At 40.5% G+C, this 72,089-nt stretch overlaps 1 protein-coding gene across 1 annotated transcript; it reads right to left on the bottom strand.

The window, feature by feature from the left end:
* Positions 1 to 27,395: 27,395 nt before the first annotated feature.
* Positions 27,396 to 58,528, bottom strand: PI15 (peptidase inhibitor 15). The gene is made up of 6 exons (XM_054986032.1): positions 58,474 to 58,528; positions 57,673 to 57,996; positions 38,577 to 38,695; positions 36,647 to 36,779; positions 36,427 to 36,542; positions 27,396 to 34,102 (listed from the first exon to the last, which is right to left on the bottom strand). Exons 2-6 carry the CDS (start codon positions 57,943 to 57,945, stop codon positions 33,967 to 33,969), a joined length of 777 nt encoding a protein of 258 aa, XP_054842007.1. The 5' UTR covers positions 57,946 to 57,996; positions 58,474 to 58,528; the 3' UTR covers positions 27,396 to 33,966.
* Between the last annotated feature and the right edge of the window lie 13,561 nt (positions 58,529 to 72,089).

Here is a 72,089-nt window from a genome sequence, read left to right as displayed (position 1 = left end):
ACATTGTTTATGGAAGGCCAGCAGAATGGGAGCTTTCCTGACCTCCTCAGATAGACCATTCCATAAAGTGGGGGCCACCACCAAGAATGTCCATGTTCGGGCAGCTGTTGATTTTGCCCATGTGCAGGGTGGCACCTGCAGAAGGCCTTGTTCAGATTAGGAAAGTTGCTATGGTGGAATATAGGGAGAGAGGTGGTCCTCTAAATATGATGGATCAAGGCTGTGAAGAGCTTTGTCGGTGATAGCCAGTACCTTGAATTGTGCTCAGTAACTAATAGGAAGCCAATGAAATGACTGTAGAATGGACGTAATGTTCATGTTTTCCTAGCTCCTGATAATAACTGAGCTGCAGTGTTTTGCACTAACTAAAGTCTCTAACGTAACTTAAAGTAGAGACCAATGAATAGCACATTGCAGTAGTCAAGTCTTGATGTTACTGTGGCATGAATCCAGGTAGCCAGATTGGCCATGTCAAGGTAGGGGGCCATCTTCCAAGTTAGGCTGAGTTTTTGGGAAGCATTTTTTGCAGCCACCTTAATTTGCTTTTCCAGAAGCAGTAGTGCTGGATCAGGTATAACTTTTTTTCCTGATTTTTTTCCTTTTAGTCCCCTAGCCCTTCACATCCCTAGTAAGAGAATGAATATGGACTGAATGTACTTTAACAATAGACAGCAATGAACTGATATAAAAATCATAAGCTCCTTGAATCTGATGCTCCTTAATTCGCATTAGCAAGCCAGCTGGCTGAGCAAAGCATTGCCAGACCCCACCTGGGAGAGTGAGTCATGAATGGAATGTGAGTAAAAGCTGAGTGATTGAGTGTGATTGACTTCTGCCACCCCGTGCTGAGGAATGTGCTATCTTGACAATAGAGGTGCTCATGAGTCACCACCCTGCACATTCCAAACTCCCCTCTTCCCATTGATTAGATCCTGTCCTGCAATCGAGGGCCATGAATCAGCTCTGATAAGTTTGAATCTCTTCCTGGAAACATTTAATCAAAACTCTAAATTCATCAGCTAAGCTCCAGGAACATTTAATTAACTGCCGTTTCTTTGTAAGGCAGTTTCTTTGTCATATCCCATCAGTGTCAATCAAGGTACTCAAACCTTTGTCATTTCCAGGAACACCTTTAAGGTGTTTGTCCTAACAGCTGAAGTCACTCTCCAGCCTCAGGGCACATCCAGCCCTATAAAAACCCTAGTTCTGCCTCAATCAAATTGAGCAGTGTGGTGAGCACCTACTTTGAATCTTAGTACTGCTCCCTCAGAGTGTCTCTCTCTAAGCTTTCCTCCCAGGCCAAAGACGTAGGACATTCAAAGCCTTCTTCTTCCATAGACTACTCCTCTGATGATAACTATTTCCCGAATCTTCACTCTATTTCAACCTCTAGCTAATTTCTCATGCATGTGAGAGAGAGAGTTTTCTCCTTTAAATAAAAAACTACTCTTTGTTTTTGAAGGACACCCAACTCTTCAGTTTCCTTGGGGAGGGGACCCCATAAAAAATGGTAGAGATCCCATTTGTTACCCCCCTCGCATAGCCTTCTCCTTGCTGCTAATTCCCCCTACTCACAAGGATACCAATTCCGGTAACAAGGGAGGGAGGGAGTAGTCAGGAGGATTGGAATCTTTATCAGATTACCTGCTCTTGTGGGATGATAATTCAAGAGCGTGTGTATTATCAAGAAACGCGCACAGGAAAAACTTTAATTTGGAATAGTGGATGCACATCTGAAACTACTGTCCAGTACTGACATTTTTCTCCACAGAACACTCATTCTTAATTTCATAGGATATGCCTTCTTTGCTCAACAGTTCAATTAAAATTCTGAAATAGTCCCTTTTTGTTGCTTTTTTAAAGAGTACTTTTCTCAAAGATTTCTATTTGTTTCTAGTGTTTGATTTTAAATGCAAAACCAGGCTATCTCTGTTAGATATATTTAAGTGCCCAGAAATGTTGTCTCTTTATTATTTAAGAGCTGACAATTAAATATAAGCCATCAGCCACATTTAGCTAAGGAAAGGTAAGTCTGTAGGTGCCTCACTCCCTCTCCTGGAAAATCAATGTATAGCAATGCCGTTTATGTCTTTTAAATGATAAAATAGTAATGGCAACTTGATTCTTAACTATAACTAATAAATGAGACAACTTAGCTCATCAGGCTATCATCTATATGCAAGTGTTAGAAGTTAACAATAAGGAATATTGCCTGAGAAGCAGAAATCCTAAATCCCTGCCTCTGAATGGCTTTTACACACCAATGACTGACTGACTGACTGACTGACTGACTGACTGACTGACACCAAAAAAAAACCCTATGCCAGTGTGGCACCAAGATATGCTGGTGCAACTTGAAGAGATGCTGACAAATGTGAAGGGATAATGGCACCAGGCCGATGTAACCTTGAGAGTGACATGGAACTGAGAAGTGTTAGGAATGTGTCAGCTGGAGGAGTGGGGATTAGTTGGTATTCTAAGCTCTTCAGCCTGGGTCCTGACACTGGTAGGACATTGTACCAGCAACATCCATGGGAAAATTTACATAGAACTCATCAACCTTTGGTGAGTTGTTTGCCAAAAGGTGGGATTTCTTTATTTCTTTATTTATTTTGGACTTTTATTCTGCCCTCCCTGCAAACGGGCTCAGGGCATATCACATCATTTAAAACAGTAATAAATACCACATGTTCCATAAAACCAATACAACATTTAAAATTCAATCAGCATTCAGCATTTCATACAATATAACTGGCAACAGATGGCAGCAGTCAATATTATGACTGCAGATGGTGGACAAACCTAATTGGGAGGGTTTAGATCATTTCTCTTCCCCTGTTATTGTTTTAAATATTTTGAGTGCTTTTTAAATATTTCATATATTTGAAAATTTTGTTTTAATGTTTGCCACTTTGGTAACTCTGAATTGGGTGACAAGGCCAAGTAGAAATGTTTTAAATAAAATCAAATAAATAACATATAAATAGCATCATGTATGAGTGAGCATTAACATATGAATCTACCTTCTACAAAGTCAGATTACTGGTACATCACATTCAATATTGTCTATGTGACTAGCTGTGTTTTTTTAGTATCTAAGAAAACCAACTGTGTCCTACCTCTGAAAGGTAAAACAACCACTCAGCTGTTTCATCCCTGAATCTGTTGGAGTGCTCCCAATATCCAATCATCTTTCAGAGAGAGGATGGAAGGAAATGCAGCAGAAGTCCAGTTGGTGTCTACCTCATCAAAACAGCAGAAAGCACCAAGGGTGGCTCTGTCTGGTAGTGTGACTGAGTAGTTTAGCTCTGCCTCTGGGAGAGGAGGACAGAGTACCCAGTTGTAAGGCCTGTTTCTGATGATGAACAGATCTGACTTTAAGGAACGGGCAGGCTGGTGTGGATGGAATCCAGTGTGTGCAAGATTCTACCTGGTGGCTAGTCAGTGAAAGCCTGTTTGTATTTGAAAACATCAAAGGGAATTAAAATCATAATCTGAAGCCATAATGAGCTTGATGTGCTTCAGTCAGGTTTTCCTATAAATGCTGGGAGACCTGGACTGCTGATCTGTTCTTTACAAACCACCTGTACAGAAATAAATCATCTTTATTATTTTGCTAAGCCTACTGCTTCAGTGAGCTCTGTACTCTTCAAGCAAAATATGAAAATTACCTAACAACAGTGAACCCAAGATCTTTACACTTGCTACAATAAGAACGTCTAGCCACTGAGGGAAGGTTTACATTTCAAAACTAACCTAGTTTCTCAAAACTATAGTAGGCTTTGTGGATTCCCTCAGTTGGAAAAAACGGCCCATCACACCAACCTCTGTTATGCCAAATCTTTTTGTGACTGAACCTTCTGCATGCAAAAAATTGATTAATACCCACTCTCTCACCCCCCCTCAACCTTTTTTCTCTCCAAAAAAGATAAAGTTGTTCGGAAAGAGCCTTTGTCCTCTTATCTTCACATTTCTATAAACTTTTCAAACTCTTTTTTTCCATTCTATTCACTGTTTCATTCAAATTAGTATTACTATCTTTAATTACCCATCTTTCCATCTAATAATAATAACAACAACAACATTCCACTCAGAGTGGTTTACAAAGTATGTTGTTATTATCCCCACAACAAACATCCTGTGAGGTAGGTGGGGCTGAGAGAGTTCCTGGAAGCTGTGACTGACCCAAGGCCACCCAGCTGGCTTCAAGTGGAGGAGTGGGGAATCAAACCCAGTTCTCCAGATTAGAGTCCTGTGCTCTTAACCACTACACCAAACTGGCTGACATGCATCCTTGGTGTACGCAAACTAAGGCATGATTAACTCCCCCCCCCCAAATGAATAGGGGAGGCCCAGTAAGAACCTTTGTCCCCAAACCCTAATTCCCAACAAATGCTATTGTTATATGTTATGTGCTATTAAGTCACTTCCAATATATAGTGACCCTGTGAATTAATGACGTTCAAAACATCCTTCCCTGTTTGCTCAGGTCTTGCAAACTGAAGGCCTTGGCTTCCTTTATTGAATCAATCCATCTTGTGTTGGGTTGGGTCTTCCTCTTTTCCTATTAGTAGAGTGGGTCAAGCCAAGTGGGCCAGTTTCTGCCATACTAATACTCCCATCCTATGCAAAGTTACTCTGATCTGAGCCCATGACTGGAGTAATGCTGTGTAAGACTGCACTATAAATATGCTAGATTTTAAGGCACCACCAGACTATTTCTTATTTTTGCTAAACCAGGCTGAAATGGGATTGACAATCAATAGGTTAGAAATTCTTAATTTTCCAGGAAAATTGTTCTGACAAGATAAAATGAGTACAGTAGGCAGTGTGCACAAACTGGAGAAAAAATAACCTTTGAAAAAAAACTGTATTGAATGTATTCCAGGATCCTGAAGAGGTAAATAGGCATAGCCTTGCTGCTAGGGCGATGCGGGCAATACAAACTGTAATGTTTAATCCCTTTTGAATAAACCATTTAACATGAGCCAAGGTGTAGTTAACAAAATGTTAGAAACGGCTTCCTCATTGGGTAGTAAACCTGGTAATTTTAGATGAGGGAGGTGGAGCGGATTTAATTTTTCTATTATCATAGACAGCTTGTTTCTGTTTTGGATCTAAAATGTAAATAGTTTAAAGAACTTTTTTTTCCTTCCTAGCCAAAAAAGTTGTGTGAGCAATACATTTTTAAAGTATTCATTGGATATCTTGGATGTACCTCATCCAAAGGCAATATTTATTCTCAGGCTAAGTTTTGTTTAGCTTTGTAGATGTATCTATGTATATATGATACATTTGTATTTCTTTTGGAGAACCTGTGTCAAAGTAGTGTGTGTGAGGGGGTGTGAAATCATGTTCCAACAAGTATACACAGAAAGAAAATTCTTAGGCTATTTTGTCCAGGAAAGATAGCTCAAGTAAACGTGCTTCTTGATCCACGAAAGGAACTTGATAATGTATTAGTAATTTAAACAAGCAATTTGACTGAACCCAATAACCTACAAAGGTTCGTTTCACCTGTCTGAACATCAGCCCTTGCTAAATACTAAGTTCAATACACGTTAAACTAACCATGTGGTGTAGAGACATTAAAGATCTCTGGTTTGTGCCATAATAGACTGTGATGGGGTACGACTGTGATGGGGTGCGAATCCATTAAAATGGATTAGACCATGTAGCCGAGCAATCAAACAACCGCTTCCCTGTGTGCAATCAGTGCTGATTCTGAAACATGTTAATTAGTATCTCTAACCCAATCATGATGTCAAATATTTTTCATTACATCGCTACCATATAATACTGGGGGGAGAACAAAAAGAAATAAACTGGATTTGCTGAAGCACAAGTCTATCAGCAAAAGCATAATGGAGTGTGATTACAAAGCCCAGCATGGCAACAATATATCATTAGTGCAGCACATCTAAGAGCAATTGGTGAAATTAGAAGTCAGACATCATTTGTAATGTACTTGACCAGGTTTCTTAGGCAGGTCCTCAGGAAACATCAAGTTCTTTTAGGCAGATGTGTGTTTACACATTCATAAGCAGCTAGCCGAATAGATGTCCTATGTAACTACATTGTGTCCTGAAGGATTATATGTAAAAGTTAATTTTCTTACAGTGTGAGTTCTCTTCATAAAGCAGGGGTCCCCAGCATGGTGCCCAAGGGTGTCATGGCTTCCAATGACAAATTTCCTGGTGCCCACCAAGCGTTTTTAGGAAGTTGGCAGTGCCACTAGGGCTTCTACCCAGCAAGGCTTCTGATAGTCCATTGGAGAATGGACTGGCTATGTAGATCTTTAAAACCATTGCATTGGCAGCAGCTGCCAGCACAACAATGTTTGCCAAAAAACATTTTTAAGCAAAATGTTCACTCTTGTTAATAAGAGCTTCTGCCTGAAATGTTGAAAAGTTATTAATCGATTTATGCATAACTTCACTCCCTGACATATGTGGTTAGCACTGTCTTCTGTTGTGGTTGTAACCATCACTCCATGTCAGAATTCCAAAGGTGTCCACAGGCTCAAAAATGTTGGGGACCAGGTCACAGAGCATTTAGATCTTACTGGCATATCAGGTCAGTCTGTGCATGGCCTCTGACTTAGAGTGGCTTCCAACATTACATTACTGTTCCTTCAGTTTTAATTCGCTTTGTGACACCAAGAAATGCAAGAAATTATACATAGTGACTAATTCATTTTTGTATGAGACATGAGGTGATCCAAAGTCCAAATACTGATTACACTATTAGTCTGACAATCAATCGACATCTGAGCTCTCTTTAACGAAGGGCTTTTCCAAATAGCAATGAATGTGCCCTGTAGCTGTTCCTTGTTATTGTAGGGGATTCACAGGATCAATGTAGTGGTTTTGTTTCTCTAACATTCATGCAATTTTCCTGATGTTACATTTCTCTAATATTCATATTTAATCACTGAGAAAAAGAAAATTACAGGGTTTTTTTATTTACATTGTCCATTGTAACTGACAGTTTTGTGACAAACATGGCACCATCCAACGTTATAACAATCTTCAGCTTTTTCATGACCACATTAACCCCCAACAGTGCTGTAGCATCTTTTTCAGTAATTGGCAGTTTGTTTTTTTAAAAAAGAGTAAGACAGAGAATTCTTCTGGGTAAGCAAGCAGGAAGAAAAATTCAGTGGTCCATTTCTAAAGATCAAAAAAAAAGGTAGAAAAATTCCAGTGCAAGTACAAATCAAATGGAAGATCAATAAAACAGCATCTTTCTTACATTTTTCCCCTATGGCTGAGCTGAAACTATTTATTTCACCTCCAGTGCAATCCTAAACACAGTTACTGCAGTCTAAGAGTGCAATCCGAAACAGAGTTACTCCAGTATAAGCCCATTAATTGCCCTTCCTCCAAATAGCTCAGGGTAATGTTTGTGGTTCTTCCTTTGTTTTATCCTCACAAAAGCCCTCTGAGGAGGGCAGACTGACCAAAAGGCTCCTATCCCCCAATGAGCTTCAGGGCTGAACCTCCCAGATTAGGGAGACAAGGTCTCTTGCTATAGTGGGAGACCTCCCCCAACCTCCAGTTTGCTCGCGCTGAAGAAACTTAAGTTTCTTTAGACATGGATTTGGCTTAATAAAAATGAGAGGCAGAAATTTTACAGTCATGATAACTTTATCATTGATGCACTGGTGCATAACTAGTCACAATTTGGCCAAAAAGGCACCTCCAACTTTCTACTTTTCTCAGTTATCAGGAATTTAAAAAATCGTATCAAACCATGAGCCCAATATATTAAATACTGAGAATGTTCTAGATCTGCCAGGAATCAGCCATGGTGGGGAAAAAGGCACAAACGTTTTTTTATTTCAATATTTACAGATTTAATTTCTTGTCTCACTATTAAGAGAGGAATCCTCTTCAGAGGGCTAACAAAATTTGAAGAGCTTGCTGTACAAGGGAAAACAAGGCTTATTTTATTTTACGTTGATAGCGTTGTAAGGAAATATTTTACCAAAATAAGTGGCAAACTGATTTAAGTCATCAACTAACAGTGCAATCCTAAACAGAGTTGTTCCAGTCTAAGCCCATTGAAATCAATGGAGTAACTGCTTAGAATTGCACTGTAAATCCAGCTTTATGGAATCATTTGTATATAAGGGGATTAACTTTTCAGTGAATCTTTCTTTAAGAGAGAATCTAATTAAAATGGCAAATCAATGGCATTTGTCACTGAATAGGCTTTATGAACAGGTCCTGTATACAATAACAACTGCTTGCATCAACTACACTAGACATTGGGTGGAGGGGAATGCCTCCCAACTAAAACAGAGTGATCAGAGAAATTAAAAGATGTTTTGTATGATCAAATTGATAGCTTATTTATAAAGAAATCTTTTAAAAACACTGATGTCTGGAGCAAATGATGAATTAGATGGATAAATAATTTTGATTTACATGAAATACTTGAAGGAAATTATTAAGCTAACTATGTTTTGCTTGACTGACTGAATTTTGATTAACATATTCTATTTACAGGGGGCTTGTCTCATTGAAGTTATTTAACTCTCTGTAGAATGTACTTTTCACTGTGTTAAATAAATAACTATATAATAGGGGGGAAAAAACAACTGGAAGTGATGTTACAATGTCATGCAATGCCTGGCTCCACCCTCAAAAACTCATGGAGTTTGCCAGTCCCTGCACCCTATCCCTGTTTCTAATCTAATCAAGTCACTGGTAGTGGAGAGTGCCCTCAAGTCATAGCTGACTTAGAGTGACCCCTGGCAGGGTTTTCATGGCAAGAGACTAACTGAGGTGGTTTGCCATTGCCTGCCTCTACAATCCTGGTCTTTGTTGGAGTTCTCCCATCCAATTTCTAACCAAGGCTGACCCTGCTTAGCTTCTGACAAGATCAGGCTTACCTGGGTTATCCAGGTCAGGGCAATCTTGTCACTACCTGGGTTTTAAAAAAGCATCAGCAATTTTGGGTGATTTTCAGCACTTTTTAAAAACCTATTCACCTTATTTCAGAACTGCTCTTCTTCATACCATTTTCTGTTTGCTGTGCCTTCACAGTTCTCAGTTTCATTTGTCCACATAGTGATTTAATCTTATTGGCTTTGGCAACTCACATTATTTTGTAATAACTTCATAGTGCTACGTTTGATTTAATTATATCCTGGACTGTAATAAAGGGAAATCATGTGGGTTGCTGGAGCCAATTGCTTTTGCAGGCAGATGAGGGTAAGCTTTGTGAAAGCAAAGAGGAAGAGTAATATGGGGGCAAGATGAAGAAGTCAGAGGAATAAAGGGGTGCTGAACATTGCTGAAGTAATACAAAATAGTAATACACATAACAAAAATGAAGTAATTAATAACCCTTGTTGTGATAGCTAAGATATGCTATAAAAATTTGACTCTCTCTGCGCCTGCCTTTTGAAAATAAGGTATTTTTTGTTCTGAAATTCTAGGGAGAGATTTCAAAATACAAGCAATGCCAGTGCTAAACCAAAGCTTAAAATATAACACAGAATTCAACAGGAAAAAGACACCTACAGAGCTGACACTCAGTTGTGTACATCTGGTATTTTTCCTGAAGAAGACATTTCAATGAGCTTCCAATTTTGAGCTGAATTGTTAATGTTTGCCATACTTATATCCTTAGGAAGTATTCTGGGGAAAATTAAACCCTGGTTGTGGGGGTGGGGGTTGAGGGGGGAGAAAGAAATGGCTTAACAACTTCCTTCTTTTAGGACATGGCAACCTACACATTTGTAAACAATATCCCATAGTATAGCAACTTGCCATTCAGTTTTCTTTCTGTAAACAGAGCAGCATCCAGGGCATTAAACAACCCATGATGTCTATTGATTTTGCCATTAGGGTGATTTTTACCTCTGCCAATGTAACATTGGGATAAAAAATGTCCCATGAGTTTTTGCAAGGGAAAAGTGATCCATGCTAGCATTGAAGCTATTGGTTCAAGCAATGGAATTTCACTGGAAAGCATTTACTTCACTACAGAGAGACAAGTGCCAATACATTTGTGCCATCTAGTTGCAACTGACATATGGGAACCTCAGCAAGGAGCTTTCAAGGCAAGTGAGAACCAGATGTGGTTTGCCATTGCCTTTCTCGGTCTCCCTGGTGGTTTTCCATCCAAGTTGTGAGTGTGACTGGGGCCAACCCTGCTTCCGAGATCTGACAAGATCAAGCTACACCAGGCCACCTTTGCTTCACTTTCTCCCCAATAGGTACCCATTTTTCCTCTTTTGTATCTTAATCCCGCCTCTCTCTCTCTCTCTCTCTCTCTCTCTCTCTCTCTCTCTCTCTCTCTCTCATACACACACACACACACACACACACACTAAAAGGTATTTTGACTGAGACAGGACTGACCCATGATTACCCTCCAAACTTCCATTACAAACTGGGGATTTTAACCTGGGTCTCCCAGCTCCTAGTCCACAACACTCTAACCATTATGCATACTGGCATGATTGATGATAAATGATTAATAATGGTGTAGTGGTTAAGAGTGTGGGACTCTAATCTGGAGAGCCAGGTTTGATTCCCCACTCCTCCACTTGAAGCCAGCTGGGTGACCTTGGGCTAGTCACAGTTCTCTGGAGCTCTCTCAGCCCCACCCACCTCGCAGGGTGTTTTGTTGTAGGGATAATAATGGCATACTTCAGTTGTCCTGAAGGGCGGTGTATAAATCAATTGTTGTTGTTGTTGTTATAGATGTTTTCTAGTGCAGTTGATGCTAAGATATTTTCCTTTGCAGCTCAGGTTAGTTTTCTAACATCTTGGGTTCGTGCAATATTGTGAAAAACTCACTTCTGCTCCTAGAAACACGAATTTCCTTGGTGACAGCTAAAATTTGGAACTGGGTTTGGGTTAGAGATAAACCCTAAATGCAAGTGTGTATGTTTTTCACACAATTCTCAGTGTTTTAAGAATTGGAAACTTAGTGGATCTTTTAAAAAGCGGGTAATCTTTTTTTATACATTTTCATTTTTTAGCAGACATGTATATGCAAAAAAACCCTGAGTTTTTTAGCCTTGAGTGACCCCCCCCCCCACTCTTGCTAAAGATCATTCCCACGAGGAGGAGAAGATACTACAGGAAGAGATGGACGTCTGTGCCTTGGAATGGAACTTATGAGAAACTTTCCAGATCCAAAGTTCTCTAGGATAAAATTCTTCTTCTGAAATCTAGATTGGAGAGCATTCAATCATGTGGGACTCCTAATACTATTAGATACTAGGAACAGGCCTTAGCTAAATCAGAAGACCAAGATTTAAGTTGATTAAACTGTTCAATCCCACACACACTTACTCAGAGAGGATTTTAGCCTTGGAACTAGCACAAATAGAGCAAAATTTGCAGATGTAGATATTTTCCACCTTTGTTTTCCCACAGCAGCCTCCTGTGCCCCCGGAAATGCCATTGCTAAAGGCTTTAGGATCTTCCAGAACAATGTGCCATGGACTGTTGCAGCAAGAAGTGGGAATTAAACAAATTGCCCACCTTCACTCTTGCTCAAGCTTGCAAAGGAGCTTGTGTGAAAGATCTTCTACGAGCTCACATCACTGGCAGGAACTTGTGTCCAATCCACAGACTTCAACAACTGAATTGATTCTGTTTCTATTACTGTATAAAAATGTGCTGGCTGTTTTAATGTTATGGTTTAGAATGGATGATTAAGTTACAAGCACAATTATATCTAACATTATTGACACATGATGACTAAATTTATAATTTTTCCTTGATAACTGTGTTGGGGGATATCCTTCAATATCAAAGCCCACCATAATGAACTGCAATCATTAAACAAGAAGGGATGCCCCCACCCTCTACTATGCACAGTGAGAAAGCATAGTCAATCAATTGAATGAAATATTCTTTTCCATTAAACTGGTTATTCAGTGACATAGAATTCTATTTCAATAAAGACTTACAAAGAACGTAAGTTAAGTGGTTTAACTGGTCTATGATTTTGATGATAAGATTATGCAGACTTGCAGGTTTCGAAAACGTGTCAATGTTTGCCTCAAGGAAAACCTTAAAAGTTGCAAAGATATTTGAATATGCACTAGTTCAGCTCACAAGCCACAATAACAACAACAACAACAACAACATTCTATTTATATACTGCCCTTCAGGACGACTTAACACCCACTCAGAGCAGTTTACAATATGTGTTGTTGTTATCCTCACGGCAATCACCCTGTGAGGTGGATGGGGCTGAGAGAGCTCTGAGCTGTGACTGACCCAAGGTCACCCAATCAAACACGCTTCTCCAGATTAGAATTCTGGTGCTCTTAACCACTACACCAAACAAACAGGCAGCCAGTTTTTTGTTTATAATTTGGCTGTTCATGATAGTTCAAGCCTGTTCCTTGGGTTAATTTTGTGTATTCATACATTACAGAACAGTGCAGTCATCTGTGTTTCACACATACATGTTCTCACACAGCCCAATGAGAATTCTGGTTTCCCTGTTCTTCCATAGACCTGTCTCATTGCAAACTGCTTGGCAGTCAAATGAATAAATAGTGAGCAAATCGGTCAGCAAGTGATTATAAGACAATGGATTAAAGAAGGTCTTGCCCTTCAGTGGTTCATTCCAGTCTGCATTATTTTGGTTATTGCATGCAGATATTCACACAGCCTTCTTTTCCTTTTAGATAGTTCCCCACCCATGACATTTAATTGCCTGACCTGATCATCCATAACTCTGGAGAAGCATCAGTTTCACCTACTGCACAGATGTAAAGGGGCGAACAAGCCAAGAAATTAAATATCACCGCCATAGCTACTGCACAGCAGCAAAACTGTTTGTTGGTGATTTAGTTTGGACAGCAATGAACAGAACAGATCTGAGACTCAGCTCATAAGCTATACCAAAGGTACATGACAGAATGAGCACCAGCAAAATGCAGTGAAGTTTGCAGCATCCCTAGCAAAAAAATTGTAACATTGGTCCAAAATAAAAGATAATCCTCCCACTTTGTCAATCTCTTCGTTTATTTTTACTCCTTGAGAACTAGTTTAGCAATAACGTGCTTACATGTAAATTTCTTTTCCTTTTACATCCAATAGATGGCAGTGAAGCATTGTCAGTTTGCTTCTGTTGTTTCTTGGTTATTACATTTTGCTCATGGACAGTCACAACAATGTTCTGTCAGGGAACATCCTCCAAAAAATCTAGTGTTCACATAAATAGATGAAACGGATCAGTAATTATTATCATTTGGATCCTGCTTTATGAAATGTGTTCCAGTTCATATAACATTTCCACCCACAAAAGCATGTATACAGCAGTGTACTAACTAGAGGAGCATCTGTCTCGTAGCATAGATGTTAAAAAGCTTGTCTGCAGTTTTTGTAGTTCTTCCCCCCTCCAGAATGAAAACTGAGACATTCCAGTGGACAAGGTAGTTCAAAGGGGATTAAACCTGACTAGAGATGGGCACAAACAGCAATACGAACTTTAAAAAGCCACAAACAGCCCCATCAGCTGTTCGCGAACAAGCTGTTCATGAGGCCCCATTCTAAATGAACAGGTGGTCATTGCAAGCCTCATTCGTTGCTGTTCATTGCTGTTTGTCAAGCCAGACAATCTGGCACCTGCAATCAATTCCCTTGGCAACCAGAGGCAGGGACTGCCTGAACTCTGTCTGAACTCCTGCTGTTGCCCTGGAAACCACAATCTAAGCCCAATTTAGCTTGATAGGCAGGTCTTCCTTTCAAGTGTGGAGCTCCAAATTTGTTACAAGGGAGGAAAGAGCAGAGGGGAGGGGGGCTCCCAGCTCTGGTTTTGCAGACAGTGAGGGAGAGACAGTTGCTGTTGGCATTTTGAGAGAGAGACAGGGAAAGTGCATTGGAGCTTGAATTTTCTTTGTGTGTGGTGTGATAGGGATCTACCTCTTCAAGTTCCAGGGCTGCTGTCAGGCTCTGGGCCAAGCTATTATTTATTACTGGTACATTTCCTGCTGTCTGCTCAGGTAGGGATTCTGGGAGTGGTGTGGTAGGGATCTTGATGGCTGGAGGAGAGCCTGCTGGCCCCCACGAACAACTAACATGTTCGTGAACAGGTCATGTTTGTCAATGTTCGTTGTTCATTGTTCGTGGATGGCAACTAACAACAAACACCATGTTCGGGTTTTTTCTGTTCGTGCCCATGTCTAAACCTGACCTCTTAAAAATGAATTGACAGTATTATCCTTTGTCTGTCCCAGGAATGTCCCTTGGTGTGTGTGGGGGGGGAGGAGGGTTGCCTAGTAGATTGTGGGTGACCAAAAATCTCAATGGGCCTTACTTGGTGGTGTTTTTGACCTTGAGTGGGCCCAGCAAGTGGAAAGCTAATGTTCTCTATCGTGTACCTAAGCACTTGGGCTGAAGCCCTTTGTGTGAGACTTTGGGCCAAGCTAGAAGTGACGAATTACACTTGAATGGCAAGTGAACAGACTTACATGTATTCCTCCCTTTTCACTTGCACTCCACGCAATTGTGTTGAGCGCAAGTGGAGCGCAAGTGAACAGGGAGGAATATATGTGAGTCTATTCACTTGCCATTCAAGTGTAATTCATCAGTTCTAGCTTGGCCCTTAGGCCTAGCCTCTTTTCTGCATAACCCTACATAGATGTTCCTTCCCATACCTAACCTTAAAGGTCTTGTCTGTTGGGATCTTTCGAGATATGAATTCTTGCCAGTCCCAGAGACTTGGCTTGCCTGTATTTTCTAACCCTGCAATGATGAAATAAAGTTTCTTATCTCCTCCCTTTCACTTTTCCCTTTCTCCTTATTCAGTTTCTTCCTTTGACTTGGCATTTCTTTTGCTGCGTTACATGAACCAGTCCCAAGAGGGTGTCCCTTCCCTGCTGCTACACACTACAGGGTAATTGTCCTACTTTAGATGTTTATGTTCACTTTACTTGATGGAAGTGGTCCACTCCTTCTCTGATCGGATCATTTAATCTTGACTGCATTTTGTCCCATTTGTTCTGAAAAATAATGTAAAATAATGTAAGATACCTCTCCCTTGGATGTCTTCTGCTTTCATTTAATAATAGCATATACACCATGTGTATACAATTGCTGCCAACTGAGGGTAACATTTCACTCAGCTCATGAACTGGGCACTAGTTCACAAAAGCTTATGCAGTAATAATGCTGTAAGTCTTCAAGTTCCACAGGTCTCTTTGATCCACTCCCAACCCTAGCTTAGGGTTTTCTTTGAGAAAATACGTTATCTCGTAGCATAAAAACATAAGTGGCAGTCAGAAAAGATTGTTGGGGTCAAAATTCATTTTAAAATGCATGGGTCTATATAATCAAATATGTTGAACTGTGTGGTTATGGTTTATTGTGTCAACTTAAATATGTTTGAAGTGTGCTACTATTTTAAAGCAAATCATTATAACCCCCCCCAAAAAGAACAATTGAACAAGCTAAAATTAAAAAGCATGCATTCCCCACTGAACCACAATCCACATGGAATAAAGAATATTAACTGAAACCTCAAATTCCAACTAATTTACAGTTAAGACTAAAAATACCATTTTAACTCATTCTGTTGTGTTTAGGTATTCAGCAGATGAGTGTACCTAGGCAGAATGGGGTTAGTTAAGGACCCACCATACAATTTGAATATATCCACAGACACAGCATTATATGTCGCCAGTCCCATTTGTGGATACTGCTATATTAATGACACAATATTTGTTTTAGCAGCCACCACATTTCTCTGCCAGATTAAACATTTGTAATCTGGACCCAACCTTAATATATCCTTTGAAACGGGAAAGCCACAAACAGCCATACACTATATCCACATAGCCTGCCTCCATCTCTTAGCCTGTCAATTACAGAGGCACCAGAGCCAGTAAAAGCAAGCACCTTCTATGAGGGCATTAATTAGAATGTTAAAGTAATGAGACTTTACCATACTCCATACAAATCTTTATCTAATATACTGCTGTGATGTTTTTAATCCAACAGCAACCAAAAGCTGACAGCAAAGTGAATGCCTGTTATTTATTTATTTTTGAATGGAGCAGAGTATATAGTTTCTTTCCAACAATAGTGTTGTGGCTTGTATCTATTTCCCTGAAAGCTCTACTCTTGCTTTCTCTTGCTTCATAACACAAAGTGCACAAAGCTGGCCTAGCTTGGGCAAACCAGTTCTTTGTTTTTAGGATTACTTCTGAATAATTGTATAAAGCAACCAGGTTTTTAACTGGCTTCTGTTTTACCAGAGTTTACTAACACCTTGATCAATACAAATTAGTGGGTGATAAGGCTTTTTTGCATGCTGACATCTGTGAATTGTCTCAACATGAAAATTTCTTAGGCTGCTCTTGATACCAAAATGTTATTATAAACATACAGTCCAGGATTTTTATTGTCAGTTGGGAACTGTAGAATCACATTGTTAGAAATGCCTGGAGAAAAGCAATAATTCACAACTGATGTCTAGCTTGCTGGAAAGATTATGTTAATTAGCATGAAGTTTATTGAAATTCTGAATGCTGTTGCCTAGTTGTTCCCTCCTTTCAACCATATTGGGATCATATCTTGAAGGATAACAATCCACTGGTTCTGGCATGATCATTTGCCGATCTCAATTTTTAATTTACCCTTGGTGATATACGTTTCTTTATTCATAATAATGTTGTGATGCTCTCTAGTGGTGGAAATAATTATTTGCATGCTTTTTCAATTACTTTCCTAAAAATTTAGAAGTTGTTTCCTTCTTGTTATAATGTATGATGGCTATACATATAACGGCTATAAAGGTAACCACACCTGCAAAATGTAAAGGGTATTAGTGTTACACTTATATCACTATAAAATTCCATTCAAATAATTAAGTTCATATTTGACTCTAATGTATTAAAATATTGTACAGAATATTTTAAACACAACATTCATCATATTTTTAAAAAAGGATGCTTGTTCAATATCAGTAGGTGTGGTGTCCTTAAAGGCATGGCAAAGGTCAGGAGACTAGGAAGAGGGTGAGTCAGGAAGGGGCTAGTGTAGAAATCTGTGGGAAGGAGGGATTAAAAGTAGAATTACCAGCTTCTTTGTGACCGGCCTTTTTCTGCGTGAAGTGAGCTCCAAGAACGGTTTAAAAGTGGCAGGCATGTGGGGGTAATCTGTACTGTACCACAAAGAGAGGGGATTTAAGCCTTCCCCACACTGATTTCTCAATCCAGAGAGGCTCCAGAGAGCCACTGGAGCAAATGTATATATGGTTCCCAAATAAGGCAAAGAGTTATTCTCTGGGGCAATGTCACTTTGGGAAATCTGTGCAGCATGAAGGATTAAACCACTCTGTGTTCACTGGGATCCAAATCACAAATAATTCCTTGCACACCTGAAAATTAAATTCAATGTTTAAAAAAAAAAAACACTAGATGTTCTTTTCATGGAACAAACAGCATCATGTATACTTAAAGGACTGAAAGTTAAGCATATGCTAGTCCCAACAATAGCCAAGAGAAGACTTTGGTGCTTTCTATACAGGGATAGACTTGTGTAGTTTCCCTATTGCTGCTGTACTTGCTGATACAGTGTAGTGGCAAGGCACTACACATGGCACACATGGCAGGTGCCCCCACCTTTTCCCTGCCCTTTTTCCTTGGCAGCAGCCATTCCAACCCACCCACTCCACCCCATTCACTGCCAGGGCTCTTCCAGGTTTCCACGTACCCCAAAATCGGCACTGGAATATTGTTATGTCATTAGAGCATTATAATACTATGTGAATTCCCAGTGTTCATTTTTTAAAAAGCAAGTCTCTATTCCTTTTGTTGTGCAAATATAAGGGGAAAGACATGTCTCCACAATGAAAGGGGCTAGAGAATTACTATTTCTAAAAATGAAAGCTGGAAATTCAGAGAAACCAAGAGACACTTTGGTATAATATTGTAACAATATAATTATATTCAGTTTCTAATTAAAACAAACAAACAAACCCCTAGAGCCAGGGTGGAAAGGGCTTGAAGGCCCAGTGTCAAAGGGGAAGAGGGTGAAGGTGAGATGATGAAACAAGATACAGTGACAAATCATTAGAAATAAAAAGGCCACAACTTTATTGGTTTACAGCTTATGAGGCCTTGGTACAACACAGAATCATAGAATCATAGGGTTGTAAAGGAACTCTAGCGTAATCTAGTCCAACTCCCTGCACAATGCAGGAAATTCACAGTTACCTCCCCCCCACACACACACACCCAGTGAGCAGTGACCCTTACTGCATGCCCAGAAGATGGCAAAATACCATCAGGATACCTAGCCAAACTGGCCTGGGGAGAATTGCTACCTGACCCCAAGGTTGCTATTGGCCTTACCCATAGCATGTAGGAAGGGGCCGCGAGAACTAAGCACTGATGTAACCCTTCCTGCCCTCCCTCTCATGATCTGCCTAGGTTCACAGAATAAGAATTGCTGTCAGATGGCCATCTAGCCTCTGCTTTAAAACCTCCAAAGAAAGAGAGCCCACCACCCCCTGAGGAAACCTGCTCCACTGAGGGACTGCTCTAACTGTCAGGAAGTTCATCCTAATGTGTAGCCAAAAACTCTTTTGATTTAATTTCAGCCCTTTGGTTCTGGTCTGACTTTCTGGGGCAGCGGAAAAAAACTCCGCACCATCCTCTATATGACAGCCCTTCAAGTACTTGAAGATGGTTATCATATTACCTCTCAGTCATCTCCTCTGCAAGCTAAACACATCAAGCTCCTTCAAACTTTTCTCACAGGACTTGGTCTCCAGACCCCTCACCATCTTCATTGCCCTCCTCTGATCACATTCCACCTCGTCTATATCCTTCTTAAATTGTGGTGCGCAAAACTGAACACAATACCCTACGTGAGATCTAACTAGAGCAGAGTGGAGCAATACCATCACTTCGCGTGATCTGGACACTATGCTTCTGTTGATAGAGCCCAAAATCACATTTGCCTTTTTAGCTACCACATTACACAGCTGACTCTTGTTCAGTATATGGTCTACTACGACCCCTAGATCCTTTTCGCATGTATTACTGCCAAGACAGTAGAAATATTAGATTGCTGCCCGACAGCTGTGGTGAAATGGTTGAAAAACAACAAACTGAAATTGAACCCAGACAAGACTGAAGTGATGCTTGTTGGGAAGGCCATGTCTTATCCTGACATGGCCAAACTGGCCACCTGGATCCATGCTATGGTAACATCAAGGCTTGACTATTGCAATGCACTATACATAGGTCTCTCATATAAGTTAATTAGGAGGCTCCAATTAGTGCAAAATGCTGCAGCTCAACTGTTACCAGGAGCAAGAAGGAGCATGAACATCACTCCCATCCTATAGTCATTCCATTGGCTACCTATCAGTTACTGTGCTCAGTTCAAGGAACTGGTTATTACATACAAAGTTTTGCACAGCTTTGGTCCAGCATACCTACAGGACCACCTCCCTCCCTATGTTCCTCCATGGCAGTTTTATTCATCCGAACAAGGTCTCTTGCAGGTGCCAGGCTGCACACGGGTGAAATCACCCTACCCTGTGGAACGACCTGCCTGAATAGGACCAGCCTGAGGAGGTCAGGAGAGCCCCCACTCTCCTGGTTTCTGCAAATAATGCAAAACCAAATTATTCAAAAAGGCTTTTTACTGAAATGGGAGGGCTGTATCATAGGGATGCTTCGCTAATAAATTAGGGACTGTAGACTTCACCTCTATGTTGTCTTACATATTATCTGTTGCTTTAAATATGTACCCCTATGTACTACCTGTGCTTCATATTGTCTAATGTCAGTCCTAGAATTGTTTATATTCTGTTTCAGTATTTCTTCTACTCTGTATTGGATTCTTGCTAATGCTATATCTTTTTAAAATAGTATCTATTTACCCTATGGTATTGTTTAAGGAAATGTCCTCAATACTGTATGGAAATGTACTTGATACTGATTGTACTAATCTCATACTGTGTAATCCACCTTGTCTCAGTGAGAAAGGTGGATTATAAATGGCATAAATAAATAAGACAAGTCTCCCCCATCCTATAATTATACATTTGATTTTTCCTACCTAAGTGCAGAACTTTGCATTTATCTCTGTTGAAATTCATTTTATTTGTTTTAGTCCAGTTTTCCAGCCTGTCAAGATCATCTTGTATCCTCCTTACTCTGTCTTCAACCGTATTTGCTACCCCTCCCAATTTAGTATCATCTGTAAATTTAATAAGCATTCCCTCTATTTCTTTATCCAAATCATTTATAAAAATGTTGAACAGGTCCTAGGACTGATCCCTGAGGAACTCTACTTGTCACTCTTCTCCAAGAAGATGAGGAACCATTAACTAGCACTCTTTGGGTGTAATCTGTCAACCAGTTACAGGTCCATCTAATAGTAATAGGATCCAAATTACATTTTACCAACTTGTCAACAAGGATATTATGTGAAATCTTATCAAAAGCCTTACTGATATTGAGATAAACTATGTCTACAGCATTCTCTTGATCCAGCAAGGTAGCAACTTTCTCAAAAAAAAAAAGAGATAAGGTTAGTCTGACATGACTTGTTCTTGAGAAATCCATGCTGGCTCTTAGTAATCACAGCCATCCTTTCTAAATGCTCAAGGACTGACTGATTATTTGTTCTAAAACTTTTCCAGGTATAGATGTCAAGCTGACAGGTTTGTAGTTACCTGGATCCTCCTTTTTCCCCTTCTTGAAGATGGGGACAACATTTGCCCACCTCCAATCTTCTGACACCTTGCCAGTTCTCCAAGAATTCTCAAAAATAATGGACGGAGGTTCAGAAATTACATCTGTGAGTTCTTTTAATACCCTTGGATGCAATTCAGTTTCATTGTCAATCCTGGGCTGTAACTCCCTTCCCCCATCATGTGTTCTGTTATTGCCATGTTGAGGACAATTTCCCTCACAGGAGAAGACTGATGGAAAGTAGGAATTGAGCAGTTCTGGTTGTGGAGCCAACATTGGCTGACTGATGACCACCCCTTCCCCCCCCAGTCCTCCTGCTGATGAAGGAGCTATGGAATAGCAAGACATGGGATTTCCCATGGGCACAAACCTCCGTGTGAATCCCCCAGCCACCCAGGGTAAGCATGTCTCGACAGTCCTTGGTTCTGCAATGCTTTACACCCAGGATTCTTTAAGGGGATCCCCAAATACGGGGAAACTGGGCTTGCAGTCTGTGTTTCCCCCAAAAGGATGCAGCACAGTGCCCAGACTGCCACCTCCCAAAGTTATGACAGAGATAGAATTTACCAAAAAACCATGAGACCATGTAACCCCAACTAACAGTTTACAAAACCTGAAACCTAAATGAACTTTCAATAGATGACCCAACAAACATACAGAACCAAGGGTGATGGTGGGAAGCTGGGGCAAAGCAGAATATCGGTGACCGGCTCCCTAATAAGTATCTGGCAGGCAGACCAGAGGTCCCACCTCTAAGCCCAGCCAGTTTTACACTGATTGGCTGGGTGGACATTTCAAACCTAAAATTGCTTGTGCAGCCCTAGAGGAGCTCCTGGGAGCTGCTAGGCAATGGAGAAGATGGTGGCTGCCATACACCATGCTCCTTATCCCTGTAAACAAAACTTCAGGAAAATCTGGGGCTAGGGCTTCCACAGGAAGGGTGCATTGCCCCATACGTCAGCAGAACTGGGAACATCTGGACATTCCTGCCCTCACAGCAGCCATCCAGGAAGGCAGGTTTGAAAAATAGGAGAAAAAGTAGGGAAAACGTGGAAGGTATACAAATGTACCACAGTACTTTGGAGAAGCAGGAAAATCCCACTTCCCAAGGGCATATAATCCATGTGGAAAAGGTCCGGCATGTCCTTGTCCTTCAGAGCTCTCTTCCATTGCTCCAAATCTGCTTTATGTACTTCTCCAGTGGTACTCACTGAACTGGCTTTCCTCTTGCCTTGGGTGATGATGACATCACCACCTGGCTTCTCATGTGGCTCAGGAGGCCTCCTGCCAACTTTCCCAGGCTCATAATGTCCAGTCCACCTCTCTGGCAAGGAACATTTGACAATTGCTCTTGTCTTTAGGAGTGGCTGAGGATATCAATCAGGCCAGGAACCTAAATGTGCCTAATGATGGCTAGATGATATACAGGAGTTTTTTTTTTACCAGCTGCATACTGTTGCCATAACAGAAAGGCTTAAAACACTAGCACCTAAGGAATGTCTCTACTAGCCAAGTTATAAAGCACTAAGCATTCCTTACTTGTTGGGTCAACTTTTTTGCTAGATTTACCACATTTGTTTTTGGCATATCAGCTGCAATGTACTTACTGCAAGCTGCATACTAAGCAACACAGTACAGCATTATATTTGTTTCCAGCATGGTAAACCACATGAAGACAGTTGGAATACACAGGGAACTTTCCTAATACAATGCTAACTAATGAATAGCTGCAGCTGCTTGTAGCTGTATTGCTAGATGCTGAAGGGGGGCCCTGTTTTGCCTGGTCCAAAATCTGGCTCTTCTCAATGAGTTAAACACTTATCACACTGTGGTCAGCACTGTAAATGATGAATATGTGTTAATCATTGTTTTGACTTCTTCCAAAATAATCTAATCCATATAAAAACAAATCACAATATCTCACTAGTGTTCCAAATGAGGATTGTCAGTCAGGAGGCTGATAAAAATTCTAAGACACGATTCCTTTACCAAAAGCAGGAGGGGGGTAGATTTATTCCTATGGGGGGAGGCCATTCCCAGCATGTCAGTGCTCAGCTGGCTCTTGTCAGTGGCTCCTAAAGCACTTGTAGTGTGGTTTGGCTGAGAAGCATGAAAGGAAGAGCTGACGAAAGAACTGTGGATTAATTCAGTCTCTTGTTAGCGTTAGTGATCCTAGAATTTGCCAGGTCTTGTCATTGGTGAGGAAGGTATCTCAGCTGGGTAGTTCCTCGCTTGAAAGGCAGTCAATAAGCAGTTCGAATTAAAGTAATGCTATAGGATTTCCTAGAACTAATCCGGACTGGAATAAGTAGTGTATGGATTGCAATTGAGGCAGTTAACACAGCAACTCCAAGATACAGTGGCTTGGCTCCTAACCTCCTCTTTCACTTTTGGAAGGCTCGACTGCCTGTGCAAGAGATGGGATGATCTGAGAATTCCCCCACCCACTGCAGACTCCTATTTGACCCTCCCATGCTGTATCCAGGGGCCCACTTATGTGTAATGGTTCAATTTTGTGTGACACAGCAGGCTGCAACAGTCCCTCTTCACCTAGTTCACCTCTGCTTATTCTAGACAGGGTGCACCCTATTCCATTCGGAGGTACTCTGTACTCATGATACATTCAAAATAACTAAATACATAGATGCCACTACTGTGGACTTTATGGATATTTATGGACAATTTGAATACATGAAGGAATTTAGACATCTATCAAGCAATACAGTTAACGAGAGGTGCTTCAATCACCGTATCTTCTTCTCAATGTGGCCAAATCTGTGGATTGGAGCCACATTGACAGAAGGGAGATTTTGGTTTGCAGAAAAATCTGAAACTTTAAGAGGAGAGGAGATTTTTTAAGAAACCAAAACAGAGAGCAAGATCAAGTGCCGACAACTGTCTCCTGGGAGCCTCTTTCTCCCCATTCACCAACGAGGCAGCGTCACTTGGAGTGTGCAACTCGTCAGGTGAAGCTCTGATGGCTACACACCACTGAAAAAGCTGCTGAGGAAGCAGTGCTGGAGGCAGGTGGGTGGGTGAGCATGAGGGGAAGCTTATGCCACCCCCATCCTGCTCCTGCCACTGAGCTGGCAGTGATGAAAGTGGGCAGGTTGGTGAGGAGGAAGGAGAGCCTCTGCTGCCCCTCGCTAGACTCTGGTATATCCAAGTTTGAATCCAAACTCTGTCATGGATGCTCACAGGGTTACCTGGGACCTGTCACACACTCCCAGCCTAATCTACCTTATAGGTTTGTGATGATAAAGTAGAGGACAGAAGAATGATGCAAGCTATTTGGGTCCCCATTGGTGAAAAAGACAAACTATAAATGAAGTAAATAAATAATAAATATATCTGAAGATGGGGGGGGCAGATAAAAGATGGTTAGGTGGTGGGTAGGAAGGAGGGAAGGAAACAGGAAAAGAGGATATGGGGGTCACCACAAGGAGAGAAAGCAGAAATAGTGGAGGAGGGGATACAATAGAAAATAAGATGCCTCTCACATCTCTTTGTGGATCCTTCACTTATGATATTATATATTCTTAATCAATTTCTCTCAAACTAAAGCTTCTGGGGCACAATTCCATTCCATTTCTTCCAGTGGAAATGTTAAATTAATCTTTACATTTTTTATACTGAAATCAGTGGGAAGTGAAAATATTTAACTTTGGTTATATTGTGCCCCTTTTGTGTTATACAGTCAAATGAGAATATTTCAAGCATGCTAAAATAAAAATGCCCACAGTGGGCCATTACAATGTATTGGCCAGCAGAAGAAACCAGCCAGGGCCATGAATGCTGAACTTGGGAATAAAACAGCATTGCCTATTTTGTCACTTTGTGTTTATGTTTTGGAAATTGTTTTGGTTCTTGGCCTTTTGCTGTTGGCTAGGTAGATTTGTGTTATGTACAACATACATTTGTTGGACACCATGCATTCATTCCATTTGTAGAACCACGTTCCTCCCATGACACAGGTTGCTTCCATACATCCTTAATAAGATAGCCTGCCAACGAAACTTTGGTGGGTTATCTCACTCATTACACGCATCATCGTTTCCTATGCACAAACGGGTCATGAATGATGATCCCGGTTTTTAGGCTTTTTTCGTGAGACCTGTTTTATTCCGTTTTCATTTTTGATGCCGCTTTTTCCATGCGATTATTACCATATCAATGCATGTGGAGGCTTTTTTGCACTTTTGAAGTGCCCTCCCACAAATCTCTAACCCCTCCTCTCACCATTACCCCTCCCACACATGCATCTGACTCAAGTGCACGGTTGTATAATTCCCCCCCTTTTTTTTTTTTACTTTTTAAAATGATCCTTGTGCTATTACAATATCTATGTATACGAAGAGAATCATACTGCAGTGCTTGCTACATTGGATTGCTCAGCAATCAGAGTATCAGTCTAGGATCAACATTGAGAATGAAATGTCATTTCTGATTTTATTTCAAACTATCAATAAGGCCCATTGTTTGGGAAAATACAATGGGCTCTAGCAGTGCTCCCCCGCCTCTCACAAAGTGTTAGTCAAGGGGGGGATTGGGGAAGAGAGGGGGGCTCCTTCCTCCAACCCCTCGGCCACCGCTTGTGTGCAGCCCTCCCAAGACTCAAGGTGGTGGGGAGTCCCGCCCCTGCTGCTGTGGGGCTTTGTGAGGGCCTTGCTACTGAAATTTGCTTCTTAGCCCTGTGCATTGCACCTCCACAAAGATAAGGAGTGGTGGTTTGCCTTTTATATAGTAGGATATGGACACGCACAATTGCGCTACTCTACTGTTTGCATATTTATTAAACATTTTTGTATTTAAAACTTTGAGCGGGAAGTCAGTGGTAGAGGAGTACTATGCATGCCCAGATTCTATAGAAGCTGAAAGACAGGACAACGGTATAGCGCAATCCTACATGTGCTAAAAAAAAAAGGAAAGTTGGGAGGGAATGCACCAACATCATTTGTGACGAGGTGCAGATAAAGAACGTGTTTTCTTTTTGGAACCCTTTTTTTTTCTGCGACAAACATTCACAAAACACGCATGAGGATGATGCACGTGGAAGGTGAGTTCTCGAAGCAGATCAGGAAGATGCAACTTTGGGACAGGAAAAACTCAAAAAAATTGGAATGTCCAAGTCTCTTGTACCAAGGGAAGGATCTTCCACTGTAGAAACTTCCCTCGTTTGTGGACTAGATCCATAAGATCCAACAAATATATGCCATTCATATATATATATTGTGCTGATTTGTTCATATATTTGCATTGTGCTGATTTGTTGATGTACAAATAATGCTGAAAATGCCTAGATTTTATGGAAATCATCCCTAGTTGGGACTTGTTACTATTTATCTTTATTGTTTTCTGTTCTCTTACCTAAGTTGCCCAGGCTAGTCCAGTCTTGCCAGATCTCAGAAACTAGGTCGGCTTAACACTGGTCAGTACTTAGATGGGAGACCACAAAGGTGCTGGGGCCAGAGATATGTAGGGTTTTTTTTTTCTTTATCATCTCCTGTAAAGTGTAAAGGGTTGTAAAAATCAACACTGTCTACAGTAGTATTATAAACTACAACCATGGCTCTCCTGTTCTCCATTTCCAAATATTTTAATAATGGATAAATTGAATTATTTTTAACTGGAACAATGCACCTCTATTTTAAGGTTTTCTGAGAAGCCACTGGACATACTAAAGTCTGGGCAGACATGGAGTAATGGAAATATCATTTTCCCGTCAAAAAACTTCCAGTTCCCTTATTACCAGAATCACTCTCAATTTTATACTTCTGCGCTCCAGATAAATCCCAGTTCCTGGTTTATCCCTTATTTAGTCTTTTGGGGTGACTTCAGGAATGACTTTTAAAAGTTATTACTGTACACACTACAGCACTGAAACATACTACAGCTTGAAGGGTTTTTTCTTCCCTTTGTCTAACTCTCTAAAAACTAAATCTCTGAATGGGGATTGGATACATGTTGTCTTGATGCACATGTGTGTGTGTGTGTATGTGTAGGAATGCACAATGACATGTATTACTTCTGTTTTGTACTATCATCCCCAAAACTGCCTCACCAGGTCACAAATGTTGCTGAATGTTTTTAGCTGTAACTATTAATCAATAACTGCTCCAGATTCATAACATAATTAACATGTATATATATTAGCATGTACAGAGTACGGCATGTGTAGAAAAGTTTTTGACAGCATACAATGTAGGTAGAAACAGCTCAAATAACACATTTTGATACAAAAATGCATTTATTACAAGTACAAAAAATTGTTCCTATTTTTATCACCTGTAAGTTATTGCAGAGGGCTTAATGTTTTTTAGCAAATTTGATTTGGGCCGAATCAAGCTGCTGTGGAGTGCGGCAGTGCTCCTGCACTACGCAGCGGCCTGACTTGGGCCTAATTCAGCCTGAATCCGGACTGATTCAGCCCAAATCAGGCACGAATCAGCCCGGATCTGGCTGCTGCAGAACGTGGCGCACTCCAGGAGGCACGTCCCTCCCCCCACTGGCCAGGTAAGCGGGGGCAAGGGGTGGAGGGTGGGAGCGGGGGATGCATCCCTAAGTCATGGCAATCTAAGATTTACTTTCACCGAGAACGTAGCTGCAAATGTTAAGCAGATGGGTACATTCTGATGTTCCAAATTATACCCACAAGGCTGCCTTGATTCCACAATGTAATGTAATCAAAACAATATGGAAAAAGTAGGTTTATTCATTGCAACACCAGTGTCAAACAATGAACTTTATTCTTAGGAAATCTTGAAGGTAAAGATCTGCCCTAACAAAGGGAATATAAAGAGAAACAAGATTTTTAATACATACAAAAACAGATTAAGTCTTTGTTTCAGATAACAAGAAGCATATCTTCTGTTACAGGTGTGATAGTCAATCTCTTGAAATCATCAGAACACTGTTGCTATACAGGAAACAAACCATGTAAACAGAGACAGATTGAACAGTTTGAAAACAAAACTGAATGCATTTATTTGCAATCTGAATGTGAATACATATCTTCTGTTAGGTCATCTTATCAGGGCTACTTATGTGACTGACAACCAGTGTTGGTCCAGCCAATCTGCTCCTCTTAATGAGCATACTTGCATGATAGCTTTGTTTGCAACTTTACATCTGTCACACTTAAAATATTTTTGATGTACAGTGTGTAAAAACCTCTTAAATTGTCTTTGGTAGATACAATGCTGGTAGTGCAAGGTAATGAATTAGATAAGAGTTATTTTCATCAGTTTCTTAGTGCTTCATTGTGTGATGTTCTATCAATTGTGGCATGTATAAGTTGTTGTTGGCAGACAGCATACTTGAGAAACAGCTTGGTGTTGTACATCATTAAATTATATTCTGAACTCAGAGGCACAGAATATATTCATTATAGATCCATGTGAAAGAATGATCAGAAGGACTGTGAAATTATCTAGAGACATTTTTCAACATAGCACAGAATCTACTGACATTCTGGTCAAAATGACCCCAAAAACTGAAATAAAACTAATTGGACAGGGTAATTTTGACTTAGTATTGATTAAGCAGCATCTGAAAAATAACTCCAGATAATATCCACAGTCTTCATGCCATTTACCATCCTATACTGTTATAGAACTGCAGTAAACAAGACCTGTTAAAATAGCATAACTTCAAAACCGGTGCGAACAGCAAAGGGTTTTTTTTGCCTTTGGCATATGTAAATAGGCTTTGAAGTTAGCTTATCAAAGAACATAACCTGAAAAGATAATTGATGTGATATGTTAGTGATATTTTCCATGTTGTCAAATACTAAAAACATATTGATTGAAATTGTAGATTTTTGTCATGTTTCCTGTTCAAGGACTATATTATTCAGTGTGTTATGTTGTAAAAATCAAAATCAGTTAAATGACCTAATATTGTGCTCTCAGCCACAATTATTTAGATAGTCTGAGCTGCAGCATGAGTGTAACTCTGTTTAGGATGACACATAAAAATCTGGGCATTTACTATGCAATCCTAAACAAAATTGCACCCTTCTAAACCCATTTACTTCAATGGCCTTCTAAGGGTATAACTCTACTTAGGATTGCACTGTTAGTTAGCTCCTGAACTCAAAGTCATGGAACACGTTCATTATTTTGATGATGCCTTTATAAACCATGGGCATGACTCAGAGTTATGCCTTTTAAGTCATTATGGAAAGCAATGTTTCTTAAAGTGCTTAATGTTGCCTGGATTGTGCTTTATTGTTATTGTAATCTACAATTATCATGATCGTTTTAAGACAATTTGCCTGAACTGAACATCAGCTCAATTAATAATATAGCAGCTAAAATGAGCAGTGACAGTCTTGGTTTGTAATACATTGTGTGCACTGCAACATTACTAGAGTAATCCTAAACAGAGTTACACCCTTCTTAGTCCATTATCTTCAATGGATTTAGGAGTATATAACTTTATTTAGGATTGCACTGTTAGATTTTATCTCACTGGTTGAAAGAGGCCTATTGAGACATCCTTTTGTGGAAGTTTGTAAGTGACTCAAGAAACAACAACAATCTGTAACCTTACTTACCCCCCAAGACAGTAAGCTTTCGGCACATTATTATTTTTTGATATTTTTTGTACTACTATATATTTCCCAGAAGAACAACTGAACAAATGTAATCCCTTTTTAATCTAAATCAATATTTACATGGCACATGTTCTTCTCTCATTTTCTGACTAAAAATCCATTTGGCAACCATAAGAATTGCCTAATGTTGATGTGATTGGTTGTGGGTTATTTTGGCAACCCCCCTTTTTGCCTCTTAAGTATATATAGTTCCCACTGGTTCTCATCTGAATAATTCACATCTATTGATGATTTTTTGAAAGAAAATTACTGTCATCCTATGGGATGCAATGCTTCTCCTTGTACGGAAAGTGACAATTGCCAGCGCATATTTGGTAATATCAAAAATAAAACTCCTAGTCAAGGAAAACATAAGAAAAACACATTTAACACCACTGTGTACAGTTAACACTGCAAACATGAAAGACTAGCACCAAAAATGTGGCTACTGGCTGTTGTTTGGTAAGGAAGTCAGCCAAAAAAACGTAGGCAATTATTATGGTATTAAAAGCTAGCTGCTCTGCTAAAGACGTTTTGGACATCCTTGTAGGTTTTTATTCTTATGTCTCTTCTAAGTTCATCATACAGTTTGAAGATCAATTTAACATTTACTCTGTTTTAATTTCTTTGAAAATATTTGCTTTTACATCCAAAAGTATTTTCCAACAGAATATCTATTTTAACCAGAAAGCTTGCAAAGTGATTAATCAGTTTACCCCAGCCTGTTGCAACTCATAGGCAGCTATTTTAAAGTGAGAACATTGAAAGAAATAGAAATTCCATTGGAATCAGTGAGAGGTCCAAAGACCTAGCTACCAGACCTTCTCCTTTTCTGTGAAGTATGAAACTTGAGCTGCATATGTCCAAGTTTGTGCTGATGTTCCTATGTTTTATCGTGTGTACATAGCTAGCAATACAGGAAAACATCAGTTGTGTGGCTTCAACTTCAGACAGTTGCAATATGATTATCCAGGTTCATTCAAGAATTGAATCCCTGCCTTGTTTCTAGCAAATACACACAACTTCATATTTAACTAATCTATCCAGCACCATTGATACCTATCATGAAAGCAAATTAACACTTCTCAGCTTTGCTATTATACAAACCAGTGGTTTTCAAACTTCCTATATTTCACATCAATTAATATTCCAAGGAACCCATATCTCTCTTTGTAGAAACATATTTATCTTTGGTATCTGCCAACAAACATAGGTCATAAGAGAAACCTGTTAGCCTTCTGCAAGTCATACGCTGAGTGCAACTTTTAACATACCTAGCATTCTCCTTGGACTTTACAAGGCATGTATTGTTCTAGCTGTCTTCAAGGGAAGATTGTCTGCCATTATTATTCTCCAAATTAAAAAATCCAAGGAATTCGTCTTTGTGGAATGTCACCGAAGTCCCTTGAACACACGAAGCTCTGTTATGCTAAGCCAGATCTCTGGTTCTTCTAGCTCAAGACTGTTCTGGCTGGGAGATCTCAGGCAGAGAAATGTGTTTCCCAGCAGCTGCTCTCTGTCTGCTGGAAATGCCAGCAAGTGAACCAGGGACCTTCTGCATGCAGAGCATGCACCCTGTTTTTGAGCTGCATTTTATCCCTACAGCTCTGAGTCTTCTGCACCTTAAATTGCATTCCTTGGGATACAATTTAAACACCACTGGCATAACCCCACAAAAAGCTGAGAATAAGGATTATAGGAGTTCAAGTAAACACAGCAGAAAGTTTTACAATGGCCTTCTATGTGATTAAAATGGGAAATCTGCCTTCAATTATATGTTAAATATTTGATTTATTGAAAGGCTTCCCTGCCATATGAAAAATGTTCAGTTGAACCCTCCAGAACTTGCTGCCTGTTTTAAAAGAAGCTGCTCTTGTGAAATAGCTTATCTTGTACTTGTTTCTTACTGCTGTCCATTATGCGTAGAATGGATATATGAGCTAAATCCCAGCTTCATTGAAAAAGGCATTAAAATATTGCTGGTTTCAAAAGAGCCAGGGTTTCGCCCGTTGTTAGCACCACTGTTGTATATTATGAAAAGATTTGCACACCTGTTTAGAGAAGGCAAAGTTTCATTACCTATGTTTTTAAAAGAAACTACTCCTCAGAACTAGCTAATGAAAATTTAACTTAGAAGAGTAACACTACCATAACATATATGTATATAAATATAGCCATATCCATTGTAATACTTAGCTACGTTACAGAATAATAACTTTACAATTATTATTTGTTTAGAAAGCATACTGTGTTATTTCCAGAAGTCATTACAGTTTTTATGACATTCTCTTTTTTTCAAATATTAATAATTAATGTTGGGTTGGCATTTTGACCATTCCTCTTCCCAGTGCTCAGGGTGCCGCGCCTGTCAATACATTGACAATCGAGATGTGAGATAATCAATCTCTGTACTTTTACAGAGCTATTGCTCGATCACCATCTGTCATGTGAGTATGAAAAATGCTCAGCAGAACACTGTGAAACATGCATATGTATTAGGATAAGTTAACAGTGCAATCCTAAGCAGAGTTATTCCAGTCTAAGCCAATTGAAATCAATGGGCACAGACTAGAGTAACCCTGTTTAGGACTGCATTGTAAATTCCCTATTTTATTTTCCAAGAACAATATCAGTCATGTGAAAATTTTTATCTAGGGGCACTGACCCATCCAAAGACACCTAAATGAATTTGTGCTCCACTGAGAAGCAAAGTCTGGGTCTTTGCTTTCCAGCTGAAGTTGACACTACATATGAATTATACTATGTTATTATAACAAAGTAACCTGTTTTTAAACCTCCATAATTATTAAAGCCAGTCACAAGACTTGTTGTTTAACTCAATAAGAGTACATGTCTCTGATATTCTTGTTTTGTCACAGAGTACGTAAATTTCAGTGACTCCCTGTTAAAAACTGTGAAATTATACCTGGGCCAAACTATATGTTATGTTATCCTCCTCACACCCTCCCCCAGTCTACCAAAAGAACTTTCAATCAGATATGCCTTGTAACTTCGATGCTTGGAACCTAATTCCCAGCCATGTGGGGATCCAATTTGCATTGGGACTTGTGTGCATACCCCTGCCCCCATATCATTTTCCCAAACTGAAAAAGCCCTGGGGAACCACTCTTTTCCCCACTTGGGAAACATGTGGGCTTCCTCTCCAGGACAAATAGTTCCCTGAGGCCATTTAGATCAGGAAAAAGTATAGGGAAGGCTTATCTTAATCTTATCTCTCTGTTAATCTTAACAGAGAGCCAGTGTGGTACAGCAACAGGCAGTGTGGCTAAAGTGACACACCTTAGGTTCTGGGTGACCCAAGTTTGAGCTTGTTGGGTGACCTTGGGCCAGTCACATAATCTCAGTCTAAGCTACCTCACAGGGTTATAGTGAGGGGAAAATAGAGGAGAGGAAAATGATGTAAGCTGCTTTGGGTACCCATTGAGGAGAAAGCTGAGATGAAGTAAAATAAATAAGTAAATTATGGCCATTCTTACATGCTCTGGTCACAATCTGAATTCGACCACCATACATTTCAGAATTGCATTCAGAGCATGGAATTTGCAAGGGATGTCTGACTGAAAGTCCTTGTGGTAGAGAAGAGAAGGATATAAATATCAGGTAGCATATATTTGGTCCTGGCATCTCAAGGGCTGACATACTTCAGGCCTCATGCTGTACATGATCCTTGATACTGGCCATCAGCTGTGCTTCACCAGCTGGAAGAACTGATGCAAAGGCATATGCATGCATGGCAATACTTAGGGGAGATGCTATGCCATGCAGTATCTTAAGGAGAAGCTGTGGTCTTTGGTAACAGTTTTTTAAAGGTGCAGAGGTGTGACAAGAATGCCATAGCCAAGATAGTTTTACTGTTTTTGTAATAGATATCACTTCAGCTGCAGTGACATATCCAATTGTTTGCCTTAATATCAGTTCATAACATTGAACAACAATTATAATAGTGCACATGTTTTTGAGAAAACAGCTGTGGGAGTCCTACTATCTAGATTCTATAGCAATAAACCTATACAACTGTATGCTATTATAATTTAAGAACAGGATGTCTGATTTTTAAAAAAATTTATATATACTTAGTTCAGGATTTTCATTTTGTTAGACTGTAATTACTTTGTCATAAACAATAGCACACATGCACACACTCACAGACAGAACCCATATATGATACTTTTCTACCTGGCCAATTTCTACTAGCTATGACTATTTATATAGCCTATAGGCTTACATGTCCTTTACCACTCACAATTTTGCCAGGAGACACTGTTAAAGTTCAAAATATCTTATACAAAAAGATTGCTTCCAAATAAGGCCTGACTTATTTACCCAACCCTGTCTTAGAAAACAATGTTTTCCTATTGGTGAATCTTCATTAGTCCAAGTGCTCTAGTCTTGCTTGTTTGTGGATCAGCCTGTTGCATAGTGTTTCTTTCTCTTCATTCCTTTCTCTTAATGCATATTTAACCCACTGTTAGTAGTGTCTAATGGTGTCTATCAGTTCAGCAGGGGTAGCTAGATTTATGCTACATCTTAAACGCACAACGTACGTTATCATTATTATAATATATATATACATTATGTGCAAAATTCATATACAAGATTTAGTTACATAATCATTCTATTGTAACAGTGGTTGAAATATTTCACCACCTTACTTAAACCAATATAAGTAGTTTGACGTCACCCCTGGAAAGCACAAATTGTCAGTGCAAGATCCTCCATAGCTGGGAGGGCAAGCAGAACATGGCACTCCTACTTTATATGGCGCTTCTCCAATCCAGTTCCCTCTGAGAAAAAAAGTAATATTGTTTAGTAATTTAAAAGAACACTTTTATTACAGTTTGATCAATAAAGTTGATTTTTCATTTGCTATGTGTAGGGGGTTTTATATTTTGGAAGAGAAAGGGAACAGAATTTGATATTGGGTGCAAAGCTGCTGTCTGTTTTTAATAATACATCATTTCTGGCCATACAAATTATTTTCAGTGGATGGGCAGTTGTGGTGACCTCAAATGAATATAAATAAGTTTTTAAGCAGTGATTAGCAGGATTTGAATATTCTAGTACTTAAGTGACTGAAATTTTTGAGGATGTCATATATTTATTTATTCATTGATCGATTTGACTTTTAGCCTGCTCTCCCCACAAGCGGGCTCATGGCGCATTACAAAATATAAATAATACAAAAATAAAGCATTTAAATGCATTAAAACCAGAATCAACAATACAAATACATTCAGGATCTCAGATGGCAGCCGCCTCCACTTTTCTCAACCATAATATAATCAAGAGGGGGGAGGGGATGCAAGTTTGTATCATTATTGTGACTTCACATGTAAGGGAGGAAGATGGTTGTATGCCCCCCCTGGCGGGAGACTGGTAGGGAAGCATTTCTAAAAAACCTAAGACTGGCCTCAACCATATGTCTGGTGGAACATCTCTGTCTTACAGGCATGGCAAAAGGATATTACGTCTTGATCATATCATAGTCCTGAGAGCTGGTGGAAGAAACTGAGCCACAAACTGAGGATGGCCAAATCCACATTCACCTCTCACCCGCATTTTTCCCGGTATTTTTGCGTTTGTCTTCAATCCGCAAATTTCTCCCCTCCGGTCACATTCCATCCTCAAATGTGTTGTTCTTGTGCGCTCCTATGGTCACACAGAGACTGGAATATCCGCTTTTTTAATTTTATTTTTTTTTTAACTGACTTTTCCGTTATTTCGATCTCGCCTTATAAGGAAACATCAATGAAGCAATATAACACATGACCGTGAAAGCAAATGGTTCACGTTTTCTGGCAGGGGCTTTGAAATAACTATAAAAAGGCAAGCATTTTGTGGAGATTTCTTTGTGGATGTTAGTGGATAGTGGGTTTGGTTGGTGTTGGAGGTGTGATGGAGGTCCTGCTCTGTGTTTTCTTAAATTCGAATGATTGATTCACCGTAATTTCGATATCACAGTAATCCAGAGAAAAATAAAAAACAGTTAAAAAGGATGTTTCGCGAGTCCGTTCTGAGGAGGGATTCACCCCAAAATGATTTTTCAAATGACCAGATTTGATTTAGAAACAACATGATCAATAAATCCAACGCTATGAAGTCAAAAACAGTCTTTTGCAGACTACGGAGCACTTGAAAGTTGAATCAGCCAATAGGAACTCTCGGAATGGCCAGAGAGACAGGAAGGGGGGGGGGGTTAAAAAAAAACGCGTAAATTGCGCATTTGCCCATTCATGTCCACCGTGAAACTCCCGATGAAAACCTGTTACCACATATTCGGGAGAAATGCGAATGAAATGCATCTGTTTAATGAGGTAATGTGACCGGCACTCGGGATTGCGTGGAGCATGCGGGGAACATGCGACTTAGATTGAGTAATGTGGATTCAACTGATGTCCCTGGTTTGAATCTTGTCTCTACAATAAACTTAGACCTTAGGTCAAGATTCAGTTTGTCAACATCAGCCCCACTCCCATCTGTAACACGGGGATAATAATACTGCCCTGATTCTGAGGGTTGTTGAAAGTACAATGGCAAGATAATGTAACACGAACATCTTGAAAACTCAGAACGCACTACAAAAATGCTGTATATTAGTCTTTGCCCCTCCGCATGGCTAATAGATGTGGAAGTTAAACTGAAATGCAGAAGAAATTAAAAGTTTGAATTATTAAAAGCCATACAAAGTGATCATAACTAGTCCTCATAAGGCATTTTAAGTTTTTTAATTTAATCCTAAAATATCCTACATCAGTATTTTAAATCTTACTGAAAGTCTTGCCCATTCCACATCCAGTGAAATCTTTCTGTTCCTCTCTCTCCACTGAAATTTGAAGTAGTGCCTCTGAAATGTTCATGACCAGGGACAGTAATGTTATTTTTGGCAAAAAGTTCACCTTCCTTGAATTACATTTTTTGTGTATGCAAACAGTGAAGAGAAACCACCACAGTTATTTGTTCATGAACACGGGCACCAGAAAGATGCCCCAAATAGAAACCGAGAAAAAATAGAGAATAGGAAACTAGATAAAAAGAGGAGGCAAACTAATCAGATGGTATGATAGAATGCAATACATAGAAGTAAATGGAATTAAAATGGAGCACTTACTTTGGGGCATAGTTGCATACCAAGTATACAGCTCGTCGCCAAACTGATCCCCAGACGTTCATGTTGTGGCATGTCTGAATTGCACAGCCTATTCGATTGGAAGTGGCCCAAACCATCTAGAGAAATGGCAGTTTTATTTGGTTAAAGTTCAAATTAAAAAGCAACGCATCTACCATACATAGACAAACTTTGAGTTAAAATATAATCTAAGAACAATAACCTGTGTGTAATGTGTGCACATGGGCCCGTAGCATCTCAGAGGACACCTTGGATTGCAGTCCTGAGGATATGGAAAGGCATAGTCCTTCACCTCATCATACCAAGGTTTTATCAGTTGGAGAATGGATCGATATCTAAGTATAATAATAATCAGAACATTTTTAATATTCCACATAAATGATGTACATAAATACTCTGATGTGATTATGTGGTCATATACTTGAGAATGCAAAAGGCAAGCTGATCACCCAAAGGGGGACAGGCATAGCTGTTTGAGTGATCATGGTAGTGAGAAAAACGGAGGAACGTTTTTATGATCCTACTGAGTGAAATGTGTGGTCTGTATAAAATATATGAAAAGTAAGCTTATAAAACCAAGATAGATGTATGAAATATGAAGTTACATATCTAAAGTGCTTTATCTAAAAATGTAGTTATATTATTCTTCTGTCTAATGAATAGCTTTGCGTAATGTGAACACTTTCATACAATGATGCTAACTACAGATAATCCAGGTACCTATGCTTGATTATATGCCACTTCAGCTCACATCCTTCTCAACAGTCACAATCATGGAACTGAACGGCTGTGCTTTCATCGGAACTATAATGGGTGCATCCACCTGCAACATTGCACTGCTATCTTGTCTTCTCCCACCTGTATGTACTGTCACCTCCAATTTGAAAAAGGCATAATGTTAAAAGAAAAAGACTGAGATTTTGAGTTGAGACATATTACTTAAGTATCACTGTGTTCCTTCAGTGTCTGCTCATAAGCCTAGATAATTTTGTGAGCAGTTCTTGAAATCACCTCACAGATAGATTCTGCTGACTGCACCAAATGAAAAAGCAGGTCATGCAATGTATCCCATGTCAGTCATTTAAAGGGGACTGACAAAAGCACAGAGAGGGACAAACTGCAAACAATTCAGCACTTTATAAGTAAGTCAAATTAATAAACTAATCAGGGAACATGTGCCTCTTCTTTGGGAGCTAGCTACTAACTTTACAATCTCACATAGTAAAGACTGCTGAAATTGTGTTCATCCATAAATTCAAAACAATGACACACACAAACATTGAATATTGACATAGGATTCTTATCTCATTACAGATGCTAATTTCTGCTCTAATCCAGTTGTATTGTATCATTGTACTTTTACATCCTTTGCTACACCCCTCCCATCTAATCAAGCATCATTGTACCTTTGCATCCTGACACCCTTCCTCCTACATCCCTCCCACTTTCTGGATAGGATATAATGTCTCAGGAATCTCCACTCCTTCATGTATATGAAGAAGGGAGCTCTGGCTCTCATCCGGGAAATCTTATTGGTCTGTAAGGTGCCACTGGACTCAAATCCTGCTATTCAACATTTTATCTGCTACTTATTTACCAATGCATAACCTGGATCTGCAGCACAAGTGACTACTACACCATTGCAATGGTGCTTGACATGGAGCTGTACTTGAGATGAACTTCAGCAGGAAACAGTAAGTTGGATCAGGATGGAGCTTGCTTTGTATGAAGGCATGGGAGTTGGATCAAGGCAAGTTTATGTGGAGACTGAGTTTGTGTCAAAGTTTGTGTCCCTTGTTTGTTTTAAACTTCATGTAATCTTGGACCACAGCAAAAACCTTCTTTACCAAAATAAGAACTGCTGCATCAAAGAACACTGTGTTGACCCAGAGCCTAACTTGTCCTAAAATGTGTATATATAGAACTCCTGCACAAACAGGCTTCTCTGTTTCACTGGTTGCTATATGATTAAATTCGATTGTGTGTATAAAGACGGAGAATCATGTAAATGAGAGATACCTTTGGCTGGAAGGTTCACCTGCACCAGCAGTACTTATTGCCCCTCAAGGAATTCTGTATCAGTATCAGTACAACAGTCTTCAAATTGCATCAAATGAAAGTTATCTGCCTACCTTCCAGTTCTTACAGAGAGGTTTTGTCCTAGGAATCTCAACAAGAAGGAAGGGCCATGGTCCCAAATGCAGGTTGCTGCCCATGCTTCTGCAGACTTAGCTAAATTTTCATCCCAAACCTGGAATAACAGAAATTCTTTAGCTATACTGGATAATGATAATTATAATGAATTATGCAAGAGACAGAAAAAAAGAGATGGCAGATGTATGCCACCAGATCCTTCCAGTTGGTTCTCTTCTACCATTCTTGTTCTTCTAAGCATGATGGATTTTTAACCAAACATGAATAAGTTGCTTTAAATAGATAATGTATTGCATTTATGCCCATCCCTTCCTTTCTTTGGGGTTTTAGGAGCTGCCACTTAGTCTCAGAACCAACAAGCCTTCACAGTTGAATATGAATCTGAACTTAGGTTCCCATATCGAAACTCATTCATCATCACGCTGACTCTTAGCCACAGTGACTCATGAACTGCTGAAGGCATACACAAATGTCATTCAGTCATTCCCTTCGCTATGTTCTAAACAAACAAAATGATCTCTGCCTGTCTGCCTGTCAGTCTGTATTTCTCCTGCCCTTCTTTCAAGAAAATGGTATGAGGTTCCTTGTGCTCAAGACTTCTTACAAGATAAAAAAAAAAGTTGTTGTGATGACAAAATAGGGAACTTTATAAACCTCCTCCTAAAGATCCTTGGAGGAACAGTGGATAAAAATGGGGTCAAGAGAACAACCTGTCATGGGGGGGGGGGGGTAAAGAAGGGAAAGGAGCAGCTGTAGTGGTGCTAACCATTTCCCATTGGGCTGTGAACAGCTGACATATGTGCTCTAGCTCACGATCCCTGAGATTAGTGGAGTCTCTGTGGAACTGAAGTACAGTAAGCAGATGGAAGGCTTTATACCACACCTAGCCAACTCAGAGGCTTCATACTGATTATTAGTTTGATTGTTGCCACCTTTAGACCATAAGCTGCTTACTCTTTGTCTCTGGTTCAAGAGAACAGACCAACCGACACTCAGTGAATAACTGTGTGAGCGCCTAGAAATTTGTTTCTTTTGAATTAATAAGAGGAACATGATAAATATGCATACGCACCATGCTGTTCCGAGACATAAATATCACTGTGTTGCAGCCAGAGTAAATGTACAGAATGGGAGTATTTTAAGCAAGTTCTTGGAACAGACCTTCTTGAATGAGGTTCACTTGGCATTCATTCAATGTGTGCAATACGTTCAGTATGACCCATGTTAGAGACAATGGGTTGGGCCCAGACTAAATTTTCCACTTGTGTAAGGCACTTCTGTCAGTAGGACACCCTGTTCCTCCCTCCCTCCACTCCTGCTGCAGCCCCCTGATCTACCCAAAAAGCTGATCCTGGGGGACAGGGGCCCTCAGAAACACCATGAGCGGCAAATTAGGGGCCTGCAGCAGGAAAGGGGAATTGCTGCATATTACCTTACTCTGTCCGTTAGCATAAAATTCAGTTTGGAACCAACCCCTTGTTTGTTGCTTGTCCTAGATAGAACCAGGCACATTTTTTATGTTCTCCACATAAAACCATGATATTGGCTTGCTAATGTCAAGCTTTTAGCAGAAACAAAGGATGAAGGCACATAATCAGACCCCACTCAGAGCTCAAAATAAGCTTGGATCTTGACGATTGCATAAAGTATATGAGAAGTGCTGTACAAAAGTAAAACAAAAGCAAATCCCTACCAATGTGACTCATAACAGAAAAGGATCCATAGTACTTGCATATACGTACCCAGAATATCTTTCAGTGAACAGACAAATTCCAAGGCACATAACTGCATTCACAGATCGTCCCTGCACTGAAAAGCTTAGGGAAGCTCTTCTGGTTGGGGACTGTAGGTACTGAGCTCATAAGCAATTTTTGGACTGCCCTTATCATAATGCAATTAAACACATCCAAAAATGTCATCATTTCTAAGAACCTTGGGGATTCTAAGAACAGATGAGAACAGAGCCAGAAAAATTAGAAATCAAAGTTTGTGGTTCTTTTTTTTTTTACTTTTGTATTTTGCTGTCACAAAATTTTAATATATTATGTGCAATGGTATATCAACAACTTTTGTTTTCTGTTTGAAAAGTTTTGTGACAGTTGTATAAACATTGTATTTTGTTAGTGTAAGTGACTGTTTTAGCATGCCAATTTTCTCATTTTCTTCAGTCATTTTATTAAGGCAGTCTTCCAGTCCACAGTTAACAGCTACAATCTCAATTCAAATTACCTGCAAGCCATTAAAAAGCACAGTTATTTTAGATCTCTCTTTTCAGAATTTCTGCATATTGAGGAACTAAGGAAACATGTGACATTCTTTAATTACCACTGGAAAAAGTTAATTAAAATTTTCAAATATATTTTTTCCAATCTGAAACAAAATTGTGTTTAAATATTGTCACATATAACGCTGAGGCTATGGAATGCTGATTGTTATCACTTTGTAGAGTAAATTTAATAATTTACGTGGCATAGTCAACTATGGAACTGTAACCTGCAGAACCACATGGCTACTTGTACTGTCTGATATTATTATCTCCCTGATCATGAAAACTTACATACTATGGTATATACACATGCAAGCATATTTTGACTAGTGGAGTACTTTGAATAAGTGGTTTTCTCACAAAGTAGTATTATGAAGCATTATACGGCAGCCGAGCATAGGCAACTAATAATAATATTTCTGTCAATATGTTTGAATTAGCTCTTAAGTGGAAAAGATGAAAGGTGGATTTCTTACTATCACATTAACAGCCTTGGACACAATCCTATATTATTTAGAACCCACCTTTCTCCAAGTAAGGCCCATGGAACTTTCTGTGGGCTAGACCATACCTAGATCAGACCACAAATCATTTTACAGTTGTTTCCAGGTATATGTTCACTTTATTGACCAAATTAACTCAAAGAAAGATATACTGCTACACTAAAAAGTCACTATAATACTGGTATAAGTAAAGGAATTTGGAGACAGTTGACATATATAGATGACGGGCGTTTGAACTCCAGATTTTGGGGAAACAACTAGGAGATCAGTTATCTGGGAGATGAAATTGTTTATGATTTCCAATTGATGACCCATTCACTTGCCTCATTGCAGGTAGAAACAAATTTTTCTTGGCTAACAATATTGTATTTGCTTTCTTCAAGCTGTTTGATGTATAACCCACTCAACATTCACCATATTTGGCCAAAAATTTAGAAAAGGACATTTCTCTATCTGTACAATTTTTATCCATGACTGGAAACTGACTCCCCTCTTCTTTTATCAGGGTATGCCATGTCATGAAAACACATGCGCTCACAGGCAAATTTGGCAGGCATGTATTTATTTGGATTATGAGGTCACCTGGATTCCAAGAGGTCTCTTTATGGGTGCAAGAGTGGTTCTCTTTTTTTTCCCCCAATCAAGATTCATGTGTTCAAAATATACTTAATATACTAGAACTAATTAGTATCAAGCAATTAGCTAAATAATCTCTGTCTATGAGTAGTACATATATGAATCCTTAAGTGAATTTTAAAAATGAAAACATATGCACTATGTTACTGGCTTGCAGCAGCCCAATTTAAATTTTAAAAAACATCATTGTTAAAGCTACTTTATTTGTGAGACATCATACACAAAGATATTCCATAAATCAACACACACACCCCAATGTCCCACCCAGTTATTTGGAGGAGGTAAGAGATCTGTTAATAAAGATCTCTACATCTTGCTGAATATAAACAAGATTTTCCCTGGTTAAACTGACCTTTCACTTCTTTCACATGGAATTGTTATTCGATATTCTATTGTAAATACCTCCTTTTCACTACTTAAGATATTTCTGATGATTCCATGACAGTGCCATCCGAAGCAGAGTTACACCCTTCTAAAACCCATTGATTTTAATATTCTAAGGCTTTGCTGAGAATTGCACTGCTTCCTGGAAGTAAGCCCATTTAGTAGACCCAAGTTGGAATCTGAGTAGACCTGTCTAGAATTGCTCTCTTGGTCTCATCAAGTCTTTCAACATTTCTAACGAACATATGTGGACACAGTCTTCATTAGGAGAAATCAATAAACATGCAATTATTAACTTAAACAAGGCTGGAATTTCAATAACCTTTTGTTTTGTTCTGATGTGGAAATGAATTAACAATAAACTGACTGCATTTGAAATCTTGATATACAGATTTAACCCCTAGACATTCAAACACCGAATCTCATAACACAATGTCTTTCTACTGTATATGAGTTGTCAGGTGTACAGTTTTCACCTGGACGTTCTGGTATTTGGAGGGGATTGTATGGGGAAAACAACCTCCAAATACTGGACATGTGATCCCTCCCCCTAGTGGCAGCTCTGTTACCCAGCTGGCCTCCTGCAGATGTGTTGTGCCACCCAGGAGTGGCTGACCAGCCTGAGCACCCAGAGGTCGGGCTGGCATGATGACATAACTTTTGATAGTGATGGCATCATGCCGGGATGGTAGCGAATGTGCGTGAATGTTTAAAAAAGGTGAGTGTTGCCCCCCTACTGGGGTCCAGTATTCAGGACCTCATCTGGGAACCCTAACTGTATAAACCAACACATAAGGGATGATATTGGTTACACTAAAACATTAACTGATGTCTAATTCCAATGACTGCATTTCATAATATATTTTAGGAAGGCTGATCTCTTAAATGGATTTCCACTCATATTGAATCTGCATATGGGACATATTCATCTGATCAAACCACTTCAGTAGAACTGGAAAGAACCACATGCCAAAGCCATTGAAAATAGGCCATTTGTTTTTTAATGGCTCGGGAAGCTCTTTGTACTAAGAAGAGATCCTTTCCAAAGTCTATTTGTCTCTCAAACTGTTCTGTGATCTTTCATTATTAACACATTTCCTGGCTTGACATTTTTTGACATGTTCAGTAATAACTTTAGCTTAGTCTGGGGCCAGTTGCAGCAGAGAAAGCCCGCCATGTGAAGTTCATCACGGTCGGGGTAGAATTTAAAAATCTGAACGTTTCTATACATTTTAAGATTTTAATCCTCCATTTAAAGCTTTGTGGTGACATGACTGTTGATAATACAGTAAGGAAACAATTTGCTCATAATGTCTCTATGCATGTTCTACTCAAAGTTCATTTTTGCAAAAATTATGGGAAGTCTGGCCAAAATGAAGGCAACAGGAAGATAAAAGCGTGACTATGATCTTGCTGTGTTTCCAGGCTAATGTTACTCATCAGGGCTCAGCTTCTGTTAGTGGATTTCCCTTCTTGCATGTGAAATATCCATGCAATGTATATCTTTGTCATGGCAGAATGGTCTCAGGTGAGTATAAGGTACATTACTTAAGAAAGAAGAATCCAGAATATTTCCTAGCTACGTCCTTCATACTTATATTCGAACATTCTAATATTAATAAAACACATATTTTTCAAATCATAAATAAATAAATAAATAAATATAATACTGAAACCACCTTTGATAGTGGGATTTCAGCTTGTGGACTCTCTCTCTCTCTCTCTCTCTCTCTCTCTTTCTCTCTCAATGTGTGTATGTATAATAACAACAACAACAACAACAATAATAATAATATTCTATGTATATGCCACCCTTCAGGACAACTTAATGCCCACTCAGAGCAGTTTACAAAGTATGCCATTATTATCCCCACAACAAAACACCCTGTGAGGTGGGTGGGGCTGAGAGAGCCCCAGAAAGCTGTCACTAGCCCAAGGTCACCCAGCTGGCTTCAAGTGGAGGAGTGGGGAATCAAGCCCAGTTCTCCAGATTAGAGTCCCGTGCTCTTAACCACTACCCCAAACTGTACGTATGTGTAGGGTGTGTGTGTGTATTTCACTTGCTGTATCTGTCACTCAGCAGTTCCCACTGCTGAACTCACTTTTTAAACTGAACAGTAATTGATGAACCAAAGCAAACTTATGTAGAACTATCCCATGAGATAAATTAGTTTAGACTGAGAGCAGAACTACAAGTGACAAAAGGCACAGATTGGACACTTGTCAGCTTCCTTCAAGTTTTGATGGGAAATGTAGGCAGCTTGGCGGAATGTTGGACAAGTGACAGTTAAAAAATCCATTGGACAACAGTCAGAGAGCCAAGCTGCAAGACTAGGATGCCTACATTTCCCATCAAAACTTGAGGGAAGCTGACAAGTGTCCAATCTGTGCCTTTTGTCACTTGTAGTTCCGCTCTAAGTTACCTCTGCCAGTAAGTGCACTTAATATCCCAACTGTGAAAAAAAAATCCTGATATCTTTAACTGCACATGTGTTTCTCACACAGACATTTTTTCATTGGATCCTGTCTCATCATTTTAATTAGAATAATGAATAGGTGATAGGGACAGAAAGTGGGACAGCACAACTTTTAAAACTTTTGCAGGTTTGTTTATATAAGCACTCTTTAAAACATTCTTTTCACTCTCTTTGTTTCTGCGAACATACGAGAACTGTCACCATCTGCCCTTCACTCTAGTCTAATAGTCAAGTCAATATATATATAGTGATTTAATATCTGGTATTTTAACTTTTCTATGTGTCATTTCTGGAGAAGGCAAAGCACATCAGCCAAAACCATTCCATGCTATTAAAGCAAGTCAGAATGCAGTCTGTTATGCTATATGCAGCTTTTTATAGGCAGAGCTTTGGTTTTCATCAGTCTCTGCTTGGAGAAATGAGTTGAGCATTGAATTCTGGTGGATCAAGAGCTGCATTCCTTGAGTGTGCCCACTGGCATCTCTTTTACGTCCCTTAGAGCTTCACACTGGTCTACTTGTAGCTGGTACAAGTTACCTGCTGGATGAATCCCACTGAAAATCACTAAGCAACTGTTGCTATAAGAAGCTATATCTATGTCAGTGCCATGACAATTCATTGTTAAACCCATTCCCCCCTAGCTGTTGTTATTTGTTTATTTATTTAGTACATTTTTATGTCATTTCTCCAGGAACCTGCCCAAGGCAGCTTACAAAATAAAAATAGTGACAATAAAACATTAAAATCCAGCATTGAAAAAGCCACAGCTCAGCATAAAAACATAGACCATAAAAACAGAGAACTGACAGCTTAAAATAACAGTTTCCATGTTATAATAGTGTTTAAAAAATCAACTCCTTAATTCAAAGCCTAGGTGAACAGAAATGTTTTGGCCTGACACCTAAAAGAAAGCGCACAGGCATCAGGCAAGCCTCAAAGGAAAGGGCATTCCACACGCAAGACTTGCCACTACTGAAAAGCCTGTCTCTGGTTGCCATCTACACAGAGAGCAGGGCCTGTGAGGCAGATCTTAACTGGCAGGCTGGACAAAATGGGAGGAAGCTGTCCTTCATGAAGCGTGTCTCCAAGCCATTTAAGGCTTTAACAGTAAGAACTAGCATTTTTAATTGCGTTCAGAAACAACTGGGCAGCCAATACAGCTTTCAGCACTGGGGTAATACAATCCCTCTATTCTGCCCCTGACAACAGCTTGACTGCTGCATTTGGATGAAGTGAACCTCCTAGACGATTTTCAAAGGCAGCTCCATGTAAAGCAAATGACAGTAATCTAGCATAAATCTATTAATGCTGAGTGCAGAAGTAATCATATTTCAAGAGATTTCAGTATCTCATATTGTTAGTAGACTGGGAAAACTCCAAGGACTGCCAGCCCGTGGTCCATCGATTTTCACTGACCAACCACGAACCATGAACTTTTCATGGACCAGCCTGTTTCACAGACCAGTTTGTTGGTCCATGGTCTGTCATTCCATGGGCCCTGGCACCACTCCCCTTTGCACCCAGAGAGCCCAAACTTGCCATGAATCTTCAGGAGCCTATCCTCCAGCCACCCTCCAAATTTGGTCAAGATTGCATTTTGGACATCCAAGTTACAGACCCCCAAAGCAGCCACCCCCAAGAAACTTGCAGTAGATACTATGAGTCGTAAATGGCATTGACTTGCATTGGCTTGCAGCACCAAAAAGTTGCAATGAAGCAAAATCAAAGAGAAAAAGGTGGGGGAAAAGCCCCCTCACTCACCACACAGACACCTTCCCAGTCATTGCTTAGGGAATTAATTCTTGCTCCTTGCTCACATAGAGAAGAATGGGAGCTCTCTGGTTGGCAGCCAGAGCTGCCTATCAAGGTTTTAAGGGCTAGGATTGGTGTTCCTATGGCTGCAGAACATCCATTCCCTCTGTTGCCTAGGGAATTAATTCTTGCTTCTTGCTCACATAGAGAAGAATGGGAGCCCTCTGGTTGGCAGCCAGAGCTGCCTATCAAGCGCTGCAGAAGGTCTGCAGACGTCCCCTCCATTGCCTAGGGAATTGATAGATTGGCACCAGGATGTCTGAACTCACGGACCACGGACCGACAGACTAGCCCAAACAGACCAAAGTTCATGAAAAACATGAGTCCCATGAACCGCGTGTTTGTGAACCACGAACCGGGCCAGACCATATTAAATTTAGGTCCATTTTCTGGTCAATGCCCACCTCTAATTGTTAGTGATAGGACCAGAAATTTAAAATGACACCAGACCCAAAGGATGGATCTCCTTTTTGTAAGGAGTAAAGCATATCAGACATTTTCTGTTTATTAATATTTCCATCCAGCGCCATTAAACAAGGTATATACAGTGGGCCAAAAGTCTGCTCATTTGGCACCATGTTCAGATGTTGAAGTTGTATCTTTTTAACAGTAAAGTTTTGTACCTGAGAAAAAACCCAGAGCATGCAAAGATTCAATGCAAGATGCAATAATCTCCATGGATTAGAAATCTTAGTAAATAAAGCAAGGGTGCAAGGGAGAAGAACAGACTTAACTATTAGAAGAATATGAGAAAGAGAAAGAACATGATGTTGAAGTAAGTAAAATCAGGGGTGAGTGGTTGCCTCAGTTAATTACTTTTATAATGGCTTAGATGCAGCAATGCACAAGTGGAAACATAAATGGACTTAACACAGTTTTGTTTGTGCAAGAGATTGTGAAACACCTAGTGTTTTCTATACTGCCCAGAAACTGCTTGCAGAGTATGTTGTGCAAGCGGAAAAATGGTACGAAATGTTTAACTTAGCGCAAAGGACTTGCATGGGGGAGGGAGTGTTCCCACACTTCTGTTTCGGCGAAGACCCTTGGCACATGCCGAAATCTTCTGATGGAGCCAAGCTTCTGTCTGTTAAAATAGATCAGGAAAAAATTGTGGTCTATTGATAAAAGGGAGACATGGTATTTTGATGAATAAAATAGGAAATTCTACTTGGGTAGAAGAAAAAATTCTTTTTCCAGCGACAACTGCGGTTGGTTGCATAGGATAACTGTAAAGTTCATTCATATTGTTGTACAGTTTGATCCGATGTGTCATGTTTTTGGATGAGAGTAATTATTTAAAATTCCTTGGCTGCTGTTTTTAGCAGTTAGCAGTATTGGTGTTTTTGTTGATTATTCATATTTAACTGAATATGTAATTTTTGTGTTAAGCAGTGTGGACCAGTTCGAGTATCTCAGAAGTTAAAATAAATGAAATAAGTATATCACTTTTAAAAACAGTTGAACATGTCTTCTAGAAATCACTGGAAAGAGAAAAAACTCATGAATACAGAGCTTCATCCTTATTTCCAAGACAGTATCTTAGTTTTCATCCAGACTACATTCAGACTGGATTATTTGGATTTAAATTAGTGACACCTTTCTTTCTTTCTTTCTTTCTTTCTTTCTTTCTTTCTTTCTTTCTTTCTTTCTTTCTTTCTTTCTTTCTTTCTTTCTTTCTTTCTAGTCTCATTTAAGACAATTTCACAAGTGCTATGAAGAACAGCTTATTTCCAGTGTAATATAGCTTAATGTTTTGAATATGTTAAATCATTTAATGTGGCATTTAATGAGAGCAATCCTAAACAGGTCTATTCATGTTTACTCAGAATCCTGCTCTGGTCTATTCAATGGCGCTTACTCCCAGGAAACTGTTCTTAGGATTTCTCTGTTAATGTGGGGAAGTGCCAGGTAATTCTAACATGGCGCTTAAAACAAGCAAGCCATGCCTTCCAGGTCCTGTTAATTGTTACAATTAGTGCAATTATAAACAGTTACACCTATGTAAGGACATTGACTTCAATGGACTCAGAAAAGTAGTCACTTTGTTTGTACTGAATGTGATGCATTTCCCAGACCTATTGTTTAGTAGATCTGACCAAACAGACTCTATTCACACATGTTGGTGGCCACTACAGATCCAGGCCACGGGCTGGGAAACTCATAAGGGCAGCCTTCAAGTGGTGATTTTTTTAAAAAAAAACATAATAAATTATGGGAGAGGAGACATCCCTGGTGTAAGTAGAGTGTTTCTCAGCCAGAAAACCTCAATGGAACTGAAGAACAAATCGAAGTAGTATGAAATTTAATCAGATTTCCTTCCCAAAGTGAATTTAACAGACATTAATGTGGTTTTGTTCATTGTCTTGTTCACATGTAAGTTTTGTTTTGATCCCTTTATTGAACTCTTGAATGGACAGATTTGGTTTTGAAATGCCTTTCCTGGTTCACTCAGTAACAAATGATACTGGCAGATGAATCACAAGTATACTTGACAGTGAAGTGCCGTCTCCTAGTCATCGAGGTTAAGTTCTATTTATTTAAACAAACCCCACCCATTGATTAGCCACCCATTGCCCATTTATGGAACAAGGTACAAAGTATGAATGCATTTTTTCTGTCTCAGATATTTCCATTCAAAACACAGGATTGCTGCATGTAAGGGACTTAATCCCAGCAAAAGAACAACATGTCCTTAGTTCTTCCATAAAATGTTGAGAGGTGCTGAGTGTATATGTACAGCATGATCTGAGCAGGAATTCAGTAAGCTCTGTGTAAAAGAGCTGTCAAAATCAATACATTTCTGGCAAAAAGAAGCCAGTGTGATGTCCTCTCGGTTTAGTCATGTTGACAGGCCTCTTTTTCATATGCTTGTTAGCAATCTGAGTTATCCAAGATGCTTCTGTGACTTTAGGATAAACATATCTTTTAAAACTATGTGAATCCTGCTTATCCAGCTTATTTTTAACATTAAAATGCACTCACTGAGAACTGCAATGATATGAAATTTTATATGTAGCTGCTGTGGAATACAATAATGCATCTCCTGGAGGTTAGACTAGCAGGATCACTTTACCAGCAGGTGTTTCAAAGTCTGCATATAAAATTCCATGACAGTGTTGCTCATAATCTATGATTTTAAAAAAAAAAACTCTGAACCTTTAAGTTCCATGTATCTCAAAAATTTACTATGCCGTATAAAGAAAAAAGCTCAATAGGTGTAATTTTTAAAAGGTCTGCTCAGAAGTAAGTATAATTTTACTTACTCCCAGGAAAGTGTTTTTGTAGGATTGAGCCAGGAGAGCATGCAACAGAATTCTCAGCAGCTATTCCATATTTTTGGAACTCTTTTCTCATGGAAACTGAATTCATTTCTGAAGCAGTAGGCAACATTTTTATACCACCAGGCATTTGCTGGTCAGGATTAAGCATCATATATAGATTTGTGGAGGAGGGGAAGGAGAAATGTAAGCATCTTTTTGTTACTTAAAATTTTCACCCATCCTAAGGCTTCAAGATTTGGCTGGCCATGTTTAAAAACAATAAATTAAGGCTTGAACAGTGGTGATCTCATGCAACAGACTAATAACCATTATGAGTAAATAAATGTTTCAAAACATTTAATCGGATAAGGTACCTATTACAGTGTACAGAAATGTTACCCTTTTATCTCTCTCCTTTTTAATCTGCTCATTTTCTCACATTTTTTCCAAGTCGTTCAAGCAAAGAAGAAGCACATAACCATGACATCCACGCTGTAGGTACATATGTAGTAAAGAGCAAGGACTGTTAACTGTGGGAATGTAGCAAAAAGATGGGATGAAGGAAGAAGAAGCCATTATCCCTGCTATAACAAATGTGGTGATGATTTCATAATAACAGAATACATTTCTGTAGTGAATCTTTTTGCTCCATGCAAACAGAATACAATAACATACACAGAATTTTTAATTCTGCAACAGAAGTGTGGGGGTACCTGTTGTATCTGCCATAACATACTATGGTTCTTGTGGACTAGCAGAAAAGTAGTCTTCATCTGAAGACTCCTAGAACAGTAAAACCTCCCATTATGAACCCCCACCCCACCCCCAGCCTACTTCGTTCGTCATCACAGGGCTTACTGGTGGTTCCTGGCCCACCAGGAAGAGGGCCTTTACGATTGTGGCACCCTGCCTTTGGAATGCACTGTCAGAAGGCACTCATGCTCCGCAGGACTGGTTGATGTTTCAGAAACTCTGTAAGGCAGAACTATTCCCACATGCCCTTGCTCTCTAATATTCTTTTGTGAGGAAGAGCAAACTGCTGTGCATTTTTATTTACCTGCAATTTTTACGTTATTTGCAGGGTTTTATAGGCTGGGGTTGGGACTAGAGTGGTTTGTAATTATTGCATAAGGCTGTCTTATTGTGATTTTATTGAATATTATACTTTTGTACTATTTTTAACTGCTGTAATTGTAGTGAAACACTTCAAGTTCTTAACTGAAGAGAAGCGATATAAAAATTGAATACATAAATAATAAATAAGATATAGAGATGGGGCTGTATGTCTGAAATAGGTTCTGTAGCTAATGCTTGTGAAGCTATGACTAAGTGGTAGAGCCTCTGCTTTGCATGCAGAAGGTCCCAGCTTCAATCCCTGCAACTCCAAATTAGAGATGGGCACGATCCCAAAAAAATTAATGATCCAGCCAATCATGGATCAGCGGCAGCGACGATCCCGAATTAATGATCCACACCGAGCATCTCTTGTTCCCGATCCATGGATCGTGGATCATGGAGGCCAAAGCGGGACATGCTGCTATTCCCAGCTATGTGGGTGGCGGCGGCGGCCACCGGGCCTGGTGGGCGCGGGGAGGTGGCAACAAGCCGCCTCCCCTCAGGTCCCATTCAGCAACACAGGAGGTCTGTGTTTGGCCGTCAGAGCTGCCTATCAGGGTTTGCAGGGATGAGATTGGAGTGCCCATGGCTAGAGAACACCCCCTTCCCCCTCCCTCCCCTGGGTGTCTTCTCCCAACTTGTGACTGCTTTGCTGCTCCGTGGTTGGAAGGAAGCCCTGCTGATCAAGGAAAGCTGGGCTTCCATTTGGGTTTCCAGAGTGACAGAAGGAGGGCAAACAGAGCTCAGGCTTTCCCCTGGCTCCGTTGCCAGGGGAATAGATTGCTGGCGCCTGAGTGTCTGGATCCCCAATCTGAGCCCGAACGCAATGATCCAGGCCTTTCCCGATTGCTAGATCATTGGCCGTGGACAATCCCGATCCGCCGGGTCACGATCGCGTGATCGCCATTATCGTGGGGTTTTTTCAATCGTAATGCGGATCGTGCCCATCTCTACTCCAGATTGTTAGGTGATGTGGAAGTCCTCCACCTGAGACCTGGAGAGCTGCTGTCTGTCTGAGTAGACAATACAGACCTTAATGGACCAATGGTCTAATTCAGTATAAGGGACCTTCATGCATTCATTTGTTAGCTTATTCTATCATTTAAAATAGCCAGGCCACCTCAACCTAGCTGTTGAAGGGGGAAACCTAAAGGAAAGTGGTAGGTAACCTTTATGGCCCAACTGCCAGATAACCTACTTCATACACCTGTTGGTGTGGTGGCCTGGCAAAAAGGAGGGGGAAGACAAGGACTGTGCTTGTCCTGGACCTTGCAAGCAAGCAGAACCTCAGAGGTGCTGTCAGTCCCTTGGACAGAAAACTGGTGCTGCAAAATGGTCTGGTATGCTGTTACCCAAATGGACGGTCTCCTTGAGAGTTGGGGGGAATTAGCAGCAAGGAGGAGGCAGTAAGAGCAGGTAACTTAGGGATCTCCACCAATGTATAAGAGGATTGTCCTGGTTAGAGAACTCCTTTCAATAACCAGACAGATATTTCAACTGAAAAAGGGGATTTTTATTGAAAATAACATAGATCAACAGCACATAACACACACACAACAAGCATTCAGAGCTAACTAGAAACAGAGTTTGAGGAATTGGGTGATATTTACCATCCAGACATCCAGGTAAGAGGAGGAGCGTTGGGCGGCCTGCACTTCAAGGCAGAAAGACTGAAATGGAGGTTTGAGGATGGATGCTGGATCCAAAGCATGCACACAGCTTATGGCAGAGGGACAGTCTATTTCATACCATGGGTCCTACCCAATGGCAAGATTGCATCTTCTGCCTCAAAAACAAAGACTTGAGTGGTTGTTCCCGGGGTGGAAAAAGGATTGAGAAGTTGTCTCCGGGGTGAGACAAAGAGCTGGCAAACTGTCTCCAAAGTGGGACAATCAGCCGGTAAACTGTCTCCAGGGTGTGACAATAAACTAAGAAGGTTTGATTAGGTCTTCTGGGGTGGAACTAAAGTTATCAATTATGATTAACAACCCGCGAGATGGATGGGTGAGGCTATCAGCTCCCTGAATTGCCTAAGAACAAGAACGTGGCTAAGGAGAGGTTGATAGGGTGTGTTGCATTGATTAATTCAAGGCCTTCAAGAAGGCCTTATTGTATCAGGATCCTTAGCACACCTCCAGGGTGTGGGAGGGGGGTGAGCTGGCCTCACCTGTCATTCCCCATGTTTGCACATTTCATCTTCCAGCCAGGATCTGGCTTCCACATTTCTGCCTGCTTGGGTAGCAGTTTTAGTGCTTGAAGCACATTCAGAGAAGGGGCTTATTATGGCACAACCATAATCATAAGCCTTTTAATGTTATGGGGGCAAGTCTGACTGCTAACAATGCCACTGTTCGACATGCATACTGAGGGCTGCCTACCCTGCTATCATATATGTAGATTACACATTCGTGAATATCATTGTAAAAAGTAGAGCTCGGAATCTGTCGCATAATTGAGCTTTCTCATTAGAACCTGGCATGGAGGGAAAGACTGTATCTGATACAATAATTCTCTTTCAAATTGCAGTTCTCTTTCAAATTGATTTGTCCATTTAGGATCTTGTTAAACTAACATATTGCAGGAGATGTAGCAAAAATGAGGACTGCAGTGCTTATGTGCTATGGTCTTGGAGAGTCCTGGAAAACATCATCAGAAGCAGCTTAGCAAATTGATTGACATAAGCTCTTCTTGTTTCTTAGAATTCATGGAGTTAATGACTGCACTCCCCAGTGTGGGCATTGTCTGGCTCTCAGCAAACTTCTGCTCATCATTCTGCATTTATTGCTGTCTATTATTAAAAACTTGGAAAGAAAGGAATACCATATGTGGGTGGTGGAAATAGTACTTTGGGCTTCTAAGAGGGACTGTAGTTACAAAATAAGACACATTTTACAAACTCAGAAAATATCTGGAATCCATTTTTAGAATACTTTAACTAAATACTTGTCTATTAGTTAATCGCATTAACCACTGGGATTTTCTTTTGCTCAGTATAGGTCACTTTTTCTGTATGCATAGCAGAGTGTGTGTGTGTGTGTGTGCATCCCCTTCCTTTTGAAAAATGTATCAGCAATGCAAATATTTCTGTGTGATGATGGTGGTGATCATGATGTAGATGAAAATGATGATGATGAAAATGAAGAAGATAATTTTGATGAAAATGAAGGAGGAGAACTAATAACTGAAGATGCACAAATTGAATAGATAGAGTGGTAGATAAAACTAGCTTATCCCTATCAAAGGAAAGAGAGGGTAGTCTTTGAAGGCTATGCTGAGGATCATTGAACCTGTATGGGCAAAAGGTGTGCAACAGTAGCTGAAGTAAACAAATTGGGTGAGAGTAACTGAGAAAGCTGGCTGAATCCAGCCTAGACAGTTAATATTGTTAAACAGACTTTGTATATGGTAGAAATGGGGCAGTTGTTTTTGTAATGGGTAAGTGAAGGAGTTGTGAAAGATTATTACTCCTGCTTCTTCGGGTGTATTTATTTTGTTGTGGGCTTTCCAAAAATTTCATCGATCAGGAAAGCCATAGGCAGCTTTAAATACAGACTGTAAAATTCTGAAGACCTTCCAGTTTTCACCATATAAGCAGCCCTTGAGCACCAGATAAGTAGTCCCTAAGCACTGTTGGCCAAAGTGGAACAGAACTGTGGACATGGAAATAAACTGAATAGGTTAATGGAAATCAAGAAATTTAACTGAAAGAAAAAGAGCATTACTTACAGAGAAGCCGCTTAAACAGGACTGGGACTCCCTTCAAAAGTATACTGCGCGAAAACGCTCCCCACTCCATATGAGAATTACGTATTCTACCTAGTTTGACCTGCCTCATTATTTTAATATGCTGGCAGTTCCAAAACTGAGGCAGTGATACATGATCACGTGTTGCAACATGTTGCCAGTAGCCCAGATGAAGGGCCGTTTCCTTAAAACACCTTTAGATCAGCACTTTTGTGACTGCCCATTAGTTGTGGTCAATTCATTGTCTCATACTTTTTCTACTGTCCAAAGCATGCAACAGCCAGAGAGAGATTCCTTCAGAAATGGCTACTGAATTACTCAGCCATCTCTGACTCTTCAAAATTAAGATTACTTCTGAGAAGCCTCTGCAAAAGCTGCATTGTAGATGTTGCAAAGTTTTGTTTTACTGTGAGTTTTAATTCTTAAGTTTTGTTTATAGTATATGGTCTGCAACTTGAATAAACTTGGAGATTTTACTTGAGGCTTATTTTGTTGCGAATCACTTTGAGCTCTTAATTAAAGGGAAGTGGTAAAAATCCATTCAAATAAATAAATACATTTTGTTAACCTCAAATTTGTAAAAAAAAATTCATAGGGATGTACACAGCCCTATGGTACCAAAGCTTAGTCCACATCATGCCAAACAGTTGTTTGACACTACATCACAGTGCTCCTCTCCCAACTTTCCTTGCCTTGAGGGCAGTTGGGTAATTAATTACTTTATGATTATTGACAAACCACAATTTGATGTTAATTGGCAAACAATGGTTTATGGTTGCAATGCAAACCAGGATTCCAGACTGAGACAAAGAGCAATTTGAAACCCTTGTCCATCAATCTGAACTGAGGTATTTCCCATGTTGCATACAGGGACTTCTGCTTCTGTGAAAAAGTATGACATGACCCACAGTTCCCAGATAAATACCAGATGTTACAGCTATAGCATAAATCCACACTTAGGGAAGCAGCTATTCCTCTTCTTTACCATATTGACCAAGAACATCAACAGCCTTGTGAGAGAAATCCAGAAGAAGAAGGCAGACAAAGATAGCCAGTTTTATGTGGAGTTTTATGTCTCCATTTCTATGTTTATTGTTAAAGCCCTTTAATGGATCCTCAGTTTCTAGCTGCCTAGAGCCTTCAAAACACAACAAGATAAAATATAAATAAACTACGCTCTAGAGAGACCATATGAACTGGCGCTACTGTTGTAGATAGAAAAAATGGCTCTGATCATATGAACTGACATATTTGGGGGGAAAGCAGAGAAAAAAATGATCTGGAGAAAATAACATGGAAAAGCACTAAAAAAGGATTGTGGCTATTTAAAATTCTCTATTGTGCCATGATTTTTCATGGATATTAGCCTACACTTAATTCATGGTATGAAGTAAAGAGAAAGATAAGGCATGTTAACATAAGAGACAATCTAAATTTGCATTGGCTTTAAATGAATTCATTTGAAATGGCTTCTCCAATCTCCCAAAAGAATTTTGAGATGAGTTGTTTGCTAAAGAGGCTAAGAACTGCCTATTACAGAGCCATGTCCTCTTCACAGAACTACACTTCCCAGAGTTCCCTGGAGAACTGGAATGACAGTTAAAGCAGTTTCTGTACTGTAGTTTATGCTCCACAGAGAGAATTAAAAATAACATGAATACAAAATATCCTGGTAGCTGGTTCTGAAGAAAATGTAGCCAAAAGTCTGCTAGAGAATGGAAATCTGGATACAATGCTTTGTTGCGGTATTAAACATAAAGAGCCACTTATAATCCTTACTTAAATCCTGACAGATGTTGTAGAGTTTGTTAATGAATTCCAGCCCTGCAGTGGATAAGCCATTCTGACTATCCTTGGAATTTTTCTTCTTTTTAAGAATAGCAATCCTGGGTTCATATATGTAGTTCACAAGCAGACTAAAAAAAATTGTTTCTGTATTTATTTATTCATTCATTCATTCATTCATTTATTTATTTGTATGTATAGAAGCATCAGTGTGGGAGCTGCTTTTCAGACTGATGTAAACAAAATGAAGTTCTTGCCCTAATGATAGTCTAAAACATATCAACAGAGGGCACGGAGGAAGATGGCAGCAAAGGCCAGTCATCGTTTCAGGCAGAGTGAGAAGCCAGGAGACATCACGCTGCCAGCTGCGGTGTTTTCCCTTCCGCACTGCATGGTTCTAGAGGCCTGTGACCGCTATAAAAGAGCAGTGCAAGAGATCTCCTACATTCAGAAGATGCTCAGTCGCTAAAAGATCTGAGGTGACCAGTGCTGCCAACTCTGCACTGGAAAATTCCTGGAGATGTTGGGGGGTGGAGTTGGGGAGGACAGGGCTTGGGGAGGGGAGGGACCTCAATGGGATATAAAGTCATATAGTCTATTTCCATTTTCTGGAGGGTAACTGATCTCTGTAGTTCAGATATCAGTTTTAGTTCAGGAGATCTCCAGGCCCCACTTGGAGGTTGATAATCCTGGGACAATTACAGACCTTAACTCTTCTCACAGAACTAGAGTTCCCTTGGGAGAGGGAGATGACTGTTAAATGTGGTTAAGTTCGCACTATAGGTATGCCGCAGAGCTTATGATAACGTAAGAGCTGTTAAAGGTTTATTTAAAGTGACTATTTATGTCAGAGCTCACATGTCATTATTATATGAAGAGAAAAAGAAACCATACTGGAAAGTGAGCCACTATGTTACTTAGGACACAGAAAGTAATAAAATTCAAAAGCAGTTTCAAAAGCCATTGGCCTTGCTAACTTGGGATAAATGGCACCATTTAGAAATATAACAATATCAAATGCATACTTTCATTTCTAGACCAAAGCTTGGAATGTTCAAAAATGGTAAATAAGTAAATAAAGGTCTTGTTACCATATATTCCATGTTGGCTGCTGGTGGGAAGACTTTGCCCCTGACTTGATTGTGATAATCCAAGATAGTGATCATGTCATTCTGTGAAATGTATCGTTTCCTCCTGGCTTTGGGGATGTTTGCAGAATCCAAATGAGCTGCCAAGGCTGCTTCGACATCAGTGTAATTATTGGTTGACAGGAATGAGCCAGTGGAATTGGTAAACTCTACTGCACTTATTTCATAGAGAATGCAAATTAAAAGAGCACCACTGATTGCAGAAATTACTGTCATTTGGGGGCTGGAAAGGGAGTTCTGCTCTAAATCAGGGAGTACAGAGAAAATCTGAAAAGGAAAAGGATTTAGAGACAGTGACTGGTATCAAAGTGAATCTCTTTTACTCTCAAATCAGCTTTTCCCTCTTCCCTTTACAGCTGTTCCCACAAGATGATTAATGTATGCAAAAAAACCCAAAATATGACATTTGCAGGGAGCCAAAGAGAGCTCCACATTCTCTCAGGTAACTTAGCAACTGTACACACAAATTGCATCATAAAGCAAGATTTGTTCATACTGGCCATCTTATTACAACTAAAAAGACTGAAAAAAGCATCTGCTATTTTGAAGAGAAAAAGATACATTCATCCTGGTCATTCATAATGATGCTGTTGATAAAGATTTATAAGCAAAGCGATAGGCAAGAAATATGAGAAGACATGGAAACAGAATGTCTTACTTGTACTGTTAAACTGAGTCCAGCAAAATAGGATGTGTATTAATAAAAATGCATGCAAAGCAAACTGACTAAGCTTAATGGCTTACCTCTGTGCAGAAGCAAAAGCCTAGTGTATTGTTCTTCCAAGTTAAACAGCTCTTTTCAGTGCTCTAGTGTGAACCCTTGGAAAGAGGAGTGCGTCTTATTTCAAACCCACAAAAAGAGAGAGAAAGACTCTGCAAGCTTTCTAGCTGCTGGCCACAGGAGCTGCTAACAGCTTTTATATGTTACAGCCTGTGTGATCCAGAAAGTGCAGCTCATTCCAAGGGTCTATTCTGCAGCCAAAACTAGAGGGGTGGAGTTTTGAACAGAAAACACAGTGATTGGGTGCCATCTGTTTTTTAGTATAGGGTATTAGGATACTGTTTCACACCCCCTTCTCTCTGACTACAAAGAGGCACAAATCAAGCTTTCTTTTCCTTTGAAATTGTCTACTTCTTTTTACCAATGTGTATTCTGTTTAGCTCCCTAATGCTAGTAATATGCATGAGACAGACAGACAGACAAAAGTTTAGTGGATCAGTCACTACTAAGTGAGGCAGACACTTGAACTGCTACTGATAGTTTATTTTTATTCAGGCAAACTCTGAAGTGGAAATGAAAGAGCTGATGAGAAAAGAAATATGTTGGTCACCTGAATGAGTCTGCCTATGGAAAACAGCAGAAACAGCTTGACTTGACAGCAAAAGGTGGTCAGCAGAACATCTGGTTCAGATTTAGTAGAATATAGTCAGAATTATTTAGGCAGTGAATAGTTCAACCACTTATACTGCAGACGCTGAGGGCATAACACCAGGTCTATGAAGAATGCAACAGCAGCAGTAAGACTAGTTAATGACCCAGGGCAAGTAATCCCGTACAGATTAGAACTCCTTCAAGACCAGGAAGTGTCAAGACTGGGTGGCCTGAGGTAATCTTTCAGACTGCCCCTCAGAAATGCTGCAAAATTATTTTGTGATGTCATAACATGGAAACAATAAAGAAAGGGCCTGATTACTATATGTATACTCAACACCGGTCTAATGCAGCATTGTAGCTAGGAAGTATTTAATGAAGAGCCATCATGGAAGAGTGGCACTATGATTAAATTGAAGCAATGGCACATGAACTCTGTATCATCCTTGAGATCTGTGTGAAGCCTACAGGAAGTCATCCAACATTTGTTTGGCATTTTGCCACCCTAGGTAAAATAATCAATGGATGCCAATAATGCTGAATTCTGTTGTAATTCCAGACCCATATCTTTGTTAGAAATTTCATGCCATAAGGTCATGATACACTTTGGATGCAAATATTATCTCAGAAATAAAATACAGAAAGAGATGAAGAATTTTAATTAACCATATCAATCTAGCAATTGTTTTATCACTTACTTGCTCAAAAATATATCTAAACCAAGGATGCCCCTGCCATATTGCTTAAAAGTGACATTCTATTTATCCAGAATCAGGTAAGTTTATGAGCAAACAATACATGAGCAAACAATACATTCATCTTGATTGAGCATCTAGCATACAGTAAGAGTTCAGCAGAAAAGTTTTTTTTTAACTAGACCAATGATGGCAACTATTTTCCAAATTGTTTATTTATTTATGTCATTTCTAGCCCCCCTTTCTCACTGGTACTCAAGGCAGATTACACAGTGTGAGATTAGTACAATCAGTATCAGGAACAGAGGTGGGCATGAACAGGGAAAAAACCCCGAACACAATGTTCGTTGGTTGTTGTGGATTTTACGGACTGTATAGCCGTGGTCTTGTCATTGTAGTTCCTGACGTTTCGCCAGCAGCTGTGGCTGGCACCTTCAGAGGTGTAGCACCAAAAGACAGAGATCTCTCAGTGTCACAGTGTGGATGTTGGCAGGTCATTTATATCTACTCAGGAGGGGTGGGGTTCAGCTGAGTCATCCTGTAAGAGTTTCCCAGGGTGTGGAATGCTAATGGAGGGAGGCTTCACTGTATCCTCAGTCTTGCAAGCTCTCCTTACTGTGGTGACAGTTGTTGATGCCACATTTGGAGTTCCTCCACCTGCAGGGCTGCTCTGTCATCTAGTTGATCATGACAATCATGGAGTTGGCAATCATGTTACATCTTCCCTCAGCTGCCTGTTCACTCCTGGATTTTTAGGCATCATCCCTGAGCCATACCTGGACATCCTTTCTATGACAGATAGTTTGTATACTGTTTATGTCCAATGAGGAAAGTAACTGACCCAAGGTGACCTAGTGAGTTTTGTAACTGATATGGGATTTGGGAAACCTTTGATAACAAAGCATCTAAGACAGGTTTGCTGCACAACTTCACAAAAAGCTTGCTGCTTTCTTTCAACAGATCTACTTTATTCCTCAGCATTTGCTGCAACAACATCATATCCAGGGCTTTTTTTCATTGGGAACACGGTGGAACAGAATTCCGGCACCTCTTAAAAATGGTCACACGGCCGGTGGCCCCACCCCCTGATCTCCAGACAGAAGGAAGTTTAGATTGCTCTCCATGCCAATCTAAACTCCCCTCTGTCTGGAGATTAGGGGGCGGGGCCACCAGCTGTGTGACTATTTTCACCGAGGGCAATTTAAACTTTAAAAAACTCCCCCCTTGTTCCAGCTGACCCAAAGTGATGTCATTTTGCGGTCCTGAGTTCTACCACCTCTTCCCAGAAAAAAAAGCCCTGATCATATCTATTGCATTGTTGGTTCCAGCTCCAGTAATCTGCCTCCTACGGAATATGGGTTGGATCCTATGGCCCTCTTCTACTTAGTTTTCCTTAGGGACAAAGGACAAAAACCTTCTCTACAGGATAATGAATTTTTCTGATGCAAAAAAGTTTCCTTTGATAGAGAAAAGTTTTTCTTTGTTGAAGAAAGTATTTCTCTGTTAGAGGAAAAATTAGTGGAAGGGAATAGTAAGATCCAACTTAGTGGAAAGGAGTCATAAGATCCAATCTTCTATATCCAGAAGCCCACCCCAAATAATATCCAAGATAACACTCATCTGTGGAGGAGTATCTGCAGAAAACATTTCCCAGGGTGACCATATAGGAAGATCTGTGATCCAGGAAGTGCCAAACTGTAACTGTACAGGGAGCAGGAACTACCTTAGGACTCCAGCAACTATAAGGAACAGCATCTACCAACAGATATTGGGGAAGGCATTAAAAGTGCTGTTACATTAGTCCATCAACAGCAATGCTGTTAGCTAATGTTCAGGCTGGAAGAAGGTTGTAGCTGGGTGGAGTTAGGATTGCCAGTCTCCAGGTGGAAAGTGGAGATCTCCTGTAATTGCAACTGATTTCCAGACCATACAGATCAGTTTCTCTGGATATAATGGCTACTTTGGAGAGTGGACTCTATGGCATTATATCCTGCTGATGTCCCTCCTCTCCCCAAACTCCACCCTCTCCAGGCTCCATCCCCATAATATCTAGGAATGTCCCAACCTACCTTAGGTTGCCATAAGGGATGGCAACCTCATGGGGAGTCAACGGTTTGGGAAGCATACAAACTACAGTGTTAATGGATTCTCCAGACCTCTCTGAATACCCAGATTAAGAGAGGAGGAAGCTATATAGGCTGGTACAACCAAGTTCCTTGTAATCTGAGGCCAAGCCCAGAGTGGGTGGGAGCATTTAAGCAGCAGCATCTCAGAGTAACAAGAGGGGGTTAGTGTAGCCCAGGAAGTAGCATATCCTGTACTGAGTGCCTACTCATCAAGCATGTTGAGTGCATAGTACAAGTACTTTGTGCACCTCCATTTCATTTTATAAGTGGTTCCAGAACCAGAAAGGTTCCAGAAAGGTAATGAGAAAAAGCTTATACAACTACAAATATATATATTTGCACAGTATCAGAAGCAGGAGCTTAAACATCATTATGAGGACACCAATCAAATTTATATCCTGCCTTTTCTTCAAGGAGCACTGTACTTAGTTCTCCATTTTATCCTCAACAATCCTAAAGTTAGACTGAGGAAAGTAACTGATCCAAGGTGACCTAGTGAGTTTTGTAACTGATATGGGACTTGGGAAACCTTTGATGACAAAGCATCTAAAACAGGTTTGCAGCACAACTTCTCCAACCCAATACTGTGTTTATTAAAGCACCAAACGGACTTTACATGGCAAATAGTTATGCTCAACTTTGTAGACCTGATCCAAAGCACCTAATATGACCAGCAATTTCTTGTAGGAGACACTATGTCATTCATCCAGGCTTGTGAAAATCTGTAACATTTTATATGATGTAAAGGAGAAAGGAAAATATAAAAGATTATTACAGTCCTCCTACTAAGAATAAAGTGCTTTAACAGTGCAATCCTAAGCAACAGGGTGGAAACCATATAGGGAGAGAACTAAGCCTTGCATGGGCATAAATGGCACTTACGCCGACGTAAACCCCTCTCCGCCAGCGCCCGCCCGAGGTGCAGTACCGCAGACAGGTCTCCAGCAGCAGGCATGTTAGCGGCTGGGCAGAGGCGCAAGTCTGGCGCAAGTCCCCACGCTGATGCGGGAGGGGGCGGGGCAGGGGTGTGGCTTCCAAAGCCACTCCAGCCCTGGGAACACCCCCTCCAGCAGCGGAAAGTTATGCCATTGCCATTAGCCCCTCTCTCAACTCCCTGTCACACATGTCCTCTTACACATCCCTGCAAATGTATCAAGTGGTGCCCCATCCAGCCTCCCTGCCCCCTTCCTCCCCTCAATGTAACTTCAGGCAGTGGGGTGGGAATTGAACCATGGCCCATGAATGTTTGGGGGGGGGCACTGAGGACTTTCATTCTCTGATAATCTGAGCTGCTGGCATCTGATAAGCCAGGAAGATGGTCACGGCACATGGGAAGTTCCTGCCAGGGAGTGGGGGATGTGTTTGTAGAAGCAGGGATGGACTTGGGCAATCTGGCATAGGGAGGGCCTGTCAATCCACGCTAGGGAAGGGCATTTCTCCAGTACAGGGGCATGACTGTCAGGGGTTGTCAGGGGTTGTCAGGGGTTGTCAGGGGAACGGCGGGCGGGCGCTCCTGGCAGCAGCTGCATCTCGCCTTGTCACGCTCAGGCACTGGCGGGACTCTCCTGCAAAAGTCCATAGAGAGCTGTGGAACAGCGCCCCATTTACATCAGCGCATGAGCAACAATGCTGCCTCGGGGCATAGGATTGAGTTGCCCAAAGCTTTTGTAATGGTTGCAGTTATTTTTGCTTTTTTGCATTTTTCTCGGTGGTCTTTTTTTGCATTTTTGCATTTTTCTCGGTGGTCTTTTTTCTGCAACTTATATCACCTGGATTCAAAATGCTTACCCTAAAAATTTGGTAGTATTTTTCCCCATTTATTTTAATATCTAACCAATTGTCAACAGTTTTCTACTAAACACATCTGCATTCAGTTTAGAAGAAATTGGCAAAGACTAAAGGAGACACCTTTAACTTTGTCAATATTGTATGTCTGGCTAGATTAGTTACAGTTTTATGAATTGAGCTATGCAATTGTGCCTTTGTCATTGAGTCCAAATCTCAACAAAGACCTCTGGTAACACAACTAGACAAAATATTTTCCCAAAATGGAAATGATGCTGCTAAGTTTATTTTTACAAATATTTTTGCTAAAGGATGCAAATGCAGATTTAAATTATTTGTCCTGTGCTAAGCCACAATACTAAGTACCAAAAAAAATGATTTTCATTCAGACTTCTATGTCTCTAAAATATAAACAGGTTTAAAGAAAGGCAGATATATTTTGTACTAAAATGGATTCATACTAAAGAAGATCTTTTCAGTATATGAGTTTTTAAAATCTTCAGCTAATTCTTGTCAGTGCAGGTTTATCTACCTTGATCTGTACCACTCATTCTCAGTGATATTGATATACTTTGTAAAATACCAAATGTAACTAATCAAGAAGAGAGTCCTAGAAGTCTTTTGCACTCGGCCTTTACAGCGCATTCATTACTGTTTCGCATCCCATGTTTTTCTGCCTTTTACACTTCCAAGTTAGTCATGTGACACAGCTCTGGGCTAAGTTAGGTTTTCCCCGGGGCATCTGACTACGGACATATTGTGACTTTTGTTTTGCCTCAGATGCTGACTCCCGCTTGGGTCAGTGAAAGTAAGTGTAAAATGTTTGCCTCTCTCTCTCCCCCTTTTTCTTTCCTATCACAAGTTGATTGGCCAAAGCAGATTTAACCACACTCACCCTCATGAGCTCCCCTAACTCTTCTTTTGCCATTGGGCAGCAACTGTTGCACCAAGCAGCAGTTCATCTGTGCCCATCGCTCGCCTCCTCTGCCCCCTTCCCTTCTCATTCCCTGTCTGATTTTTTTTACTGCTTCTGAAGGCATCAAGCACTTTAAAACAGAATTATGGGCATTTAACAGTCCCTTCTGATGAGTGGTTGAGCTAGCACAAAACAAACAGAACAATGGCTCTGCCTCTTCCCTGGTTAAGAGCGTAGGACTCTAATCTGGCGAGCTGGGTTTGATTCCCCACTCCTCCACTTGAAGCCAGCTGGGTGACCTTGGGCTAGTCACAGTTCTCTGGAGCTCTCTCAGCCCCACCCACCTCACAGGGTGTTTTGTTGTGGGGATAATAATGACATACTTTGTAAACCACTCTGAGTGGGCATTAAGTTGTCCTGAAGGGCGGTATATAAATCAAATGTTATTTATTTTGTTATTATTTTTTCCTGCTTCTGAAGGACAGTATCATTGAGGCATCAAGCACTTTAAAACAGAATTGTGGGCATTTAACAGTCGTAGAGATGGAAGCTTTCCCCAACACAAACCTAAGAAGATTTTCTTTAAAGCATTCAGTTGGGACCTGGCTAAATGGAGCGGTTCCCCCTCCCCCACACACATACCCATTTCTGTCCTGTAGCCTTCTCTGCGTGGAACCAGCTTTCTTTTATTGCTCTTCTCTGGTTGCAGAGAATGATAAAAAAAAGGTGGGGGGGAGAAGGAAGATCATTCCACGAATAGTAGGCAGGGGGGGTGAAAGGATTGGTGTTAATCTCAGTGTAGCTGCTCTTGTGCTGTATTCTAAGTAAAAAGACTCAAAATGTCAACAGTTAAGGTTTGAATTGGCAGCACAGAGAGAGTGGAGATTCTTAGTCTTACCGTGCATGCTCAAACTTTAAAAAAAGTGATGTGTATTCAGTAGCCCACAAAGCTCGCAGTAGAACAAGTGAATATAAAATGCAGCAAAGAACGTGAGACCGAATCAGGAGCAGAGAGTGTAAAAGGGGTTGGTTCCAAGCCGGTGCAAAGGCTATAGTCCTGACTGCTCAGATCATTTGCTTTTAAACGTGAGTGCAAAAGGACTCCTAGAGTTGAAGTCAAATATGGCATCCATGACCTAAAGAGACAGAATTAATCTTAAGCAGGTTTACTCAGAAGTAAGTCCATCCTACTTAATAGGGCTTACTACCAAGTAAGTAACCTTAGGATTGCAGTCTCCGTCTTAGTAGAACAACTAGTCCTTCATCCCTAAATAACACCACTAGTCTGACTTCAATTGACATTGGCTTTTATTTCACTTCAGCAAAAGTACTATAAAAGATGGAAATCCTATTAGAGGAGGAAAAGAAAATGCATGGGAGATGCAGAAGGTATAGTGCAATGGTGAGCATGTATGCATGCATGCCTTTTCACAAAATTTTGCAGGTCTACAGTTACAGTATTAATATTTTATTTTTATATGCTCAAAAATCATATATAAATAAATAAATAAAATAAAAATCATATATATACAGTGAAATCCTAAGCAGAGTTACTCCCAGCTAAGCCCATTGATTTCATGAATTTAATCAGCATGCCAGAACTAGGTACCCACATGTGACTAGTATCCAGAACTACAAGTTATTTGAAATATGGGAGAGTCCCCTCCTATCCCTGTATTTATAACAATATGTGATTGTACTTGGGGAGTACATTTCTATCTGATTATTAAGAGGTATTAGTAACTAACTATAACAAATGCTTTTAAAATTAATCTTACTATATAATTGAGTAAGCGTATTTCAGACAACTCACTTTATACCCTGATGCACCACCAGACGGCGCTACCATGGACGGAAGCCTAGGCAAGGCACCATGTCTCTCCAGAAAACATGCCATGGTGGGAAGCCCAGGCCGGGAGCAGGATGGGAGGAGGTGGCAATGCCCGCCTCCTCCTTTCACCCAGCTGGTATTAGGAGTAAGGCAGGTGGCAATGCCCATCCCCCACCTTAATCCAGCTGGTATTAGGAGCAGAGCAGGTGGCAATGCCCACTCCCTGTCTTAACCCAATTGGTATTAGGAGCGAAGCAGGTGGCAATGCCCACCCCCCACCTTAATCCAGTTGGTATTAAGAGCGGAGCAGGTGGCAATGCCACTCCTGACCTTAACCCAGCTGGTTTTAGGAGCAGAGCAGGTGGCAATGCCCATCCCCTACCTTAACCCAGCTGGTATTAGGAGTGGAGAAGGTGGCAATGCCCTCCCCTGCCTTAACCCAGCTGGTATTAGTAGCGGAGCAGGTGGCAATGCCCACCTCATGCCTTCACCTGACTGGGATAAGGAGCAGAGCAGGTGGCAATGCCCACCACCCACCTTCACCTGTCAGGATCAGGCATGGAGCAGGAAGCAATGCCTGTTCCTCCCTTCACCCAGTGGAGAGGAGGTGGCAGTGCCCACCCCCCCTTCACCCAGCTGGGATCAGGCTTGGAACAGGCAGTAATGCCTGCCTCCCTTCACCCAGCTGTAGTCAGGCACAGAACAGGAGGCAATGCCCCCTCTTCACCCAGCATGTATCAGGCTGGGCGCAGGTAGCAATGCCCACCACCCCTTCACATGACCAAGATCAGGCAGATTAAGTGTGGAGCAGATGACAATACCCAACCCCCCTCCTTCACCAGCTGGAATCAGTGATGGAGGAGGAGTGAATGCCTGCTTGCCCTTCCTCCCCTTTCTAGAGCCCATTGTATTTTTTCCCCACAATGGGCTTTGTTGCTAGTCTTGAATAAATCTATAAATCTACCACCACCAACACTCCCAAATGTAGTAGCACATCTACTTAGGGGTGGTTTTATTCTTACAGAAACATCTTAAGATGCATTTTCTATCCTACCATTAAAAGTACAAGTTATGCTTACAAACTGAAAATGAGCAATCTGAATAAAATACTATATGTATGAGCACAGGTGGCAGTTTCTGGCTTTGGCCCAGATGATTTACATATATGACATATGAGGTAATTATGGGCAAGAAGTGGACCTTGTGGTTTCAAAAGTATAACATGTTTGTTTACATAGTTACAAAAATATTATTTATATATATATATATATATATATATGAGAAATCAGCATGATACTGGTGAGATAATGCCCATCTGAAAATCTGCATTTTTTCATCAAAATTATGGAAGTCCATACCTCTTGAAACACCATCTGTACCCAAGAACTATTTGATTTGATACAGTGTACAGTATAACACAGAATAGTGAACTTGTTCATCAAGTAAATGTACGCAACTGGCCAGAAATCTTTGCCAGGTTTAAATCACGCCAAGTGAGGTTCACTTCAGCAGATCATAACTTACCCTGGCAACTGGTCAACTCAAAGCAGTGTGACGCATGTAGCAGCCGAAAGAAAATCGCCAGTCTTTTACTGACTTTGACTGGAAATACTCCTTGTCACATTACACTGAAATGTTTCTAAACAAGTCACTTAAAATAACAATGGGAGCTAAGCAAGTTAAGAGACAGATAAATGTCATCCATGTCAAACTGAATTCCAGCTGTGGAAATGAGGACTTCACCTCTTCTAAATTTCTCATAATCTATGTGGGTGGGAACTGAAGTCTCTCTTTCAGGAAAGAAATCTCAGCAGTGACAGGCCTGGAGTTTCAGCTGCTTTACACCGCTACAGATGAGAGACAACCTGCTCCCTTATCTCCAGTGACAGTGGATACCAATTTTTCTGATTCGGAGGTTGAAGCAGAAGGCTAGGTTTCAAGCCTTCTCTCTGGCATTTCTCTCTCTTCTCCCCTCTCAATTCTTTATTGTTGTAATGCCTGTGAAATCAATTCTCTGTGGAGACTCAACAGTTGGCAAAGGGAAAATTTGGGGGGCTGTTTATTAAACATGAGTGTGAATTTTAGACTGACCATTATTTAATCTTTATGAACTCTGAGTTGTGAAATGCACACAATTGTATCTTTTGGCATTTCTTTTTGGAAAATACCACATTGATCCACTATGTGTTTTACAACTTGGGACATGCCCCAGAGTGTCTTCCACGCACTGATAATAACCTAATAATACCTTGTGTTTATATACTGCTCTTCAGGACAGATTAGAGCCACACTCAGAGCGGTTAACAAGTCAGTGTTATTATTATCCCCACAACAGACACCCTGTGAGGTAGGTGAGGCTGAGAGGGCTCTGAGACAGCTGTGACTGACCCAAGGTCACCTAGCTTCAAGTGGCTTCAAGTGGAGGAATAGGGAATCAAACCCACTTCTCTAGATTAGAGTCCTGCCACTCTTAAACACTAAATCAAACAGAGGGCATACTGAATATGCATATAAAAGAAAGGGGTCAGCAAACAAGAAATAGTATATTTTTATTTCTCAAAATGTATACCAATATATTACTTCAAAAATTTATACAAATATAAAAATAGCTTTAAAAGATGGAACCAAACAGTTAAAGCTTGAGTTAGAAAAACTGTTTTGGCCTGGCAACTAAAAGAATAGTAAGTTAGGCACCAAGTGAACTTCAAGGGAAAGGGCATATCAAATAAGAGTTGCTACAACTAAAAAGCCCTGTCTCTGATTACTACCCACCTCACCTTTGCAGGAAGCAGAGCTTGGGGAAAGGATCTCTTAACTAGCACGCTGGACATTATGGAAGGAGGCCGTCTTTCAAGTATCCAAGCTCAAAGCTATTTTAGGGACCCACATTTCAAACTGAACGTGGAACCTGACGGGCAGCCAGAGCAGATCTTAAATTACAGGTGTTACGTAACGTACTTTTCCCAATTTCTTTCCTGTTTGGTATCTGTATATAAAAATCTTGCCAACTAAGAATTCACTTCAAGCTGACAAAGTGGGATCATCAAATACACAAAAGCTTATGCTACATTATATGTGTTAGTTTTTAAGGCTGCAAAAGTCTTCTGCTTGGGAGACATAAAAGATGAGAAACCATGTGCAAAATGCTATACAAAGAACAGGACTTAGTATTGTTAAGTTTATGTAAGAAATCTGCTATATTTCTTTTAAGTGAAGCATAATTATATCAAGGCTTGACCCACAGTCTTCATAATTTAAGTAGCTTACTAAGAACAAGCCACCCAACACTGTGTAATACTTACTTTTATTCAAAAGTTTAAAAGCATATATCAATATATCTAATGGTCAATATAGCCCCATCTGTGGATACTTAAATTCACAGATTGGGGCCATGTAGACACAAAAGAGACATTTCTACAAACATGGGGGGATGTACCCAGGTGTACAGAAAAATCCTAAAAGTAAAAAAAAACCCAGAGAACAGAGGCAGGGAACACCCAAGGAAGAGACAGGACAATGAGCAAATGGGCAAAAGCCACTGCCCTCCACCTTGCTCAGCCACTGAGGCAACGAAACTGGAGAGAGGTAGGGAGGAGGCATGGGATCTGCCAGCCCTCAACACCGCTAAGGTAGCAATGCTCCCCTGCCCCTACTGAGGCAGTGACATTGGGACAGGTTGGGGAGGACACATGGAACTCCCTGGCCATCCCTGCTGCTGAGGTGGCAACACTTCTTCCTCCTGAGGTGGTGACATTGGAGGTGGGCAGGGAAGGGCATGCGGGAGTCATTTTTGTCCCCCAGGTGCCAATGCAGCAGGGTTGGGGCAAAGAGAGGAGGAGCAGAAGCCTGATGAGTGGGAGAGGAAGAGAGAGGAGAAAGAGAGGGGGGAAGAGTGATAAAAGGGGTAGGGGAAAGAGAGACAGAGTAGAGTGACAGAGAACAGTTGAAGGGAAGAAGGAAAGAGGGGTGACGTAGACAGGAAGAAAAGAGACAGAGAAGGGGTAGGGGTAGGGGACGAAACAAAAGCAGGGTGGGTAGGATGCCCCCTCTCAGCAAGTTCCTTGTGGATTTGTCAGTATATTTAATTTTTAACATGACCAAATCTGTGACTATTAACTCCAGAGACTGGAGCCATGAGCAGACAAGACAGATCTGTCTACCAACCTGAGAAAAATCCTAGGAATGCTGAAAGAAAACTGAATTTAAAAAAAAATGAGTGCTTAAGCCTCGACAGAAAACTAATAGAAGCAGTACCTGTGCCTTTTAGAACAAATGCTCTCTCAGTGGCCATTGTGGGAATTGCTAGAGAACCACAACAGTACTGCCCATACTTCAAGCTTTGGTTTCTGTCAGTAAAGGACAGCAGGAGGAAGCAGTGCCTTTTTCAGGGTGTTTTGGCCTTTGTTTGTTTGTTTGTTTGTTTGTTTGTTTGTTTGTTCGTTCGTTCGTTCGTTCGCTCGTTCGCTCGTTCGCTCGTTCGCTCGCTCGCTCGCTCGTTCGTTCGTTCGTTCGATTTATACCCCGCCCTCCCCACAAATGGGCTCAGGGCGGCTTTGAGGAAGGATTCACTGCAGCTAGACTAGGTCCAGCAGCAACTACCAGGTGACTTGCTACTTCTAGATTTACATAATTCAATTAGGCCTGGCTGCTTGCTACTGCCAAACAATAGCCACCTGATGAGAGCCAGTGTAGTGTAATGCTTAGAGTTTCAGACTAGGATTTGGGACACTCAGGTCTGAATCCCCACTCTGCTGTGGCAGCTCGCTGGGTGACTTTGGGCCAGTCACACACTCTCAACCTAACCTACCTTACAGTGTCATTGTAAGGATAAAATGGAGGAAAGGAGAATGATGTAAGCTGCTTTGAGTCCTCATTGTGGAGAAAGGCAGGATATAAATGACATAAATAAATTATAAAGATGTGATGGGGGGATAAAACATGGATGGGTGAGTGGGAAGGAGAGAGGGAAGCAAAGACAGATGAAAACATGGGGGCTGCTAGGAGAAAAGAACCATGGTGTGGGGAGAGGATACACTAGAAGATAAGGTACCTCTCCTAAAGTCCTTGCAGGTTCATTACTGTGCAACTGGAACCATAAAACTTGGCTAGAGTTTTCCCAGGTGAGGGTAGAAGGGAAAGCTAAAGACAGGGGGACTAATAAAGGCAGGTTGGAAGGAGAGAAGGAAGTAGAAAAAGGGAAGAGGCTATAGGGACTGCTAGGAAAGGGAAAGGAGAACTAGTAGGGGAGGGGATAATAAGATTCCCCCTCTGCAAGTCCTTGCAAGGTTCCCCATTTGATAGAACATATTTCATGAAACTTTTGAGTGAGGTGTAGCCAGTGTGGGGTAGCGGTTAGTGTTGGACTCTGGGAGACTCAGGTTTAAATTCCCACTCTGCCATGGAAGCTTGCTGGGTGACCTTGGGCCAGTCACACCCTCTTAGCCAGATCTACCTCACAGAGTTTTTGTCAGGATAAAATGGAAGAGAGGAGAAAAATGTGACCTACTTTGGGTTCCCATCAGGGCCAGTGTGCCCACTGAGGCCAGGTAGGCGGTGGCCTCAGGCACGGGGTGCCGGAGGGAGCACCGGAGGAGGCGTGGGGGGCAGGAGCACGCACCACAGAGCTGCAGCCTCC

The sequence above is a fragment of the Eublepharis macularius genome, chromosome 7, assembly GCF_028583425.1.
Source record: "Eublepharis macularius isolate TG4126 chromosome 7, MPM_Emac_v1.0, whole genome shotgun sequence".
NCBI lineage: Eukaryota > Metazoa > Chordata > Lepidosauria > Squamata > Eublepharidae > Eublepharis > Eublepharis macularius.
Note: the sequence above shows the minus strand (reverse complement) of the source record. Positions and strands in the feature narration are given on the sequence as shown.

Coding starts and splice junctions, on each gene's coding strand:
- PI15 (XM_054986032.1), bottom strand. CDS start 57,945: ATGACAGTAATTTCTGCAATCAGTGGTGCTCTTTTAATTTGCATTCTC. Junction 38,696..57,672: donor CAGCCAACATGGAATATATG/GTAACAAGACCT, acceptor CTGTTATTCCAG/GTTTGGGATGAAAATTTAGC. Junction 36,780..38,576: donor CTCTCTGTAAGAACTGGAAG/GTAGGCAGATAA, acceptor TATTATACTTAG/ATATCGATCCATTCTCCAAC.